Source organism: Ascaphus truei, chromosome 7 (assembly GCF_040206685.1).
Source record: "Ascaphus truei isolate aAscTru1 chromosome 7, aAscTru1.hap1, whole genome shotgun sequence".
In the NCBI taxonomy this organism is placed as follows: domain Eukaryota; kingdom Metazoa; phylum Chordata; class Amphibia; order Anura; family Ascaphidae; genus Ascaphus; species Ascaphus truei.
This window is the reverse complement of record NC_134489.1, coordinates 24,765,070-24,837,158: the sequence shown is the minus strand read 5'-3', so window position 1 is coordinate 24,837,158 and position 72,089 is coordinate 24,765,070. Positions and strand designations below refer to the sequence as shown.

The following is a 72,089-nucleotide window of genomic DNA, read 5'->3' as shown; positions in this document are numbered from 1 at the left end:
GTGTGTGTGATACAGGTTGGGAGGGTAGTGCGTGTGATACAGGTTGGGAGGGCAGTGTGTGTGATACAGGTTGGGAGGGCAGTGCGTGTGATACAGGTTGGGAGGGCAGTGCGTGTGATACAGGTTGGGAGGGCAGTGTGTGTGATACAGGTTGGGAGGGCAGTGTGTGTGATACAGGTTGGGAGGGCAGTGCGTGTGATACAGGTTGGGAGGGCAGTGCGTGTGATACAGGTTGGGAGGGCAGTGTGTGTGATACAGGTTGGGAGGGCAGTGTGTGTGATACAGGTTGGGAGGGCAGTGCGTGTGATACAGGTTGGGAGGGCAGTGTGTGTGATACAGGTTGGGAGGGCAGTGCGTGTGATACAGGTTGGGAGGGCAGTGCGTGTGATACAGGTTGGGAGGGCAGTGCGTGTGATACAGGTTGGGAGGGCAGTGCGTGTGATACAGGTTGGGAGGGCAGTGTGTGTGATACAGGTTTGGAGGGCAGTGCGTGTGATACAGGTTGGGAGGGCAGTGTGTGTGATACAGGTTGGGATGGCAGTGCGTGTGATACAGGTTGGGAGGGCAGTGTGTGTGATACAGGTTGGGAGGGCAGTGCGTGTGATACAGGTTGGGAGGGCAGTGTGTGTGATACAGGTTGGGAGGGCAGTGCGTGTGATACAGGTTGGGAGGGCAGTGTGTGTGATACAGGTTGGGAGGGCAGTGTGTGTGATACAGGTTGGGAGGGCAGTGCGTGTGATACAGGTTGGGAGGGCAGTGTGTGTGATACAGGTTGGGAGGGCAGTGCGTGTGATACAGGTTGAGAGGGCAGTGCGTGTGATACAGGTTGGGAGGGCAGTGTGTGTGATACAGGTTGGGAGGGCAGTGTGTGTGATACAGGTTGGGAGGGCAGTGCGTGTGATACAGGTTGGGAGGGCAGTGTGTGTGATACAGGTTGGGAGGGTAGTGCGTGTGATACAGGTTGGGAGGGCAGTGTGTGTGATACAGGTTGGGAGGGCAGTGCGTGTGATACAGGTTGGGAGGGCAGTGCGTGTGATACAGGTTGGGAGGGCAGTGTGTGTGATACAGGTTGGGAGGGCAGTGTGTGTGATACAGGTTGGGATGGCAGTGCGTGTGATACAGGTTGGGAGGGCAGTGTGTGTGATACAGGTTGGGAGGGCAGTGCGTGTGATACAGGTTGGGAGGGCAGTGTGTGTGATACAGGTTGGGAGGGCAGTGCGTGTGATACAGGTTGGGAGGGCAGTGTGTGTGATACAGGTTGGGAGGGCAGTGTGTGTGATACAGGTTGGGAGGGCAGTGCGTGTGATACAGGTTGGGAGGGCAGTGCGTGTGATACAGGTTGGGAGGGCAGTGTGTGTGATACAGGTTGGGAGGGCAGTGCGTGTGATACAGGTTGGGAGGGCAGTGCGTGTGATACAGGTTGGGAGGGCAGTGCGTGTGATACAGGTTGGGAGGGCAGTGTGTGTGATACAGGTTGGGAGGGCAGTGCGTGTGATACAGGTTGGGAGGGCAGTGTGTGTGATACAGGTTGGGAGGGCAGTGCGTGTGATACAGGTTGGGAGGGTAGTGCGTGTGATACAGGTTGGGAGGGCAGTGCGTGTGATACAGGTTGGGAGGGCAGTGCGTGTGATACAGGTTGGGAGGGCAGTGCGTGTGATACAGGTTGGGAGGGCAGTGCGTGTGATACAGGTTTGGAGGGCAGTGCGTGTGATACAGGTTGGGAGGGCAGTGCGTGTGATACAGGTTGGGAGGGCAGTGTGTGTGACACAGGTTGGGAGGGCAGTGTGTGTGATACAGGTTGGGAGGGCAGTGCGTGTGATACAGGTTGGGAGGGCAGTGCGTGTGATACAGGTTGGGAGGGCAGTGCGTGTGATACAGGTTGGGAGGGCAGTGTGTGTGATACAGGTTGGGAGGGCAGTGCGTGTGATACAGGTTGGGAGGGCAGTGCGTGTGATACAGGTTGGGAGGGCAGTGTGTGTGATACAGGTTGGGAGGGCAGTGTGTGTGATACAGGTTGGGAGGGCAGTGCGTGTGATACAGGTTGGGAGGGCAGTGTGTGTGATACAGGTTGGGAGGGCAGTGTGTGTGATACAGGTTGGGAGGGCAGTGTGTGTGATACAGGTTGGGAGGGCAGTGTGTGTGATACAGGTTGGGAGGGTAGTGCGTGTGATACAGGTTGGGATGGCAGTGCGTGTGATACAGGTTGGGAGGGCAGTGCGTGTGATACAGGTTGGGAGGGCAGTGCGTGTGATACAGGTTGGGAGGGCAGTGCGTGTGATACAGGTTGGGAGGGCAGTGCGTGTGATACAGGTTGGGAGGGCAGTGTGTGTGATACAGGTTGGGAGGGCAGTGTGTGTGATACAGGTTGGGAGGGCAGTGTGTGTGATACAGGTTGGGAGGGCAGTGTGTGTGATACAGGTTGGGAGGGCAGTGTGTGTGATACAGGTTGGGAGGGCAGTGCGTGTGATACAGGTTGGGAGGGCAGTGCGTGTGATACAGGTTGGGAGGGCAGTGCGTGTGATACAGGTTGGGAGGGCAGTGCGTGTGATACAGGTTGGGAGGGCAGTGCGTGTGATACAGGTTGGGAGGGCAGTGCGTGTGATACAGGTTGGGAGGGCAGTGCGTGTGATACAGGTTGGGAGGGCAGTGCGTGTGATACAGGTTGGGAGGGCAGTGCGTGTGATACAGGTTGGGAGGGCAATGTGTGTGATACAGGTTGGGATGGCAGTGTGTGTGATACAGGTTGGGAGGGCAGTGCGTGTGATACAGGTTGGGAGGGCAGTGTGTGTGATACAGGTTGGGAGGGTAGTGCGTGTGATACAGGTTGGGAGGGCAGTGCGTGTGATACAGGTTGGGAGGGCAGTGCGTGTGATACAGGTTGGGAGGGCAGTGCGTGTGATACAGGTTGGGAGGGCAGTGTGTGTGATACAGGTTGGGAGGGCAGTGCGTGTGATACAGGTTGGGAGGGCAGTGCGTGTGATACAGGTTGGGAGGGCAGTGCGTGTGATACAGGTTGGGAGGGCAGTGCGTGTGATACAGGTTGGGAGGGCAGTGCGTGTGATACAGGTTGGGAGGGCAGTGTGTGTGATACAGGTTGGGAGGGCAGTGCGTGTGATACAGGTTGGGAGGGCAGTGCGTGTGATACAGGTTGGGAGGGCAGTGCGTGTGATACAGGTTGGGAGGGCAGTGTGTGTGATACAGGTTGGGAGGGCAGTGCGTGTGATACAGGTTGGGAGGGCAGTGCGTGTGATACAGGTTGGGAGGGCAGTGCGTGTGATACAGGTTGGGAGGGCAGTGTGTGTGATACAGGTTGGGAGGGCAGTGCGTGTGATACAGGTTGGGAGGGCAGTGTGTGTGATACAGGTTGGGAGGGCAGTGCGTGTGATACAGGTTGGGAGGGCAGTGCGTGTGATACAGGTTGGGAGGGCAGTGCGTGTGATACAGGTTGGGAGGGCAGTGCGTGTGATACAGGTTGGGAGGGCAGTGCGTGTGATACAGGTTGGGAGGGCAGTGCGTGTGATACAGGTTGGGAGGGCAGTGCGTGTGATACAGGTTGGGAGGGCAGTGCGTGTGATACAGGTTGGGAGGGCAATGTGTGTGATACAGGTTGGGATGGCAGTGTGTGTGATACAGGTTGGGAGGGCAGTGCGTGTGATACAGGTTGGGAGGGCAGTGTGTGTGATACAGGTTGGGAGGGTAGTGCGTGTGATACAGGTTGGGAGGGCAGTGCGTGTGATACAGGTTGGGAGGGCAGTGCGTGTGATACAGGTTGGGAGGGCAGTGCGTGTGATACAGGTTGGGAGGGCAGTGTGTGTGATACAGGTTGGGAGGGCAGTGCGTGTGATACAGGTTGGGAGGGCAGTGCGTGTGATACAGGTTGGGAGGGCAGTGCGTGTGATACAGGTTGGGAGGGCAGTGCGTGTGATACAGGTTGGGAGGGCAGTGCGTGTGATACAGGTTGGGAGGGCAGTGCGTGTGATACAGGTTGGGAGGGCAGTGCGTGTGATACAGGTTGGGAGGGCAGTGTGTGTGATACAGGTTGGGAGGGCAGTGCGTGTGATACAGGTTGGGAGGGCAGTGCGTGTGATACAGGTTGGGAGGGCAGTGTGTGTGATACAGGTTGGGAGGGCAGTGCGTGTGATACAGGTTGGGAGGGCAGTGCGTGTGATACAGGTTGGGATGGCAGTGCGTGTGATACAGGTTGGGAGGGCAGTGCGTGTGATACAGGTTGGGAGGGCAGTGTGTGTGATACAGGTTGGGAGGGCAGTGTGTGTGATACAGGTTGGGAGGGCAGTGCGTGTGATACAGGTTGGGAGGGCAGTGCGTGTGATACAGGTTGGGAGGGCAGTGCGTGTGATACAGGTTGGGAGGGCAGTGTGTGTGATACAGGTTGGGAGGGCAGTGTGTGTGATACAGGTTGGGAGGGCAGTGTGTGTGATACAGGTTGGGAGGGCAGTGCGTGTGATACAGGTTGGGAGGGCAGTGCGTGTGATACAGGTTGGGAGGGCAGTGTGTGTGATACAGGTTGGGAGGGCAGTGTGTGTGATACAGGTTGGGATGGCAGTGCGTGTGATACAGGTTGGGAGGGCAGTGTGTGTGATACAGGTTGGGAGGGCAGTGCGTGTGATACAGGTTGGGAGGGCAGTGCGTGTGATACAGGTTGGGAGGGCAGTGCGTGTGATACAGGTTGGGAGGGCAGTGCGTGTGATATAGGTTGGGAGGGCAGTGCGTGTGATACAGGTTGGGAGGGCAGTGTGTGTGATACAGGTTGGGAGGGCAGTGCGTGTGATACAGGTTGGGAGGGCAGTGTGTGTGATACAGGTTGGGAGGGCAGTGTGTGTGATACAGGTTGGGAGGGCAGTGCGTGTGATACAGGTTGGGAGGGCAGTGTGTGTGATACAGGTTGGGAGGGCAGTGTGTGTGATACAGGTTGGGATGGCAGTGCGTGTGATACAGGTTGGGAGGGCAGTGCGTGTGATACAGGTTGGGAGGGCAGTGTGTGTGATACAGGTTGGGAGGGCAGTGCGTGTGATACAGGTTGGGAGGGCAGTGCGTGTGATACAGGTTGGGAGGGCAGTGTGTGTGATACAGGTTGGGAGGGCAGTGCGTGTGATACAGGTTGGGAGGGCAGTGCGTGTGATACAGGTTGGGAGGGCAGTGTGTGTGACACAGGTTGGGAGGGCAGTGTGTGTGATACAGGTTGGGAGGGCAGTGCGTGTGATACAGGTTGGGAGGGCAGTGTGTGTGATACAGGTTGGGAGGGCAGTGCGTGTGATACAGGTTGGGAGGGCAGTGCGTGTGATACAGGTTGGGAGGGCAGTGCGTGTGATACAGGTTGGGAGGGCAGTGTGTGTGATACAGGTTGGGAGGGCAGTGCGTGTGATACAGGTTGGGAGGGCAGTGTGTGTGATACAGGTTGGAGGGCAGTGTGTGTGATACAGGTTGGGATGGCAGTGCGTGTGATACAGGTTGGGAGAACAGTGTGTGTGATACAGGTTGGGAGGGCAGTGCGTGTGATACAGGTTGGGAGGGCAGTGTGTGTGATACAGGTTGGGATGGCAGTGCGTGTGATACAGGTTGGGAGGGCAGTGCGTGTGATACAGGTTGGGAGGGCAGTGCGTGTGATACAGGTTGGGAGGGCAGTGCGTGTGATACAGGTTGGGAGGGCAGTGCGTGTGATACAGGTTGGGAGGGCAGTGCGTGTGATACAGGTTGGGAGGGCAGTGTGTGTGATACAGGTTTGGAGGGCAGTGCGTGTGATACAGGTTGGGAGGGCAGTGTGTGTGATACAGGTTGGGAGGGCAGTGTGTGTGATACAGGTTGGGAGGGCAGTGCGTGTGATACAGGTTGGGAGGGCAGTGTGTGTGATACAGGTTGGGAGGGCAGTGTGTGTGATACAGGTTGGGATGGCAGTGCGTGTGATACAGGTTGGGAGGGCAGTGCGTGTGATACAGGTTTGGAGGGCAGTGCGTGTGATACAGGTTGGGAGGGCAGTGTGTGTGATACAGGTTGGGAGGGCAGTGCGTGTGATACAGGTTGGGAGGGCAGTGCGTGTGATACAGGTTGGGAGGGCAGTGCGTGTGATACAGGTTGGGAGGGCAGTGTGTGTGATACAGGTTGGGAGGGCAGTGTGTGTGATACAGGTTGGGAGGGCAGTGCGTGTGATACAGGTTGGGAGGGCAGTGCGTGTGATACAGGTTGGGAGGGCAGTGCGTGTGATACAGGTTGGGAGGGCAGTGTGTGTGATACAGGTTGGGAGGGCAGTGTGTGTGATACAGGTTGGGATGGCAGTGCGTGTGATACAGGTTGGGAGGGCAGTGCGTGTGATACAGGTTGGGAGGGCAGTGTGTGTGATACAGGTTGGGAGGGCAGTGTGTGTGATACAGGTTGGGAGGGCAGTGTGTGTGATACAGGTTGGGAGGGCAGTGCGTGTGATACAGGTTGGGAGGGCAGTGCGTGTGATACAGGTTGGGAGGGCAGTGCGTGTGATACAGGTTGGGAGGGCAGTGCGTGTGATACAGGTTGGGAGGGCAGTGCGTGTGATACAGGTTGGGATGGCAGTGCGTGTGATACAGGTTGGGAGGGCAGTGCGTGTGATACAGGTTGGGAGGGCAGTGTGTGTGATACAGGTTGGGAGGGCAGTGTGTGTGATACAGGTTGGGAGGGCAGTGTGTGTGATACAGGTTGGGAGGGCAGTGCGTGTGATACAGGTTGGGAGGGCAGTGCGTGTGATACAGGTTGGGAGGGCAGTGTGTGTGATACAGGTTGGGAGGGCAGTGTGTGTGATACAGGTTGGGAGGGCAGTGTGTGTGATACAGGTTGGGAGGGCAGTGTGTGTGATACAGGTTGGGAGGGCAGTGCGTGTGATACAGGTTGGGAGGGCAGTGCGTGTGATACAGGTTGGGAGGGCAGTGCGTGTGATACAGGTTGGGAGGGCAGTGTGTGTGATACAGGTTGGGAGGGCAGTGCGTGTGATACAGGTTGGGAGGGCAGTGTGTGTGATACAGGTTGGGAGGGTAGTGCGTGTGATACAGGTTGGGATGGCAGTGCGTGTGATACAGGTTGGGAGGGCAGTGTGTGTGATACAGGTTGGGAGGGCAGTGCGTGTGATACAGGTTGGGAGGGCAGTGTGTGTGACACAGGTTGGGAGGGCAGTGCGTGTGATACAGGTTGGGAGGGCAGTGCGTGTGATACAGGTTGGGAGGGCAGTGCGTGTGATACAGGTTGGGAGGGCAGTGCGTGTGATACAGGTTGGGAGGGCAGTGTGTGTGATACAGGTTGGGAGGGCAGTGCGTGTGATACAGGTTGGGAGGGCAGTGTGTGTGATACAGGTTGGGAGGGCAGTACGTGTGATACAGGTTGGGAGGGCAGTGCGTGTGATACAGGTTGGGAGGGCAGTGCGTGTGATACAGGTTGGGAGGGCAGTGCGTGTGATACAGGTTGGGAGGGCAGTGCGTGTGATACAGGTTGGGAGGGCAGTGCGTGTGATACAGGTTGGGAGGGCAGTGTGTGTGATACAGGTTGGGAGGGCAGTGCGTGTGATACAGGTTGGGAGGGCAGTGCGTGTGATACAGGTTGGGAGGGCAGTGCGTGTGATACAGGTTGGGAGGGCAGTGTGTGTGATACAGGTTGGGATGGCAGTGCGTGTGATACAGGTTGGGAGGGCAGTGCGTGTGATACAGGTTGGGAGGGCAGTGTGTGTGATACAGGTTGGGAGGGCAGTGTGTGTGATACAGGTTGGGAGGGCAGTGTGTGTGATACAGGTTGGGAGGGCAGTGCGTGTGATACAGGTTGGGAGGGCAGTGCGTGTGATACAGGTTGGGAGGGCAGTGCGTGTGATACAGGTTGGGAGGGCAGTGCGTGTGATACAGGTTGGGAGGGCAGTGCGTGTGATACAGGTTGGGAGGGCAGTGCGTGTGATACAGGTTGGGAGGGCAGTGCGTGTGATACAGGTTGGGAGGGCAGTGCGTGTGATACAGGTTGGGAGGGCAGTGTGTGTGATACAGGTTGGGAGGGCAGTGCGTGTGATACAGGTTGGGAGGGCAGTGCGTGTGATACAGGTTGGGAGGGCAGTGTGTGTGATACAGGTTGGGAGGGCAGTGCGTGTGATACAGGTTGGGAGGGCAGTGTGTGTGATACAGGTTGGGAGGGCAGTGTGTGTGATACAGGTTGGGATGGCAGTGTGTGTGATACAGGTTGGGAGGGCAGTGTGTGTGATACAGGTTGGGAGGGCAGTGCGTGTGATACAGGTTGGGAGGGCAGTGTGTGTGATACAGGTTGGGAGGGCAGTGCGTGTGATACAGGTTGGGAGGGCAGTGCGTGTGATACAGGTTGGGAGGGCAGTGCGTGTGATACAGGTTGGGAGGGCAGTGTGTGTGATACAGGTTGGGAGGGCAGTGCGTGTGATACAGGTTGGGAGGGCAGTGTGTGTGATACAGGTTGGGAGGGTAGTGCGTGTGATACAGGTTGGGATGGCAGTGCGTGTGATACAGGTTGGGAGGGCAGTGTGTGTGATACAGGTTGGGAGGGCAGTGCGTGTGATACAGGTTGGGAGGGCAGTGTGTGTGATACAGGTTGGGAGGGCAGTGCGTGTGATACAGGTTGGGAGGGCAGTGCGTGTGATACAGGTTGGGAGGGCAGTGCGTGTGATACAGGTTGGGAGGGCAGTGCGTGTGATACAGGTTGGGAGGGCAGTGTGTGTGATACAGGTTGGGAGGGCAGTGCGTGTGATACAGGTTGGGAGGGCAGTGCGTGTGATACAGGTTGGGAGGGCAGTGCGTGTGATACAGGTTGGGAGGGCAGTGTGTGTGATACAGGTTGGGAGGGCAGTGCGTGTGATACAGGTTGGGAGGGCAGTGTGTGTGATACAGGTTGGGAGGGCAGTGCGTGTGATACAGGTTGGGAGGGCAGTGCGTGTGATACAGGTTGGGAGGGCAGTGCGTGTGATACAGGTTGGGAGGGCAGTGCGTGTGATACAGGTTGGGAGGGCAGTGCGTGTGATACAGGTTGGGAGGGCAGTGCGTGTGATACAGGTTGGGAGGGCAGTGTGTGTGATACAGGTTGGGAGGGCAGTGCGTGTGATACAGGTTGGGAGGGCAGTGCGTGTGATACAGGTTGGGAGGGCAGTGCGTGTGATACAGGTTGGGAGGGCAGTGTGTGTGATACAGGTTGGGATGGCAGTGCGTGTGATACAGGTTGGGAGGGCAGTGCGTGTGATACAGGTTGGGAGGGCAGTGTGTGTGATACAGGTTGGGAGGGCAGTGTGTGTGATACAGGTTGGGAGGGCAGTGTGTGTGATACAGGTTGGGAGGGCAGTGCGTGTGATACAGGTTAGGAGGGCAGTGCGTGTGATACAGGTTGGGAGGGCAGTGCGTGTGATACAGGTTGGGAGGGCAGTGCGTGTGATACAGGTTGGGAGGGCAGTGCGTGTGATACAGGTTGGGAGGGCAGTGCGTGTGATACAGGTTGGGAGGGCAGTGCGTGTGATACAGGTTGGGAGGGCAGTGCGTGTGATACAGGTTGGGAGGGCAGTGTGTGTGATACAGGTTGGGAGGGCAGTGCGTGTGATACAGGTTGGGAGGGCAGTGCGTGTGATACAGGTTGGGAGGGCAGTGTGTGTGATACAGGTTGGGAGGGCAGTGTGTGTGATACAGGTTGGGAGGGCAGTGCGTGTGATACAGGTTGGGAGGGCAGTGTGTGTGATACAGGTTGGGAGGGCAGTGCGTGTGATACAGGTTGGGAGGGCAGTGCGTGTGATACAGGTTGGGAGGGCAGTGCGTGTGATACAGGTTGGGAGGGCAGTGTGTGTGACACAGGTTGGGAGGGCAGTGCGTGTGATACAGGTTGGGAGGGCAGTGCGTGTGATACAGGTTGGGAGGGCAGTGCGTGTGATACAGGTTGGGAGGGCAGTGCGTGTGATACAGGTTGGGAGGGCAGTGCGTGTGATACAGGTTGGGAGGGCAGTGCGTGTGATACAGGTTGGGAGGGCAGTGCGTGTGATACAGGTTGGGAGGGCAGTGCGTGTGATACAGGTTGGGAGGGCAGTGTGTGTGATACAGGTTGGGAGGGCAGTGCGTGTGATACAGGTTGGGAGGGCAGTGTGTGTGATACAGGTTGGGAGGGCAGTGTGTGTGATACAGGTTGGGAGGGCAGTGTGTGTGATACAGGTTGGGAGGGCAGTGTGTGTGATACAGGTTGGGAGGGCAGTGCGTGTGATACAGGTTGGGAGGGCAGTGTGTGTGACACAGGTTGGGAGGGCAGTGCGTGTGATACAGGTTGGGAGGGCAGTGCGTGTGATACAGGTTGGGAGGGCAGTGTGTGTGACACAGGTTGGGAGGGCAGTGCGTGTGATACAGGTTGGGAGGGCAGTGCGTGTGATACAGGTTGGGAGGGCAGTGCGTGTGATACAGGTTGGGAGGGCAGTGTGTGTGATACAGGTTGGGAGGGCAGTGTGTGTGACACAGGTTGGGAGGGCAGTGCGTGTGATACAGGTTGGGAGGGCAGTGCGTGTGATACAGGTTGGGAGGGCAGTGCGTGTGATACAGGTTGGGAGGGCAGTGTGTGTGATACAGGTTGGGAGGGCAGTGTGTGTGATACAGGTTGGGAGGGCAGTGTGTGTGATACAGGTTGGGAGGGCAGTGTGTGTGATACAGGTTGGGAGGGCAGTGCGTGTGATACAGGTTGGGAGGGCAGTGTGTGTGATACAGGTTGGGAGGGCAGTGTGTGTGACACAGGTCCTGTGGGGGGCAAAATAGTGTGAGTGGCTTGTCCTGTAGGGGCAGTATGTCCTGGGGATGTGGATCACATGCATAAGACACGGCAATACCCTTGAGATAGTCTAAGTGTACCCCAGGTGCTGTGGGATTCTGCACTCACCTTGGTTTGGGTTCCACATGATGGAGAGTTCTTAAAAAATAAAGCAAAATAAAGAAATTACTGACAGGAGAGAAACATGTACATGTATATTTATTTTTATATATATATAAAAATATATATCCTTGCTTCATTCATTGTAACATCGCCGGAAGAAGAGATCAGTGTATCTCGAAAGCATTTCGTTAGCCACAGAACGGTATCATCTATTTATTTTTTTGATTATATATATATATATACGTATATATATATACACATATATATATACATATATACATACATATATACATACATACATACGTGTGCATGTACAAAAATACAGTACAATTATGGTGACTAAGGCTGCGCTTATAGTGCCCGTGGACTGTGACGTCTCTCTAAAACAAATCAATTGATTCCGTCGCAAGAGCTTATAGTAAGCGCTTATAGTAAGCGCAACGGCGCGACTGAAAATTTGGAAGCCGGCTAAATTTGATTTTTTTTTTTAGAAACAGTTGCCACATGTGACTGTCTCTAAACCAATCAAATTGTGCGGCCCGCCCCCTTTAGTGACGTCACTGGCGACAGTCGCTAAAAAACAAATTATAACTTTTTACTGTCGCCAGCACTATAAGCGCTGCCTAAGTTTGCCACTAGCTACAAATAGCTTTTTATGATCACTGGAGGATTCTTAAAATATTATAATTTTAAAACGTAAAGATATCAAAATGTTGTTTTTTGGCGCCGATACATTGATGATATTTTTATTTGGGATGGAGGAGAAGAATGCTTATCTTTTTTTTAGAAGACATGGGGATAACGATAGGAGGTTCCAGTTTAGCCCTACTCATGACAAAGAGGGATTACAATTATCCCAAATGAATGAAAAACATTCCATATTGACAATTCCAGAGAAGCAGGAGACATTTTCCAGGGTTTTAAAGAACAATCTATTAACAACTAGATTTTTAGAGAGACAATAAATATGATAGGGATCTGGTTTTACAGTCACTATGTAAAGTTGCCAGTCTCAATTTAGATGCCTTATTGTAAAATAAAAGAACCCATGATACCACCCCATCACAAATGTGAGTATCCTTCATCACGAGACATAATGGGGCCTTCTCCCGCATCAGGGGGGTTTTAAACAAATCTGGGACATTTTAAAGGAAAGCAATATACATAAAGATGTTCTTCCAGGCAAACCATTGCTCATATATATATTTTTTTTATATATATATATATATTTTTTATTATTTTACTTAAATAAATTAACATCTTACTTACATGTACAATTTTGATAAATTAACAATATTTATACATCTATCTTAGTAAAAAAGAATTATCTTCATAACAATTTGTCTTTACTATTTTCTGTATGTTGCATATCAATTTAATTTTTATATATAAATCTCTTTGGATTCTTTTAATTTCAAATTATTCTTATTTTTTATTTTTTAACATTGAAAAGATAAAGAAAAAGGATAGATAAAGATGGGGCCAGAGAGGAAAGGAATGGGAATAGGAGGGAATGCTTAAAAGCTAAAAGGTAAAAGAGACAAGGGATAGCAATCAACCATGATCAGGATTCTACCTAAAAAAAACAGAGGCCACAGTTCCCATACCTTATAGAATTTATCTAATTTTTGATTCAGTTGAGCTGAAAGCTTTTCCATTAATTTAACATTGTTCATATTTAAAAAAAAAAAAGATAATAATTTTAAGGACTTTTTAGTTCCAACTGCTCTCAGACAGATGAGGTTAGTACACACAATATTTATTTATTTATTTATTTATAAAATATTTTACCAGGAAGTAATACATTGAGAGTTACCTCTCGTTTTCAAGTATGTCCTGGGCACAGAGTTAAGACAAATAATACATGGTTACAAATACAGTTACATAATGAGCAAGGTATACATTATATACAAGACATTGCATGCAGAGTTAAAGATAATATATATTATGGGCGTATGAAACAGTTACAGACCAGATTAAAATGTGACAGCCTTAGATTTGAAAGAATTTAGACTGGTGGTGGATGTAAGAGTCTCTGGTAGGTTATTCCAGTTTTGGGGTGCACGGTAAGAGAAGGAGGAGCGGCCGGATACTTTGTTGAGCCTTGGGACCATGAACAGTCTTTTGGAGTCTGATCTCTGGTGATAGGTGCTGCAAGTGGTAGGGGTGAGGAGCTTGTTCAGGCAGCTGAGTAGCTTGCCCATAAAGAATTTGAAGGCAAGACAGGAAAGGTGAACTTTGCGCCTAGACTCTAGTGATGACCAATCTAGTTCTTTGAGCATTTCGCAGTGATGTGTGTTATAGTTGCATTGGAGAATAAAACGACAAATTGAATTGTAGAGGGTGTCAAGTTTGCTAAGGTGGGTTTGAGGTGCTGAGCCATATACTATGTCTCCATAGTCAATAATTGGTATTCGCATCTGCTGTGTGATATGTTTTCTGACCAGGAGACTTAGGGAGGATTTGTTCCTGTAAAGTACCCCTAGTTTGGCATAGGTCTTGGTTGTCAGGGTATCAATGTGCTTCCCGAATGTTAAGTTGGAGTCAAACCATATGCCCAGGTATTTAAAACTAGTAACAGGAGTTAGGGTGGTGTTAGTGCTGGTTCTAATCTGGAGCTCAGTCGCTGGAAGCTTTAAAATTTTAGTCTTGGTCCCAAACACCATTGTTACAGTCTTGTCAGTGTTTAAAAACAGTTTGTTTTGGGAAATCCAGTTTTCGAGTCTGAAACAGTCACACCGAAGTATGTGTTGAAGGTCAGAGAGGCTATGGCTGTGTGCATATAGGATTGTGTCATCTGCATACATGTGTATTGAGGCTTCCTGACAAGCTGTGGGAAGATCATTGATGAACACTGAGAAGAGTAGGGGCCCCAGAACAGAGCCTTGCGGGACGCCACAGGTGATATCCAGGGGGTTAGAGTTAGAGCCAGAGATGGACACATGTTGGGATCTACCTGATAGGTAGGACTGAAACCAGTTTAAAGCATGATTCCCTATTCCAGAGCTCTGGAGTTTGTTAAGCAGGATAACATGATCAACAGTATCAAAAGCCTTTGCAAAATCTAGGAATCCTGCACCAGTGAGTCATCCCCGTTCCATTCCACACTGGATTTCATTGCAAACTTTTAGCAGGGTAGTTACGGTTGAGTGTTTGGGGCGAAAGCCATATTGGAATTGGCTAGGGAAATTTGTCTTGTTATAGTAGTCGCTTAATTGGGAGTGGACACATTTTTCCATGACTTTGGATACGATTGGGAGAAGGGAGATTGGCCTGTAGTTTGAGACAGTGTTTTTGTCCCCACTTTTGAAGACTGGGACAACTCTGGAAGCTTTCCAGGTCTTAGGGATATGGCCTGCAGACAGGATAGAGTTGACTATGGAAGCAATTGGTTTGGCAATTGCTGGGGCACCAAGTCTTAGGAACCTAGATTGTAGTAAGTCAGGTCCACATTGGCTGCTTATTTTGAATTTGAGAAGCGCTTGTGTAATCTCCTCTTCGGATACTGGGCCAAATTGAAAATTGTGGGCAGAGTTGGGAGGGGGTGGGGCTATAGGGGTACTCCCAGGATGAGATTGAGGTTTGTGGTTTGGGTTGCGTTTCGCTAATAAGTTAGTAGCACACCCCACAAAGTAATCATTGAATGCATTTGCAATGTCGGTGGGGTTTGTCAGAGTAATATCGCCCTTAGTGATATTACTTGGGTGTTGATAGTTAGAAGGCTGGAATATGTTGTTGATAACCTTCCAGACGGTAGCTGGGTTTGATGTGTTCTGGAGAAGATTGTCAGAGTAATATTGTGCTTTTGCATGCCTTGTTTGCCTTTTGCACATGTTCCGCAGGCATCTGTAGTGATTGAGATCCTTGGTAATGCCAGTTATTTTGTGGGTTTTCCACATGGCATCCCTGAACTGGTAGAATGCAATAATGTCAGTTGTAACCCATGGAAGGTGGGCACCCTGTACCCTTATTCTGCGTAGTGGACCATGGGTATCGCAGAGTTTTAAGAACTCGGATTGGAAATAGTAGAGCGCAGAATCAGGGTCAGGAATTAAATCGATTCTGTGCCAAGGGCAGTTGGTAAGGTCAGCCAGAAACTGTTGTGGGTTAACGTTTCTAAATGTTCTAGTGAGGAGAACTTTAGGGCTTGATTGGGGTGGTTTAATTTTCCTTACACAGTACACTATTGCATGGTCACTGAAAATGTCAGGAAGGATGCCAAAGGATTGGATTCTGCTGGGATTTGAGGAGAGAATCCAGTCAAGCAAGGAATGGTTGTGCGATTTCAGATTTGTTCGTGTGGGTTGGGAAATGAGTTGCGATAGGTTAAGCGACTTGATTTGTGTGTGGATTTTGTGGTTTTTAGGGTCAAGCCAATTGAAGTTGAAATCCCCAAGAACTAGCAGCTCACTCTTCTCATTCAGAGAGGAAATGGAGCCAAGAAACTGGGTGATATCAGTCAGAGATTGTAGAGGGGCTTTAGGGGGGCGGTAGATGCCAGCTAGCAAGATGGGCTTAGAAAAGGGGAGGCATTTTTTGCCAACTAGGATTTCAAAAGAGGTTGGTCTTGGGGGGCAATTTAACAGTGTAAATTGTAAGGTGTCTGTAATATAAAATAACACCCCTCCTCCTCTCTTTGACCTATCTCTCCTAGAAATGGAGTATCCCTGAATGGCAATATGTGCATCAGGGGTTTTAGGGGTTAGCCATGTTTCTGTAAGAATGATGGCTTTTGGTTTATGCATAATGCACCATGCTCTTAGTTCATCCAGTTTGGGCAGCAGACTCCGGATATTTATATGGGCGACAGATAGCCCTTTTTGGAATTTGAAGGGGGTATTCTCAGGGGTATGGGACAGAGTTGAAGTGGGAGGACCTGGGTTAGGTTCAATATCACCTGCTAAAGAGAGTAATAGTACGAGTAGAAATTTGAGTAGTTGTTTGCAAGTTGTAACTTTATGATGTTTGCCATTTGAGTGAGCAGTGGTTGGTGTGCTGGTTTTCAGGGTTTTCCACCAACCTTCAGTAGATAGTGCAAGGCTTTTGAGTAATCCAGGGTTTATGGTGATGTTGGGCGTGGGCCAGGAGAGATGCGTTTGTAGTGGATAGAGAGAATAACATTTCAATGAGGCCATGAGAAAGAACAAATATCTTATGACTTTCAGAAACTACAGTGCCCCAAGTTCAGTAACCAGTCCGGCATTACTTGTACATTTCTGGACCATAAGAATAGAAAAATCTATCACCTCCAATGTAAGCAGGGAGATATTCCAGATAAAATGTTTTATCAATGGTAGGACTCAATATGTGTTATAGCTCTTAGAATGCACCTATAAGAAACAGTATGTAGCACAAACCAAAAGATCAGTAAGAGATAGATTTCTTTAACACAACGCAAGTTTGAGAAAGGTCTTGTAACGCATACAGTATCTGGACACAGAGTCATATAATAGGGATTTAGCAGGATTGACACCAGAAGGTTCAGAGATGGCACCACCAGGAGGAGATTGACTTTTACAACTACAAAAAAAAGAAAACCTATTGGACACATAGGAGCCATTTCTAGTAGATGCAAAGTGTGACAAACCGCCCCTTAAATGCCCTTTCGAAGTGGATTGGCAGGCTTTGCTAATCCGTGTCTGAAAGGCTTTGTTGGAAACGGTCTCTCTCCGGCTCTGCCAATCCAATTGATATGTCAAAAAGGCCTCCAACGCATTTTTTTTTTAAACTTAAACTGTTTTAGTAGCTCCGTTGTGCAAACAGCTTCAAAAATCTCGCCATTTTTTCCCGTCATTTTAAGGGTGGCGAGGTTAGCGTTGCGAGTCACACCCAGAGCCTGAAATACGGGGTTGGCTGACACATACCGTATGTCAGACTGGGGATGGAGTTAACAGCACCTCAGGTCATTCCGCTTCTAAAGCAAGTACAATCCGGGCTGATCGGCTGTTAACCCGGGCGCTTTGTCACTTTTTATAGAAGCAGTTTAGGAGAAGCGGTTTGCAATAGTGAGAAGGATTTTTTTCTCACATTTGGTTTCCGCTACTTCTGAACGTGCCAAACCTTGTGGTTTGGCAATGACAACTAGAGAGCTACTATAATAAGACCTATAGACTACAGACACTCGCACAAAATGAGTTAAACATAGATAATGACTTTATTTAGTTTGATATTATTAAATTATTTATTTAATAACTTATTTTAGTAAATAACATCTGTTAACACACTGTATATATATTTTTATAGGTATACACTTCTTTTCATATGTTATTTTAAGTTATCTAGTTTTTCTTTATGTATGTGTGTAGCCCCCTTTGGGACTACTATTTCAGTTAAGGGGTTAACAGCCTTAATGGGTTAACTGTGTGGGATCACTCCGGTTACTCCCCTCCCCATCATGTGATGTAAGGTGATTGTGCAATAGATACTGCCACCCCTGAGTATGTCTTGAGACCAGTGATGTCACCATAGTGAGATAGATGGGTATATATACTGTAGCTCCGCCCAATGTGCTAGAAACAGGTTCTTTAGAGTTCAGACTGGGGCCTCACTGTGAGTCCTATAAATGTTTATGTGTATTAAGAGTGTCATGTCCCTGTTTATTGTTTTCAGTTAGGCAACATGCCTTATATAGTTAGCGCCTATAGTAATGGTCCAAGATTGTTCTCATACAGGAAGAGGAGTGTGCATAAGCTTATCAGGAGCTCTCAGAGTTGCAGCTTCGAAGCACAATGGGATTGTCCCCACTGGAAGCCTTTGGTAAACTCCAATGCAAGATGCATGGACAAAGTATGCAGTACACAGCAAGGTGATACTGGTCCCAAGTAACAGAGTGTATTCCCAACCGGAGCCCACTTAAGGTGGCACACTATTGATGCTATGCCGGAGATTGCCAAAATACTAAGGGAAACCAAGAACCTAAGGTACCTCCCCAGTGTAGGAGTGAGAGTTACCAGGGGAATATTTGCCACCAGTTAATATTTCTAACGGGAAGTATGTCCTTGTATGGCGAGCCCAATAAATGAATGTGAATAAAACTCTTTTTTTTGTACTATAAATGTTCCTGGTGCCCATCCTTATTCTATCTGCATATCCACGCCCAGAATGCACAGACCCAGCACCCTGAACAGGTACGAGCGACTAAGCACTGCCATGTACTGTATATAGTTAAAATCCTTTAGAGGTGGGCAAGGAGGGATATATATATATATATATATATATATATATATATATATTCATGTAGAGGTATCAGTACCGTGTTAGCCGAGCTTCAATAATCAAAAAATAAATAGATGATACCGTTCTGTGGCTAACGAAATGCTTTTATTTGTGCGAGCTTTCGAGATACACTGATCTCTTCTTCCGGCGATGTTACAATGAATGAAGCAAGGATAACTTAAAAACAGTGTCTCTTGGAATGTTATCTGTGCTTCTCCTTCCCCCGGTGTGGATGTGTTTTATGGCTAGAGGTGTCAAAGGGTAACTGAAAGCAAGTGAAGAAAGAGTGTGTATGTGTATCAGTGTGAATAAAAATGAATGGAGAGCCCACAGTATAAACAGTGCTCTACACAAGGTGTGTGTGGAGTGAGAGGGATATAAATGGTGTGGGTGGGTGTGGAAATGTGAGAGTTTGTAGCACAACTAAAAGTGTGTGTGGATACTATGTGGTCCCTATTGGTGTATATGGATGGAAAAATAAGGAGTATTAGTATGTGTGAGAGACAGCTGCTGTGTGCACACACAGCTGTCTCTCACACATACTAATACTCCTTATTTTTCCATCCATATACACCAATAGGGACCACATAGTATCCACACACACTTTTAGTTGTGCTACAAACTCTCACATTTCCACACCCACCCACACCATTTATATCCCTCTCACTCCACACACACCTTGTGTAGAGCACTGTTTATACTGTGGGCTCTCCATTCATTTTTATTCACACTGATACACATACACACTCTTTCTTCACTTGCTTTCCGTTACCCTTTGACACCTCTAGCCATAAAACACATCCACACCGGGGGAAGGAGAAGCACAGATAACATTCCAAGAGACACTGTTTTTAAGTTATCCTTGCTTCATTCATTGTAACATCGCCGGAAGAAGAGATCAGTGTATCTCGAAAGCTCGCACAAATAAAAGCATTTCGTTAGCCACAGAACGGTATCATCTATTTATTTTTTGATTATATATATATATATATATATATATATATATATATATACAGTGTTCGACAAACCTATACATTTGCTCGCCCCGGGCGAGTGGATTTAACACCCGGGCGAGTAAATATTGGCCCAAGCAGCACACGTTTGGTACTAGGTGGCGAGTAGATTTTTTTTGTGTGGCGAGTAGATTTTTTGGTGATTTGTCAACCACTATATATATATATATATATATATATATATATATATATATATATATATATTAGATAAAATCTCCTCCCTGTCAGAGCCTTTATAGGTAGTTTTAAAAGTATTTGCACTTTATCGATTCCACATAAACATTTGCTGTGGGCGATATTTTCTTTTATTTGGGTAATATACATTTTTGCAACATGGGATTTCCATCTTTTCACAATAGGGTGGCTATAGGTGTAGGAGTTTTTCACCTATGCTTTTTTACATTCATTATTTGGTAACGAAAGGAGTAACCCTTACAAGCCCTGAGGAACTATCAAGTTCTTCCCAACTCATGTTGCGATTGTTCCAGTGGGTGTTCTGTAGACTTCAGCTGTTAGATCGCCAGGACGCCAGCGCCTCCACCATTTAAGTTTGTAATTGAAATAATAACCATACTACACTAGCAGAGTGATACTCTCACTTCTATATTGCTCTCACACTCCTCTTGGATATATTCAGAGAGCGGAGAACTATAGCCCCCTCCCTCCAGTAAACAGGTTTTTAGTCCGGTTTGTGCCACTGATAGGAGAATGCTGCAGATCTGGTTACCTGGGTTGGGGGGGTGGGGGGGGGAGAGAGAGAGAGCATGTGTAGGGGGCACGAGATTTGCCTGCACCGTATCAATCGTGTTAGTCTGGGTGTATACACACACAAAAGTGTGTGTAATTTTTATATATATATATATATTTATATATATATATATACACACATACGTATATGTATACATACACATATATATATATATATATACATACATACACCCACCCACACACGCACACATATACAGTACATACACACACACACACACTTCTCTCCAGTATCAGTAGGACAATGCCTCCTCCCCCCTCCCCCCCATCACACACTCACCTTGGGTATATTCAGAGAGCAGAGCACTATACCCCTCCCCCCCCTTCCAGGTAAACCGGTTTCTAGTCCGGATTTGCCACTGACAGGCGAGTGCTGTAGATCTGGTTAACTGGCTTGGGGGGCTGGGGGGGAGAGAGACCACATACACACATACACACATACACACATACACACATACACACATACACACATACACACATACACACATACACACATACACACATACATATACTCTAATCAATGTATAAATACTGATCCTGTAATACCCACCAGCATTCCTGCTCACACTCACACTGCACCTATTTGTATTCTAATATCAGACAGATTCTGTACTGTAATAACCAGCATTACACACACGCCTTTTACAGTCTGATATCAGGCAGACCCTGTAATTAGTGCTCATACATGCATGTATAAAGATATATAGTACGCGCCTATTTACATACATACTGTACACGGGCACAGAATCCTGCCCACTAAGCTGACATGTAAATGACATTGCCGTGCGGTGTGTGGGAGCTGCTCTCTGTGCCAGTCAGCGGCACTAATCTTATGTATGTATTGTATGTCTTTATTTGTATAGCGCCATTAATGTACATAGCGCTTCACAGCAGTAATACATGTGACAATCATATAAATAATAAGATATAAATAACACAAAGGGAAGAAGAGCTTCTGACATAAAAGTAACATTTAGGAAAAGGAGTCCCTACTCCGAAGAGCTTACAATCTAATTTTGTTGGTAGGAAGAACGTACAGAGACGGTAGAATCTTATCTTAATAACGAGTTGACGCCCCCACGCTCCCCTGCCAAGGTTATTATTGACTCCCAAGGGTAGAGCTGTAGTTCTGTCAGTGTCAGGCAGCAAGAGGTACAGCATGTGATGCCAAGTCATACACAGGGACAGAGCTCTGGGCATTGCAACCCTGCAGGTCACACAGTTATGTGAAGTAACCAGAAATCCTTCCAGACATTGATACTGGCATCAGTACAGGCGTGGCAGAAATCACTTAGGTGGTTACAAAATATACCATAACAGTAACAATAAAGAAATGAATACACACATTTATACAAACACTGATAGATCTACCTATATATTTATGTACAAAACCGTCTATAAATATCTCACTCAATCCACATACACACACACCTACCCCTAGATAATTTGCTGTGTGTATATACAGTACACACACACACACACACTATGCACGCTGTCTTTTATGTACACTAATCTATATATCCTCCTCCATCTACACATATTAAGCTCCACCAAGGACATATTTAAGATAAATCAGCACAGTCATTTTGATCGCTCTGCTCCTTTTGTACCCCCTTGTGATGGGGGGGGGAGAGAGTCAGTAAGAGGACGTTAAGGGACAGACATAGGATAGGAAAGTTTATTAAATGTCTGTTTCTGTCATTTTTTTTTTTACTTTTCTGTAACGTTCCCACAAAAAAAACTTGAGAAAGGGATCAAATGTGGGAAGTTCTCAGGATTGGATTGAGATGCTAAGGGTGCAAGAGCAGGGACCCCGGACACTGATAAACATATGCCCAGCTATATACGAAATAAAAAATACACACATACAGTATATGCTGTATACTCACAGAGATACACGCCTGACACAGAAGTCCAGGAGCTGATGTTCCTTCTGACTGCCTCAGAAAAAGCTCACCTCCATTTATAGTGTAGAGCGAGACTGTGTGAGGGTGTGTCACCAGAACACAGGGAGGGGACAACGGGTAGGTAGGACCGCTTCGTGACAAGGGACAGACTCATTGCCTCGGGGAACAGGAACTCAGTCAGAGGGTGGGGGGTGGAGAGAAAGGACAGAGACAGCTCAGATTTAGTCACGGGCATCTCACATGTCATGGTTTTCTTGTGTGTCGGTAGCCCTCTCCCTGTAGAGGAATGAGGCTCTGGGTGACAGGTAACTTGCTGCAAAAAGCAACTCCCCTCCCTTCAGGGGACTTCCACACAAGGGTGTGACATTAGAAGCTGAGTAAGCCTAAGATACCCTGTTACATTACAAGCAGTGCACAGGGAAACAAGTATTCCATATAACACTGCCATTTCCCTTGCCAAGGAAACCTACTTTTCTTATCTCATAGTAACTCTGTACTCTAACCCTCAACACCTATGTTGTTAAATCCCTTCTCTGCCCATCCGCACCTTCGCCCCCTTCCATCTTCATGACCCAAGACCTTGCCACCTACTTCACAGATGAGATTGAATCCATCAGACATGACATCTCTTCATGTCATGCTCCACACACCACCTGCCTCCCTTGGCACACCTAACTCCATCCTTAGTTCATTTTCCCCTGTGACCGATGAGGTCTCTGCACTCCTCATCATCTTACCCTACCCCTTGATTCTATTCCACACATCTCCTCCACTCCCTCTCTGGCACACTAAGCCCCAGTCCAACTCACTTTTTAACCTCAACTCTGGCACATTCTCACCTTCCTTCAAGCATGCTCTCCTCACACCCATTCTAAAGAAGTACTGTCTCGATCCAGCCTCTCTGTCCAACTACTGCCCTTTCGCTCTTCTCCCCTTTGCCTCCAAGCTACTTGAACAGCTTGTCTACAACCGCTTGACTCACTTTCGCTCTTCCAACTCCATGCTTGACTCTTTGCAATCTGGTTTCCACGCTCCAAAGTGGCCAATGTCCTACTCAAAGCTAAATCTAAGGGTTTCTCCTTACTAATTCTCCTGGATCTCTTCCACCTTCAACACTGTTAATCACCCCCTTCTCCTGCACACCATTGGCCTCTGACGCAGCCCTCTCCTGGTTCAAATGCTATCAAACCGTTCTTTGTGTTTCCTTCTCTTGCATCTCCTCTTCACTCCCTCTTTCTGTTGGGGTTCCACAAGGCTCTGTCCTTGGCCCTCTTCTCTTGAACTATTGAATTAATACAATCTTTTAGCTTTGAACATTATCTTTATGCTAATGACACTCAAATCTACCTCTCCTTCCCTGACCACTCCTCTTCTCTCCAATCCCGTGTCACCAAGTGTCACTCTTCAATCTCCTCCTGGATATCCCACCATTACCTGAAGCTTAACATGTCCGAATCAGAATAAATAACCCCCCTTTCCACTTTCACCCCTACACTGGCTTCCCATATACCTATAAAGAATTACATTTAAAACCCTAGCTCTGACTTAAAAAATTCTCAACAATATTGCCCCCCCTCCCCCTCCTTACATCTTAGCCCTCATCACGAAATATATCTCTAATTGCCCCTCCGTTCTGTCCATGATATCCACCACTCGTCCTGCCTTATTACCTCTTCTCAGTGCCACCTACAAGACTTCTCCCGTGCTGCCCCCTCTGGAATTCCCTACCACGCACCACCAGACTCTCCCCCAGCTTTCAGACGTTAAAACAACTCACCTTTTTAAGGAAGCCTAACTGGCATACTTCTAACATCCAACCTCCTCCCCAAACCTATTGGCACCAGCTGCGCAACTTACCTAACACCCACTAGCATCCACACCCCAAACCTTAATAGATGCAGCTGTGTGGCTGGACAATACCTTTTGTTTCAACATTGCCTCTTATGCCCTCTAGATTTTAAACTCTCCTGAGCAGCGCCCTCATTCCCTTCTGTATCTGTTTGCGCTTGTTTGCCCTTATTTGTATGTTATCCTGTTGATGTAATTGATGTCACTCTGTACCCCGCTGCGGAATATGTTGATGCTTCACAAATGAACGATAATAATGAGCACAATCAGAGTGCAGGAAGACTATTTTAATCACATTTTCAGGATTATTGTTGTTTAACATTCAGCCCCCCCCCCCCTGCTTGCATGCACAGCTGAGCACACGCAGCTCCAATGCTCCCTGTATGCCCAGTTCCCCCTCGCACACTCAGCTCCGCTCCTCGCACATTCGCAACACGGACTGCGCACTACTCTTCGCTTCGTCCAACAGTCTGGAAATTTTCTCCCGAGTCTGTAAAGAAAGAGAAAATTAGGTGAATGAAAACCCCCCCCATCCCCGACCAGTCACAACCACCCCATATCTAGCCCCCCTCACCCAGTACCCTAACCAGATTGCCCACCAATGTCCTAACCACTCTCCATCCAACCCTTGCAACTGACCCAAGAAACACTCCTCCATACCCCAACACCCAAAATACCCTCCACTCAGACCTCACCCAACCATGTATTCTCCTCTCCCTCCCCTCCTCTATGCAGCTGGCACTATGCCCCCCCAGATCAGTCACTTGGTGCCCCTCTTACCCGGCTTCTGAACTCCTCATCCTTTATCTCTCGCAGGTTGGTTAGGACATTGAAATAAGCACCAAATACACCAGTCTCTAAAGCTTTTGCTGCCACCTGAGGGGGGGCGCAGATGGGGTGGGGGGGATGAGGGAGGGCGGGAAAAGGAGGAACCCAGTGTTATTTTGAGTAGCGGGGGTTAGCAATTTTAAGGGGAAACAACAAGTGTTAATATGCTATAGGTAATATAGGAGTCTGGTGCTACAAAACAAACATTGATCCAGTACAATACTTTATATATGAAAAAATGGGGTACCTCCATAAATCCAGTATACCATATCAGCAGCAGGTATAGGGAGACTAGTGTCTAGTGTATCCTGTCGGTATACACAAGCAGCAATTACTGACACAAAAAATAATCTCTCACCCACTAGTATAATAGCAATAGTATCAACATGAGCAGAACTCACTATTCTGGAGATCTGGAACAGTCCTGGGAGGCCCAATGATGTGCATCCGTGAGAGTAGAAAGCAAGGCGAGTAGAGAAAAACAGAGCACTGTCCATGGAGAGAAAAAGGATCCAGAGGGGGCTCACTCATAAAAAAAAAATTAGACTTTATTGAACCATACAAATGACCTCTAACGAGGCAGCAAATCCCAACGCGTTTCGCGCTTCATCATGGTGTAATGTGGTAAAAATCTGCATATTTCAATGATCTGGCGCACGCATGATGTCAGACGCTAAGATACGCCCCCATTACGTTCCTCCGCAAGTACCAATGAGCGTGGATTCCCATTGGTTTAAGGGAATCTAAGCAAGCAAAGCTTTATTGTTAAAAACAGAATGGGCAAGTGAAAGGTCTCTGATGTCATGCGCACTTGCGTATATGGTAACACGCCTCCTCAACAGGGCTGTGTAACCATAAACATTTAATTAGATGGACAAAACTTTATTAATACAAAAAAAGGACAAATTAACGCAAAAACGTCCAGACCAGTCGAAAGTGAAAAAAAAAAAAGAGACAAAAATCACATATAAATAAAAACTAAGCAGTTAATGATATTCCACACGACAAATGCAAATGACATGTCAGGAATAAAAATAATGAAGAAAAAAAAAAGAATAGACAAGGGGGAAAAAACGGAAAAGAACTGAAAGTTGGAAGGGAAAAAGGAAAAGAAAAAGAATAATAAGAACGAAAGAGAAAAATAATAAACAATTAATAAAAAGATATGTAGAGAATAAAATCAGAATATGTAAACCTCAAAGGGGCACACAGACATGTCAAAAACACTTCTATAGAAAAGAGAGAGGTGTATACAGAACAACCGTATGAACAATTACTGAGCTGATACAGAAAGCTGGAAACATTAGTCATATTTCAATACAAATCTGATTTATAACAGCCCGCAAAAGTAAATGAGGAGCAAAAGTACCATCAATAGAGATTGTGTATATGTATGATGATAAATATAGATCTTTACATAAGCTATATAATCACTATTAACAAAAAAAATCACAAACTACAAAATGACTCAAAACAGAGAGTGTTGAAGAAAATATTAGGATACTACAAGAATATAGCAGCACATTTCTATTCCAGGTGTAGACATATTGGGAGTAAACATAATGATAGAGGGCTCTCCCCAGCACAATAATAATAATAATAATATTAAACATAGTGCACCCCCAATATGTTTCATAAACCAGGAATAGCATGAAATGGAAAAAGTAATTAATTAAAAAAGGTGGGGGGGAGGGAGAAGTTTTATCAAAAGAAAATGAATGTAGTATAATGCATACTTTATATCCACATATCTATGTAATTGCACTAATGTATAGTTTGATCCAAACATTCACAATGAAATATGGGTGCAAGATTTAATTCAAGGTTCAGGCAATAAGGGCTGGATCAGCAGTGAAAGCCCAGAGGACTACAGAACCAGGTCCTAGTCTGTATTCAAACCGAGCGGGACCTGAGTCCGCAATGTGAAAATCCAGTAGGCCTCTAATTAGAGGGGGGATAAACTCTATGCCGCTGAGTGTGAGACTTTTGACATCTCCCTTACTGCATTTAGAAACATGTTTTTGCACAGGATGATCCAAATCCTTTTTGTGAATAAGCCTCACATGTTCCATCATTTTCAACTTTAGACCCCTGATGGTGCGGCCCACATACTGTTTGCCGCACCCACAGGTGGGTAGATAACCTACAAAGGGAATCATACAGTTGGTGAACTGATGGATCCTATACACCATTTCAGTGACCGTAGATTGGAAAGTTTTTGTAGGTTTCATTAGTTTACACATTTGACAGTGAGTACAATTATATGAGCCCCTCGATGATAGGGTTGGTATAAGCTTCTGGACTGTAAAAAGGCTGGGTGATAGAGTTTGCTATTGTCTTAGCTTTTCTAAACACCATTGTGGGGTTGGCCTGTAGATCCGGTCCTAAGACTGGGTCCAATCGTAAGACCTCCAAGTGTTTGTTCACAATACTCTTTATTTGATTAGCCTGCTTACTGAACAGTGTAATAAATAAAGGATTTTGTTTAGACAAAGTTCTCTTTGGTTTTCTGATTAGGAGTGTATCCCAATCCATACTGCTAACTTCCTCTAGAATATCATCCAAGTCTTTATGCCCATACCCTCTTGCCAAAAATCTATTATAAATATCCTTAGATTGTATCATGAAGTCCTCATCACTCGAGCAGTTCCGTTTAGCGCTCATAAACTGATCCTTAGGGATTGCTCGAATGAGAGTCTTAGGGTGACAGCTGTCTGCTCTCAAGTAGGTGTTCCTCGAATTATCTTTACGATAAATGTCTGTTTGAATCTTCAAAGATTAATCTACATATGAAAGGAGATCCAAATATCGTAATTGGTGATAATGATAAGTATGTGTAAAATTAAGATGATAAATATTGTCAAAGGTAGTTTGATCGCCACTTTTGAAAAACTTGTTTAACGAGATCTTTCTCCCTTAGCTAGAGGCTATCAGTTCAATAGGTTTTTAAATACTCATGTTAGTAATTTAACTGAAGGAGAAGAAAGAGCATTAAAAACGCTCTCAAGGATAATTAACAACTTATTATCAAAAATGCAGATAAGGGAAGGGAGGAAGGGGGGATACTCTCTCCTATGCTGTGCTGCCATCGGCACCCACACTGTTATATATGGCGGACCTGAGGGATCTTTTGGAGGAAGGTAAAATTGTTGGAGTGTTTAATGAAAATGAGAGATTTTATTTATAATCCTCATCCTACCACGGCCGTGTTCCACCATCTCCCAAAGATCCTTAAAACGCTGATCTCCCCTCCTGGGAGACCCATCATCTCCAGCATTGGATCTTTGGGAGATGGTCTGTCACGGTACGTGGACCATTACCGTCAGCTTTTGGCAGGGTCCCTTCCCTCCGCCATTATGGATAGTGGGGACCTTATGTCCAACTTCAAAATCTTCTGTTTTATTCCTGACATGTCATTTGCATTTGTCGTATGGTATATCATTAAGTGCTTAGTTTTTATTTATATGTGATTTTACTCTTATGTTTTTTTTTTCACACTTTCGGCTGATCTGAGCGTTTCAGTTAGAGTTAATTTGTCCTTTTTTTGTATTAATAAAGTTTTTTCCCTTGAATTAACTGTTTATGGTTACACAGAACTGTGGAGGAGGCGTGTTACCATATACGCAAGTGCGCATGACGTCAGAGACCTTTTACTTGCCCATTCTGTTTTTAACAATAAAGCTTTGCTTGCTTAGATTCCCTTAAACCAATGGGAATCCACGCTCATCGGTACTTGCGGAGGAACGTAATGGGGGCGTGTCTTAGCGTCTGACATCATGCGTGCGCCAGATCATTTAAATATGCCGATTTTTACCACAACATTACACCATGATGAAGCGCTATACGCGCGAAACGCGTTGGGTTTTGCTGCCTCGCTAGAGGTCATTTGTGTGGTCCAATAAAGTCTAATATATATATTTTTATGAGTGAGCCCCCTCTGGATCCTTTTTCTTTCTGGATAGTGCTCCGGTTTTCTCTACTTATCTTAATATGCTATAGGTTCTGGTAGACAGAGGGTGGGTTGCATCCTGCTAGGGGGCAGCTCTATTAGGGGATAGATGAGACAGGCAGGGAAACTGAATGTGACAGATACCTGCAGGTCAGATTTACATGCGATGTTCCCATGTTGAGACAGCTCCAGCAGGGGGCTCCACAGCGTGCTCACCTTCTCAGCCAGAGCCAGAGGCACCGCTACAGCCTCCTTTAGACCCTCCTGCAGGGCGGTGCTGCGTCTAGGTAAGAGACCACAGAACATAAGAGCGAGACACTGACTGAGAGACAGAGGAAGGGACTGAAAGAGTGAGAGAAACAAGAGGAAGAAGAGGGCTTGGTAGAGACAGTGAAAGTGCCTCATGGGAAGGAAACAAGGATGTACATCAATGACCACATCCTGTTCATATTAAATCCCATTATTTCACCCGGTGATTTATCTCCCCAAACTGGAGATTTTCTTGAAATTATTTATTGCACAATGTGAGAGGTATTCAATGGGGGGCAGGTTCAGCGGTCCAGACCTCCAGGGTAGGGAGTGGTACAGGTGTGTGCAGAGTAACAGCCACACCCATGCACAATGCTCACAAGCTGCATTCAGTCTTTACACTGACGGATAAGGGATTTATATGGAGAAGAGCGGATTAGTGTGAAGATTCAAGTCACGGAAACTCACTTCTGTTGCTCCTCTTCTGTGCGTTTGGGAAGCTTCAGCGCAGCCTGACAGGATAGAGAGCGAGCGAATGAGAGGGAATACACAGACATACAATTGTAAATGCATGCAAATATAAAACACACACATACACACACAAGTAAGATATGTTTCACCCACATATTCTGTATTACGGTATTTTGTGCATTGAATGTAGTAGATTACATCAGAGGTAGAGATGTACGAATCCGCCCCAATCCGTTTCCCGGATTTTCGCTGATGTAACCCCCAAAATCCGTTTTGCGGTGTAAAATCCGCAAACGGATTTGTGGCGGTTCCAATCCACGCGGATCAAAAACCGCCACTGGATACAACGCCATGGACGGATTCGTAGACTCCAATCCGCGGATTCAGCAATCTGTTGGCGGATTCTTAAGAATTGATGAATCCGCAGATTGGATTCTACAAATCCGTCCCCGGGTTGCAGAATCCGGAGTGCATTGGCAATAATAAAAAGTCTGCGAAACGCGAATCGCCCCTTTTTCAGATTGATCCGCTGAAATCCGCGGACCAAAGGAACCGTCCGATCCGATGCAGATCTATATCCGCCCGAACATTTGGCCATCTCTAATTAGAGGACTGGTACGTGCATGTCCCATGGATTTGTAACAGGTTGTTGTGTGGGAGCATATCAAATATAGGAACCCAAACTAGAACAGACAGCACATACAGTAGAATGCAAAACAACATTGATGGCTTCTCAGCATGGGTTACCTTGACTCAGGGTGCTGGATTCGGGCGGCTGGGCGATGAGGTAGCAAGGATGGAATTAATGGGCGCCAGGAACTTTTATAGTACAACATCAGTCTTTTATTCCTGTCCCCAGGCACGGCTACATTCCGCACTCATGCGACAACTTTGTACCATTTTATTAGTAGTTGTACACGAATAGGGTGCTTCCCCAAGGGTCCACTCTTAAAACTCAAACGGAGCTGCAATTGACTTAGTTGCTTTACTGGTGTCAGACCCAGGCCCCTTTTGTTGCTTCAAAATAATCATTTGTATTGCCCTGGTTACACTAGGCCCATTACATGGATCCTGGCTGGTCCTTTGCAATTGACAATGGTACCTTTGGCTTGTTTGGGAACTGCCACTTTCATACTGATGGAGACGAGTATTACTGCGGATCCGCGGTTAGAGCCAATCTGCCGACATCCTGGAGACTCTGTGGCATGCCGCATTCCCATTATTGAGTCCTGCTAGACTATTAGCTTTCTTCTGGGATCCTAACTTAAAGGGCACAGTCCCTCTCTACAACATAAATAAAGGGGGGCCTGGTCTGTTCTACTGTTTTATGGGTGTATCACCATCTCCTCTCCCCGAGGCTCCTCTTCTCTTATCCTTAAGGAACCTCCTCTAGAACCCTTTCCCTCTCCTAAATACGCTACCATGACGTCAGCATCCCTATGGTAACACTGGGTGGGTCCTAACCTACACTAACCAGCTAGTAACCCTTTAGGAGGAGGGGCTACATTAGATACCATCATCACAAGGCTGGAAACCAAGAAAGGCCACCTGACACCTAAACCCAGAAAAGCGTGGCACAGAGAGAGGGAGGGGGGTTGGGAAAAGAGCCTGGCACAAATGGTGAGGATACCTGGCAAAAAAAGTGGGAGGGAAACCCCAGCACAGCAAAGGGTGGAAAAAGAGCCTGGAACATTAGATGGGGGGGCCCAGCAAGTAGGGCAGGAAGAGCAAGAGCCTGACACAGTAAGGGGGGTGGGAGTGCAGAGAAAGAGCCCAGTACAGAGTGCTCACCATGTAGCTGCCAAATGCGCTGGAATCTGCGTCCACCATAGAGAGCAGCTGATCAGCAGCGCAATGGAACGGAGGGATGAGCTTCCGCATCACTCCATCCAGAGCCTCAAACTGACGCTTTCCATATGTCATCTGCCCAACCATGCAGCCCAGAGCTGCACCCTGCAAGGGAGAGAGTAAGTCACAGAGCTGCCCCCTGCAAGGGAGAGAGTTAACACACGAAGCTGCCCATGTGTGAGGTACTCACCATGGCAGACATGGCTGCAGCCACCGAGCCCCCTCCGGGGGTGGCAGAGCGAGCACGCACACTGTGCACAAACCCACGTACAGTCTGCGTAACGAGAGCACTGCTAGACAGGTCATCCTGCACCAGGTACCTGGGTGGGGAGAACCAGCAGGAGAAGGTTCGCAAAATACAGTGAGGGAGTGGGGGAGGGAGAGAGGGAATGGAGGGGGCAGCCGCCAGAGGAAATAGAATGGAGGGTGGGGGGCGCCAGAGGGAATTGAGGAAGGGAGGGGGAGGAGAGAGAAATAGAGGGGCGGGGGGGAGAGGGAATGGATGGAGGGAGTGGGGGAGAAAGGGGAGGGGCGGGGGAGAGGGAAAGAATTAAGGGGAGAGGGAGATAATAAAGGTAGGGGGGAGGGAGTGGGGGAGAGAATAAAGGGTGGAGAGGAGAGACTTCCTCAATTAAATGAATTATTCTTTACATAGAGTGGAACTATTACATAAAGTCATGGTACTTCAACTACTGGGGATAGACATAAGAGGGGTAAGGCAGGGAGGGCAGAGGTACAAGGTGGGGAGAAGCAGTGACCGCGTGGGGGGAGCCATGAAAAGTTGGGGGGGAGGGAGTGATCCCCAGAAAGGGCATGCAGAGATTCCGGACACTCACTCAATTATTCTTTGCCGAGGATCAAACTGAGCCAGGGAATCCAAACCCAGCCGGTTAATAACCTGCAACACAACCACACATTAACATACACCACAGTAACACTATCCAGACTTCAGCAACACAACGTGGGAGGACCATCAACTGAAATATAGCCGAAATAAGACGTATGAATAATGTGACGGAGCTGCATGTCCGGATAAAAGGATATAAGGCAAATAGGCAAGTACTACGAGCCCCCTATCCTAACCTTTTTATTTTCTTTATAATCAAAGCATTGTAGGAAGTAAATAGAAAGCACATGTATGGCTAGTTACCCAGTTACCTACAGTGTGGTGATCTGACTGATTTGCCATTACAGTGGGAGATCTGGTGGGTATATACTTGTATACATTACGCCCTATGGACATTAATGAGGAGCAGCTCTTGTCTTCATTTTTGGCTCTATCTATTCTATACATTACTTTCCGAGTAATAACATTGCTTATTTCTGTTGTGAAGGAATGGTAAAGGTTAATGTTTTGTTGATTGTCTTTTGAATATTTCCAGTTTGGAACAGCAAATTCCCATCCCGGAAGAAGCCTATTTGGTCAAACATGCGCCGAATCGAGATGTAGGGAACTCTCCTGTTTGATTCTGTTGGGGGTGCGCGAGATCTCCCACTGGGCGTATTCTGTAGGGGAAGTGGTGATCTCTCACTGGCCGTATTCTGTAGGAGAAGTGGTGATCTCTCACTGGCCGTATTCTGTAGGGGAAGTGGTGATCTCTCACTGGGCGTATTCTGTAGGGGAAGTGGTGATCTCTCACTGGGCGTATTCTGTAGGGGAAGTGGTGATCTCTCACTGGCCGTATTCTGTAGGGGAAGTGGTGATCTCTCACTGGCCGTATTCTGTAGGGGAAGTGGTGATCTCTCACTAGCCATATTCTGTAGGGGAAGTGGTGATCTTTCACTGGGGTATTCTGTAGGGGAAGTGGTGATCTCTCACTGGGCGTATTCTGTAGGGGAAGTGGTGATCTCTCACTGGCCGTATTCTGTAGGGGAAGTGGTGATCTCTCACTGGCCGTATTCTGTAGGGGAAGTGGTGATCTCTCACTAGCCATATTCTGTAGGGGAAGTGGTGATCTTTCACTGGGCGTATTCTGTAGGGGAAGTGGTGATCTCTCACTGGGCGTATTCTGTAGGGGAAGTGGTGATCTCTCACTGGCCGTATTCTGTAGGGGAAGTGGTGATCTCTCACTGGCCGTATTCTGTAGGGGAAGTGGTGATCTCTCACTAGCCATATTCTGTAGGGGAAGTGGTGATCTTTCACTGGGCGTATTGTGTAGGGGAAGTGGTGATCTCTCACTGGGCGTATTCTGTAGGGGAAATGGTGATCTCTCACTGGCTGTATTCTGTAGGGGAAGTGGTGATCTCTCACTGGCCGTATTCTGTAGGGGAAGTGGTGATCTCTCACTGGCCGTATTCCGTAGGGGAAGTGGTGATCTCTCACTGGCCGTATTCTGTAGGGGAAGTGGTGATCTCTCACTGGGCGTATTCTGTAGGGGAAGTGGTGATCTCTCACTGGCCGTATTCTGTAGGGGAAGTGGTGATCTCTCACTGGCTGTATTCTGTAGGGGAAGTGGTGATCTCTCACTGGCCGTATTCTGTAGGGGAAGTGGTGATCTCTCACTGGCCGTATTCTGTAGGGGAAGTGGTGATCTCTCACTGGCCGTATTCTGTAGGGAAAGTAGTGATCTCTCACTGGGCGTATTCTGTAGGGGAAGAGGTGACCTCTCACTGGGTGTATTCTGTAGGGGAAGAGGTGACCTCTCACTGGGCGTATTCTGTAGGGGAATTGGTGACCTGTCACTGGGCGTATTCTGTAGGGAAAGTGGTTCTCGCTCACTAGCCATTTTCTGCAGGGGAAGTGGTGATCTCTCACTTGTCACGTGTGGGATTGGTGATCTCTCACGTGTCACATGTGTGGGATTGGTGATCTCTCACGTGTCACACGTGTGGGATTGGTGATCTCTCACGTGTCACATGTGTGGGATTGGCGATCTCTCACCAGTCGAATTTTGTGCTCCTCCTCCAGTACAAACAAGTTCTCCTGCTGAATATAATACTCGGCCGAGTCCAGCAGAGCTTTGAGGGGGATCAGACCCACCAACTGAGAGCCGAGTACAGGAAGCGTCAACTCCTGGAACGAGAGGGGGGAGTGCATATTTAAAGGGGAGGCTGTATATTTGATGTGGGTGTACATCAGCAGTATCTGGTCATTCTAGCGCATCTCCATATACACCATGAGCATTGGGAGGGCTGTATATTGGAAGAGGGTAGGGGAGGCAGTATCAAGGATATCCTGGACATCCCTGTACACCGTGTGCATTGGGGGAGCTGTAGGATTTAGGGGTTATATTAGGAGGGGCTGTACATTATGAAGTACCTTGGCATCCCTGTGCACCTTCTCATATACCCTGTGTATTAGGAGCAGCTGTATACTTGGGGGCTGATTATTGGGAAGTACCTTTGCGTCTTTGCGCACCTCCTCATACACCATGTGCAGAGGACACCTTTCATAATCCAGCAGGTTTGTTGATACTTGAGCCAAATTCTCCTCCTGCAGAAACCACCCGAGAGCCTGAACCTTCTGGAGACGCCCGGACTGGGGCAGGGGGAGAGAGACACACACAAAGTGAAGGGGGGAGGGGAGAGGAGAGCAAACGGGACGAGAGGGTGAGAAAGAGAACGAGTGGAACGGGGAGAGGGGAGCGGGCATGGGGGAGGGAACGAATGGAGAGGAGACAATGTCGAGAGGGTGGGGGGTAGAGAAAGGAGAGAGGGGGAATGGAGGGGGTGTAAGGAGAGAGGGGGTGTGGAGATAAGGGAGAGGGTCATTTATTCATGGATATACCAGCCCTAACTCTGCCGTCTTTTCCCCCTACTCTTCTCTCCCCCGCTCTAGCCCTCCATACCTGCCTTGTATTCCCTTTGTGGAAGTACTGTATAATACTTTCATATTCTTAACGTATGCATAGCTATAACCAGGCTTTTGTCTTTTTATAAGTTATAGGAAAAGCCATGCTTTGTATTACAGTATACTATGGGTAGCAGGGGAATAGCGTATACTGTATGGGAAGGAAGTTTTTCTTCTTTGAGCTTCCCTTCACGTTTCTAATGTGCCGAATGTGTCCTTTTCTGTGTTAGGTGGGCGCCCATCTGTTAATTCTCTCTTTGTAGAGTTAGGCCAGAGATATACAGCTGTTAGCCTTGAAGGGGGGTAGGGGGGGAAGAGGAGATAAGGTGGCCAGGCATCATAAGTATTTATTTGTGTTTAGTCTGCTAGCAAATGTATAACCACTAACGGCATCATATAAGATAAGAAATGAGACGCCCAATTAAAGTAATATACTGTATACACTGACATGAAATTATGCATGCCTGCTCCCATTTTGGGGTATAAATTAGATTGCTTATGACTTATTTCAGACAGCAATGTTTTGATTTGTATTAAATGCACTCTTGCTAGCAGCTGTTGGCAATAAAAGTCTCTATTTAAATTGCTTACCTAAAGACACGTGTGGAACTGAGTTTTTCCACGACACCTTCCACCCTCCCTTCTCACCTACCCCCTGCATGCACTGCCCTCTCTTCCATTAGCCCTATCTTCCCACATCTGCCCCCTGATCTCCACCCACCTCCCTCTCGCCTGCCTCAGCCCATGGCCCCCTGGTTTCTCCCCCTCACCTGCCCTGGTCCGCGACCCCCCTCCCGAATGTTCAGCGCGATACGGTGCGCCAGCTCCTTGGTAGTCAGCAGGTTCACATTGTACGCAATCAGGAACTTCCGAGCACCGCTCACTGTGGCGCCCCAACTGGGGACAAAGACGGGGGCCCCAAAATCTGGAGCCCACTCAGGGGCCTGCAGCTGGATGGACAGACACAGGGGACAGTAACCATTTGGTACCTGCACAGAGGAGATGGTGACTGCGTGGCACCTCCAGGGGTCAGTGACCATGGACACTATCACACAGAGGGGACCAGGATTGTATGACACGTGCACTATGACAATAAATAGGCGGGTGGTACCATATTACCCTGTAGAGTGGACAGGGAAATAAGGCAATGGGAACAAAACAATAATAAAAAATTAAAAAAAAAAAAGGTAGAAGTGATCCCTGCTAACTAATATTTAAAAAGAGTGCAAGATGAGGACTACTGCGGGCCCTTCTTCAGGGGTGTTAACTTAATAGTTTAGTGACGCATATTTAGCTTTTCACCTCAGGGTCTTTCCCGTTTCACCTACATACTGTACATTCCACTATTGGGGAATTTCATGCTCATAAGATAGATCTCAGATGACGCTCAGGTAAAGTCCATGGTTGTGTAGTCTTCATGTTTGTAGTAGCAAAGGAGGGAGAGGGAGTAGGTAGTACGATCCCTTTTATTGGACCAACAAGTAGTTGATATGTTACAAGCTTTCAACTCTCTCAGGGGCCTTCATCGGGTAACAAGCTTCCTTTACCCCGAGAGGTTTGTAAGCTTGTTACATCAACTACTTGTCGATCCAATAAAAGGGAACATACCCCCTACTCCCCCTCGTTTGTTAATAAATGGCAGAACAGACCAACACGGCTCCCCACCCTTCTTTGCTCTTCACAAAAACCTCTGTGGCACATCAACTCCACAAACAAATGAAGACCACAAAATCCCTGACTTCTGTTCCCGTAGGTCAATGTTTTCCATCCCATCACGTGCATTAAATGCTCCAACACAGGAATGTATGTAGGCGGCACAGGAAAGCACAGAGATAAAAAGGTGACTATGCACACACTATCACAAGTGGGACAACACTGATTCAGCACCGGCCACAGCATTAACGAGAAGAGAGTCACCGATTGGAGGAAAACATTACAACACAGAAGACAAAAACAAAACGTGGGACTATAAACTCATGCAAATATTTGGTATGCTACAAATCTGCATGGTGTTTGGTATACGCTTGGATTCAGGTTATAGTATCCTCTATGGAAGTATTCTACCACTCGTGTTTTTTTTTTAGATTTGACTAATTTGCTATCTTATGTATTACCTCTCTCTATTCCATGACTTTAACTAATGCAGCAAAAGAGGGTAGTACACGCACTCAACCGGTGTAGAGGTGGGGGTACTTAGCTGCCGGTGCTCTTGCTTCAGGGAAATCTAAGGGTTCCAAGGTAAGTAGGCAGGAAGAAGGATGCAGGCACACGGTCTTAAACTTTCAACCCTCACCTTGAAAAAGGCCGCCCTGTACTGCCGAAACGTTGGTTTCTCTGGCACAATACATTTGATGAAGATTAAGACCGTGTGCCTGCATCCTTCTTCCAGACTTTAATTAATGCTCACACCCGTCACACCTCCACTAACTCCCCTCATTACCATACTGCATTAGTGTGACTAACCCAGGGGTGGCCAACTCTAGTCCTCAAGAGCCACCAACACGTTGGGGTTTCAGGATATCCCTGCTTCAGCACAGGTGGCTCAGCCACCTGTGCTGAAGCAGGGATATCCTGAAAACCCAACGTGGTGGTGGTGGCCCTTGAGGACTAGAGTTGGCCACCCCTGGACCAACCATTTGCATGACACAGTCTTACATTCAAACAATTTCTTCAAAGTGCAGGTCTCCTCAAAGATGGAGAGATACAAAGTAGAGCTCTACTCACAAGTTCATGATGAAATTCTCCTTTTAATGTGACAGCCAAGAAAGACAACGTTTCAGGTCCTTCCATCAGGTGATGAAAGGTCCATATGGGACCTGAAACGTTGTCTTTCCACTGTTCTTGGCTGTCACATTAAAAGGAGAATTTCATCATGAACTTGTGAGTAGACCTCTGCTTTGTATCTCTCCCTCTTTGAGGAGACCTGCACCTTGAAGAAATTGTTTAACACATGTGTGAGTTTCCTCGCCTGAGGCTGTTACCCCGCACTTATGGAACGGCCTTACAGATGCATTTTCAGTTTATTAATGTATGGTGCCCTGTAGAAGTATATCTTACTGTATAAGTTTCTTTGTAATTGGCATAACGAAGGGATGAGAGTGTTCCTGAAAGCTTGCCCTCTGTAAATCAGTTAGCCATAAAAATGTATCACTTCCATCTCACTTATTTTTTATTACAAAAGTATTTTGACAAGTTTTCCAGGGGGTAAAAATGGGGTGGACATACTGTTTTAATAGCAAGTGTTCCCATATTTTGCAACATCAGTTATTTGGAGCAGTACCACATCTAGCCAGAATACATTTATTTATTTTTATTTATTTATAAAATGTTTTACCAGGAAGTAATACATTGAGAGTTACCTCTCGTTTTCAAGTATGCCCTGGGCATAGAGTTAAGATGACACTAATACATGATTACAAATACATAGTTACATAAGTGAACAGGGTATAGATTATATACAAGACATTGCATGCAGAGTTAGAGATAATAGATATTGTAGGCGTATGTAACAGTTACAGACCAGATTAAACTGTGAGACTTATTTAATTTTGAAAGACCTTAGATTGGTGGTGGTTGTGAGTCTTCAGTAGATTGTTCCAGTTTTGGGGTGCACGGTAAGAGGAGGAGCAGCCGGATACTTTGTTGAGCCTTGGGACCATGAACAATCTTTTGGAGTCAGATCTCAGATGATAAGTGCTGCATGTGGTAGAGGTGAGGAGCTTGTGCAGATAGATGGGTAGCTTGCCCAGAAAGTATTTTAAAACAAGAAAGGAGAGATGAACTTTGCGCCTAGACTCAAGTGATGACCAATCTAGTTCTTTCAGCATTTCGCAGTGATGTGTGTTGTAGCATTGTAGAACAAAACGGCATATTGAATTGTAGAGGGTATCAAGTTTGCTAAGGTGGGTTTGGGGTGTCGAGCCGTACACTATGTCCCAATAGTCGATAATTGGCATTAACATCTGCTGTGCAATACGCTTTCTGACCAGGAGACTTAGGGAGGATTTGTTCCTGTAAAGTACCCCTAGTTTGTCATAGATTTTGGATGTCAGGGTATCAATGTGCATCCCAAATGTTAAATGGGAGTCAAACCATATGTCCAAGTATTTAAAACTAGTAACAGGAGTTAGGGTGGTGTTAGCGTTGGTTCAGATCTGGAGCTCAGTCATTGGAAGTTTAAAAATGTTGCCTTGGTCCCAAATAGCATTGTTACAGTCTTGTCAGTGTTTAAAAACAGTTTGTTTTGGGAAATCCAATTTTAAAGTCTCAAAAAGTCAGATTGAAGTATGTGTTGAAGGTCAGAGAGGCTAGGGCTGCGTGCATACAAGATTGTGTCATCTGCATACATGTGTATTGAGGCTTCCTTACAAGCTGTAGGAAGATCATTGATGAACACTGAGAAGAGTAGGGGCCCCAGAACAGAGCCTTGCGGACACCACTGGTGATATCCAAGGGGTTGGAGTTAGAGCCTGAGATACACATTTTGGGATCTACCTGATAGGTAGGACTGAAACCAGTTTAAAGCATGCTTCCCTATTCCAGAGCACTGGAGTTTGTTAAGCAAGATAACATGATCAACAGTATCAAAAGCCTTTGCAAAATCTAGGAATACTGCACCAGTGAGTTGTTCCCGTTCCATTCCACACTGGATCTCATTGCAAACTTTTAGTAGGGTAGTTACAGTGGAGTGTTTGGGGCGAAAGCCAGAGTGGAAATGGCTAGGGAAATGTGTCTTGGTATAGTAATCACTTAATTAGGAGTGAACACATTTTTCCATGACGTTGGATAGTATTGGAAGACGAGAGATTGGCCTGTAGTTTGAGACAGTTTTTGTCCCCACTTTTGAAGATTGGGACAACTCTGGCAGTTTTCCAGGTCTTATGGATATGGCCTGCAGACAGGATAGAGTTGACTAGGGAAGCAATTGGGTTGGCAATGGCTGGGGTACCAAGTCTCAGGAACTTGGATTGTAGTAAGTCAGGTCCACATTGGCTGCTTTGTTTTAATTTGAGGAGCACTTGTGTAATCTCTTCGGTATCCGAATGTGCAACATGCAAACAAGACACACAAAAGCACAATATTACTCTGACAATCTTCACTAGAATACATCAAACCCAGCTAACTTCTGGAAAGTTATCAACAATATATTCCAGCCTTCTAACCATCAACAACCAAGTAATATCACCCTGACAAATCCCACTGACATTGCAAATGCATTCAATGATTACTTTGTGGGGTGTGCTACTAACTTATTAGCGAAACGCAACACAAACTACAAACATGAACCTCGTTCTGAGAGTACCCCTTTAGCCCCACCCTCTCCCAACACTGCTCACAATTTTCAATTTGTCACCTTGATAAAGGGCCACAAGCCCGAAACGCGTAGGTGTTCTGTTGTTGTGCTATTTTTGGTCCATTAAACTTTTATTATTGGGAACGCACCTCTGTGTTTATTCAGCTCTAGTGGAACCAGTGCTTCGTTTTTTTCTCTTCCTCCTATACATATACATAGGCCTGTATACACTGCCAGCATTATGTACACATATACACAACCCTATATACACTGCCAGCATTTTATACGCAGCCCTGTATACACGGCCAGTGCTAAATACACAACCCTGTATACACTGCTAGTGCTATACACACACAAAACCCTTTGAGAAAGGGCCCTGAGCGGCAGGAAACACGTCAGGGGATATTTTGTGCTGTTTTTCTTTTATGCCCCAATAAAGTTTTTCATTTTACCTATGACCAGCCTCATTTTCCACTATCAGCAGTGCCCAATTTTTCTCCATATCCACACACAAAACCCTGTATACACTGCCAGCGCTATACACACACACACACACACACACACACACAAAACCCTGTATACACTGCCAGTGTTATACACACACACACACACACACACACACACACACACACACAAAACCCTGTATACACTGCCAGTGTTATACACACACACACACACACACACACACACACATACACAACCCTGTATACACTGCCAGCGCTATACACACACACACAACCCTGTATACACTGCCAGTGCTATACACACACACACAAAACCCTGTATACACTGCCAGTGCTATACACACACACACACACAACCCTGTATACACTGCCAGTGCTATACACACACACAAAACCCTGTATACACTGCCAGTGCTATACACACACACACACACACACACACACACACACACATACACAACCCTGTATACACTGGCAGTGCTATACACACACACACAAAACCCTGTATACACTGCCAGTGCTATACACACACACACACACACATACACAACCCTGTATACACTGCCAGTGCTATACACACACACACAAAACCCTGTATACACTGCCAGTGCTATACACACACACACACACACACAAAACCCTGTATACACTGGCAGTGCTATACACACACACACAAAACCCTGTATACACTGCCAGTGCTATACACACACACACACACACATACACAACCCTGTATACACTGCCAGTGCTATACACACACACACAAAACCCTGTATACACTGCCAGTGCTATACACACACACACACACACACAAAACCCTGTATACACTGCCAGTGTTATACACACATACACACAAAACCCTGTATACACTGCCAGTGCTATACACACACACACACACACACACACAAAACCCTGTATACACTGCCAGTGCTATACACACACACACAAAACCCTGTATACACTGCCAGCGCTATATACACACACACACACACACACACACACAAGACCCTGTAGACACTGCCAGCACTATACACACACACACAAAACCCTGTACACACTGCCAGCGCTATACACACACACACACAAAACCCTGTATACACTGCCAGCGCTATACACACACACACACACACAGCCCTGTATACACTGCCAGTGCTATACACACACACACAAAACCCTGTATACACTGCCAGTGCTATACACACACACACACATACACAACCCTGTATACACTGCCAGTGCTATACACACACACACAAAACCCTGTATACACTGCCAGTGCTATACACACACACACAAAACCCTGTATACACTGCCAGTGCTACAGTATACACACACACACACACACATACACAACCCTGTATACACTGCCAGTGCTATACACACACACACACACACACAAAACCCTGTATACACTGCCAGTGCTATACACACACACACACACACACAAAACCCTGTATACACTGCCAGTGCTATACACACATACACACAAAACCCTGTATACACTGCCAGTGCTATACACACACACACACACAAAACCCTGTATACACTGCCAGTGCTGTACACACACACAGAAAACCCTGTATACACTGCCAGCGCTATACACACACACAAACAAACACACACAAAACCCTATATACACTGCCAGCGCTATACACACACACACACACAAAACCCTGTATACACTGCCAGCGCTATACACACACACACAAAACCCTATATACACTGCCAGTGCTATACACACACACACACACAAAACCCTGTATACACAGCCAGCGCTATATTCAGGTACCTTGGTGGGCAGCGCCTCGTACTCTCCAGCCCGCACAGCCGGAAGGGACCTGCGCCTCTCACTCCGAGCCGCCTTTCCGTACAGATAAACTAATAAAAAATAGAGAGCCACATGACCCACTTCAGCTCAGCACAGAAGGCGTTAATGATAGAGACGCCCCAAGATATGGAGGAGAGGAGACAGACTCCCTAACTCCACCTGTAGTACCATACAACAGCTACCCAACTCCCCCTACAACCGCTCCCCGTAACTTCAACAGCTCCCACGTACTCCCCTGTCCTTGTCCCTTTTCTTTTATTCCTCAACCCCCTCGGTCCCCACATGCCCCCCCCCCCCCAGCCCTTACCCACAGTGCCCATGTTTCTCCCCCACCCCCCTCCCCATGTCTCTCCACTTCCAGGCCCTCCCTCACTTGGTCCCCATTACCCCCACAGTACTTTAAGGTGTGTCTCCCCGCCAAATGTCCCTTCCCTGGTTCCTCATTCCCACAACCCTCTCAGTCCACATCCTTCCCCCCACCCCCCATTTACAAACAAAAAGTATATGGCGCAGACTGAATGGTAATATAGCAAGTGAATAAAACCCATGCAAAATGAAATGGAAAGGCAAGATTTACAATGGTCTCGCACATCAAATTCCTCCATGGGGAAACACACTGGGTATATTGGTATATCCTCCTCCTCCACATCAAGCAAAGAAAAAGCAAAACGACATCATGTCATAGGTTTTACTAAAGTGACCCACAACAAAGAGGAGAAAGGACACAAACTCGCACCTTCCCCGCTGGTAACACACAGCGAGGGATTTTTGACACACACCCACTCCGGTCACGTCGTCCGCTCCCAACAGTGCTCACGGCTTCCCCGGTCCTCCACTTCTGCATTGGCGTTGCGGAGCCCTGGGACAGCTACTGGTTCGGCTGCAGGCACGGTGGCCTCGGAGTGTCAGTTCCCAACGCGTTTCGCCCGTTTTACAGCTTTCTCAGGGGTTCCCTCATGGACGTACTTTATTCACTTAGTATATTGCCATCCAGTTTGCGCGGTATACTTTTTGGTTGCATTTGGTTTCTAGCGGTTGGGAGACCGTGAGTATTGGTAGCATCAAGGTTTGGAGCACTTGATTTATTTGCATATCACTGTTATTGTTCACTATTTTTATACACACACACACACACACACACACACACACACTGATATGCATATGATATATATTTTTATTTTTTTGTGTTTGGGTTTGAGCTTTTGTTTCTCACTTTTTTTCTCCTCCCCCCCCCTATTTGCCTGACCTGTACTCCTCCCGTTTGTCTCACCACCACGTTTCCCCTCTTCCAGAGCCCCACATGTTTCCCACCCACCACCCCCCTCCTCTGGTACCCTCACGTCCACCCCTGACCCCATGTGTCCCCTCTCACCTGGTACACGCAGCTCCTCAGCCAGTCTCTTTGCAAAGTGGTTTGCACAGGTCACACACTCTGCCATCGTCACGTTCCGGACAGGGATAAAGGGACAGACGTCCAGCGCTCCCATGCGAGGGTGCTCCCCTATAACCCGCCAAAAGGTCAGAGGTCAGGCAATAACCTCTGACAGGCAATGAGAACTGTATGGGGGGGGGGAGGGCAGCGCGACAAAATGATGGGGACGGGGGAGGTCAGCGAGACAGAATGATGGGGACTAGGGAGGTCAGCGAGACAGAATGATGGGGACGAGGGAGGTCAGCAAGACAGAATGATGGGGGTGGGGGAGGTCAGCGAGACAGAATGATGGGGGGGGTCAGCGCGACAGAATGATGGGGACGAGGGAGGTCAGCGAGACAGAATGATGGGGATGGGGGAGGTCAGCGAGACAGAATGATGGGGGAGGTCAGCGAGACAGAATGATGGGGGCGGGGGAGGTCAGCGAGACAGAATGATGGGGCGGGGGAGGTCAGCGAGACAGAATGATGGGGTGGGGGAGGTCAGCGAGACAGAATGATGGGGACGAGGGAGGTCAGCGAGACAGAATGATGGGGACGAGGGAGGTCAGCGAGACAGAATGATGGGGATGGGGGAGGTCAGCGAGACAGAATGATGGGGGCGGGGGAGGTCAGCAAGACAGAATGATGGGGCGGACTAGGTCAGCGAGACAGAATGATGGGGCGGGGGAGGTCAGCGAGAAAGAATGATGGGGGCGGGGGAGGTCAGCGAGACAGAATGATGGGGGCGGGGGAGGTCAGCGAGACAGAATGATGGGGGCGGGGGAGGTCAGCGAGACAGAATGATGGGGGCGGGGGAGGTCAGTGAGACAGAATGATGGGGGCGGGGGAGGTCAGCGAGACAGAATGATGGGGCGGGGGAGGTCAGCGAGACAGAATGATGGGGCGGGGGAGGTCAGCGAGACAGAATGATGGGGGCGAGGAAGGTCAGCGAGACAGAATGATGGGGGCGAGGGAGGTCAGCGAGACAGAATGATGGGGCGGGGGAGGTCAGCGAGACAGAATGATGGGGGCGGGGGAGGTCAGCGAGACAGAATGATGGGGCGGGGGAGGTCAGCGAGACAGAATGATGGGGGCGGGGGAGGTCAGCGAGACAGAATGATGGGGGCGGGGCAGGTCAGCGAGACAGAATGATGGGGCGGGGGAGGTCAGCGAGACAGAATGATGGGGACGGGGGAGGTCAGCAAGACAGAATGATGGGGACGAGGGAGGTCAGCGAGACAGAATGATGGGGACGAGGGAGGTCAGCGAGACAGAATGATGGGGACGAGGGAGGTCAGCGAGACAGAATGATGGGGATGGGGGAGGTCAGCGAGACAGAATGATGGGGGTGGGGGAGGTCAGCAAGACAGAATGATGGGGCGGACTAGGTCAGCGAGACAGAATGATGGGGCGGGGGAGGTCAGCGAGACAGAATGATGGGGCGGGGGAGGTCAGCGAGACAGAATGATGGGGCGGGGGAGGTCAGCGAGACAGAATGATGGGGCGGGGGAGGTCAGCGAGACAGAATGATGGGGACGAGGGAGGTCAGCGAGACAGAATGATGGGGATGAGGGAGGTCAGCGAGACAGAATGATGGGGGCGGGGGAGGTCAGCGAGACAGAATGATGGGGGCGGGGGAGGTCAGCGAGACAGAATGATGGGGGCGGGGGAGGTCAGCGAGACAGAATGATGGGGGCGGGGGAGGTCAGCGAGACAGAATGATGGGGATGGGGGAGGTCAGCGAGACAGAATGATGGGGATGGGGGAGGTCAGCGAGACAGAATGATGGGGGTGAGGGAGGTCAGCGAGACAGAATGATGGGGACTAGGGAGGTCAGCGAGACAGAATGATGGGGGCGGGGGAGGTCAGCGAGACAGAATGATGGGGGCGGGGGAGGTCAGCGAGACAGAATGATGGGGCGGGGGAGGTCAGCAAGACAGAATGATGGGGGCGGGGGAGGTCAGCGAGACAGAATGATGGGGCGGACTAGGTCAGCGAGACAGAATGATGGGGCGGGGGAGGTCAGCGAGACAGAATGATGGGGGCGGGGGAGGTCAGCGAGACAGAATGATGGGGGTGAGGGAGGTCAGCGAGACAGAATGATGGGGGCGGGGGAGGTCAGCGAGACAGAATGATGTGGACGAGGGAGGTCAGCGAGACAGAATGATGGGGGTGGGGGAGGTCAGCGAGACAGAATGATGGGGGGGGTCAGCGCGACAGAATGATGGGGACGAGGGAGGTCAGCGAGACAGAATGATGGGGATGGGGGAGGTCAGCGAGACAGAATGATGGGGGAGGTCAGCGAGACAGAATGATGGGGGCGGGGGAGGTTAGCGAGACAGAATGATGGGGCGGGGGAGGTCAGCGAGACAGAATGATGGGGTGGGGGAGGTCAGCGAGACAGAATGATGGGGCGGACTAGGTCAGCGAGACAGAATGATGGGGCGGGGGAGGTCAGCGAGACAGAATGATGGGGGCGGGGGAGGTCAGCGAGACAGAATGATGGGGGCGGGGGAGGTCAGCGAGACAGAATGATGGGGGCGGGGGAGGTCAGCGAGACAGAATGATGGGGGCGGGGGAGGTCAGCGAGACAGAATGATGGGGGCGGGGGAGGTCAGCGAGACAGAATGATGGGGCGGTGGAGGTCAGCGAGACAGAATGATGGGGTGGGGGAGGTCAGCGAGACAGAATGATGGGGGCGGGGGAGGTCAGCGAGACAGAATGATGGGGGCGGGGGAGGTTAGCGAGACAGAATGATGGGGGTGGGGGAGGTCAGCGAGACAGAATGATGGGGGTGGGGGAGGTCAGCGAGACAGAATGATGGGGGCGGGGGAGGTCAGCGAGACAGAATGATGGGGGCGGGGGAGGTCAGCGAGACAGAATGATGGGGGTGGGGGAGGTCAGCGAGACAGAATGATGGGGGTGGGGGAGGTCAGCGAGACAGAATGATGGGGCGGGGGAGGTTAGCGAGACAGAATGATGGGGGTGGGGGAGGTCAGCGAGACAGAATGATGGGGGCGGGGGAGGTCAGCGAGACAGAATGATGGGGGCGGGGGAGGTTAGCGAGACAGAATGATGGGGGTGGGGGAGGTCAGCGAGACAGAATGATGGGGCGGGGGAGGTCAGCGAGACAGAATGATGGGGGTGGGGGAGGTCAGCGAGACAGAATGATGGGGCGGGGGAGGTTAGCGAGACAGAATGATGGGGGTGGGGGAGGTCAGCGAGACAGAATGATGGGGCGGGGGAGGTCAGCGAGACAGAATGATGGGGGTGGGGGAGGTCAGCGAGACAGAATGATGGGGCGGGGGAGGTTAGCGAGACAGAATGATGGGGGTGGGGGAGGTCAGCGAGACAGAATGATGGGGCGGGGGAGGTCAGCGAGACAGAATGATGGGGGCGGGGGAGGTCAGTGAGACAGAATGATGGGGACGGGGAAGGTCAGCGAGACAGAATGATGGGGGGGCGGTCAGCGAGACAGAATGATGGGGGGTCTTCTCTCCCCAACTCACCCATCCCAACACACACTCCCAGATAGTCACCCACCCCTCCACTCTGACTGCCAGATACACACACCCCTACACTCACCTGTGTGCTTGCGCATGTCAATCATCCGGAAGGCCACACGTGCCGCACTCAGAGCCCCCTCCACGACTGCCTCGGGGGTCCCCACAAAGGTGAACACTGTGCGGTTAGTAGAGGCACCAGGGTCCACATCCAGCAGGCGGCAGCCCCCTGTCTGAGAGATAGCTGCGGCCAGAGCGTCGATGACCTGCAGGGGCAATACGGTGAGAGGTGGGAGTGGGGGGGCAGGGTGTATGTCTCAGTACTGGAATAGCCGAGAGGGCAGCCACATTGCACAGCAATTGTGGGCAGAGTTGGGCTGCAATGAAAGCACATTTACAAATGAACCAGTGATCAGTTAGAACCCTGCAAAATAGTCTCACCTCTTTGCTTCTCCCTTCTGAGAAGTTTGGGACACATTCCACCAGCTTGGACATTTTTAGCACATACAGCTACCCTCAGCTAACACTCCGTGTCCTCCACTTAAACCTTGCCGATACTCTGCTTACACTCAGTGCCCCTCCAAATACACTTGCTAAGCTTCTGCTCACAGTCACTGACCCACCACACTCAGATGTGGCTGTTCTTGTGGATTCTTTAAAACCGTCCCCCAATCCAGGCGTTTCTGATTAACTAATTAACTCACTGGTTAAGAGTCCACAGGATGCACTGAGAGGAGAAGGGGGGATCTGCAGACATGAGTGGGGGCAAGCTGTGTCCTTTTAATATTTAACAAGTTGTTTTGCAAACTTCAATGAGTAAATAGAAGCTGAAAGGTCTGATAACAAAAACCCCACCCCCACCCAAGGTAATTTGTGGCAGGGGGATTTAACACTTTAGCACTTTGGAGACGGATGGGATTCAACAACACCCCAAGCACATTAGGGAAAGGGAGACAGGAGACCCTAATCACCCCCTCCCCCCCACTCTGTGGGTGAGAGGGGACCTACATCCCCCAACATTTTGGGGGGGAAAGAGGAGGTGGGGATTTAACATCCCTGGAACATAGGTAGGTTTGTGAGCACATATCTGAGCATTAAGAAAGTCTGCATGTATCGACAGTATGGCGAATTCCACGGAGTATCAATTCTGTTTACCTTAAGTTATTAAGCCAAGTGTAGAAGGGTTTTGTATGACTAGGTGCGGTAACTTTATGACTGCACTCCCATGTACTCCTTACTATTACCACATGACCCCCCCTATATCTGCCCACACACAAGCAGAGACCCACCCTCCTGTGTGGTATTACTGCTCCTCTCACTCTATACCTCTTCTCTTGCTGAACTAATACAATCTTTGTCTTTCAGTTTCATCTCTATGCAGATGACACCCAAATGTCTCCCTCATCTCCTGACCCCTCACCCTCTGTCTTGTCCCATGTCACCAACTGTCTCTCCATAACCTCCTCCTGAATGTCCCACCATTGCCCAAAGCTTAACATAGGGGTGCGTAAACCAGGGGGCACAAGATTTTCTGGGGGGTGCGCAGAGGTTACAGAGGTCCCGCACTCTTCACCAAGGCATTTACATTAAATGCTGGGGAGCGCATGCGCGAGGCCTCTGTAACTTCCCTTACCTGGTTTCCAGCATCTTCCAGCGACACGTCGCCATGGTAAACCGGCGTCAAATGATGCCGCAGGGTCACATGACATCAGAAGACGCTGGACACCAGTGTCATTTGGGTGTTTCGAACGGTGGAAGGGGCATTGCAGTGGTGACGGAGGGCAGGTGGTCAATCTGGTGGGTGGCGGGCCATTGCGGCAAAAGCCAGCATTTGCACAGGTTGGCAAAACATGTGGTGCCAGTCCTGCCTAGTCGGCATTCCCCTCGTTCGCCTGTCTCAACTCCATTCCATCCAAAATGCTTCTGCCTGACTCCTCTACCGGACTCGCCACTGAACATGTGCTGCTCCGCAACGCAAATCCCTATATTGGCTTCCCATATCCTCTATAATTACATTCTAAATTCTAGCTCTGACTTGAGTATAGTCTTAGTGACTGAATTAACACAAAGTGCTTGCAATATGTAACAAAGTGCCATAGCATACGGTAGGCTGAGTTGTTGAGAGAGGTTAATCTGTTTCAAGGGCACTGAAAGGAAATGACCATTACAAAAGCAGAATATTACTGCTATTGCAGATTTTAAGTAGTGTAACCCCCCTCCTAGGAGGTTACTAGGGGGTTGGAATGTATTGGGCCCCACCCTGTGTTGCCATGGGATCATGATGTCACAGGGAGACGAAGAGGGGAAGGTTCCTGGAGGAGACGAGGAAGGGAGCCTCGGGGAGAGTAGATAGGGACAATCATAAAGTACAAGTACAGATCAGGCCCCCTGTTTATTATGTTGTAGATAGGGACAGTATCCTTTTAGGTTAGGATCTTAGAAGAAGGCTAATGGAGTCCTGAATATCCAAGAGATATGGAAACTGCATGCCACAAAGGACCTCAGGAAAAAGGGCTCCTGGGTGTCGGCGGATCAGCTCTAACAGCAGATCTACATTAATATCCATCATCAGTCTGGATTGAAGTGGCAGTTACCAAACATTGGGTCACTTGAGAAGGAGGCGTCAGGACTCTCCAATTGTCCTAGTGTATCCGGGGTAATACCGATGAAGTTCCTGAAGTAACAAAGGGGGGCCAAAGTAGAGCAACTACGTTAATGTACCTTCATCTGAGTGTTAAGAGTGGGCACCAATTGTAGCCTTCTATTCATATATGTCTTCTATAAAATAAAATACAATGTTGTCAATAAATGTATGTTTTGGTCCCTGTGCTTTGGGACACGAATATAACAACGTTATACTACAAAAGTTCCTGGCGCCCATTATTTTACATCCTTGCTACCTCATCGCCCAGTCGCCTGAAACCAGCACCCTGAGTCAAGGTAATCCATGCCGAGTAGCCAACTATTGCACAACACTGTACACTCCCTAGCAGCCGGGCAAGGAGGGTCACAGTTATAACTAGGGATTCCGGTTTTCAGTGTTTATTGTGTACTTGTACCACTACACGAAGAACATATAAAGAAAGTCAATATAAAAAGAGAAAAACGATAAACAGATTAGGGGCGGTCAATCTATATGTGGGGTGATACATTTATGCCCATCAGATTTTGAAGGTGTAAAGTCATATGTGCAGGTCTACTCTAAGACAGAGTAAATCTCTACTCACAAGTTCATAATGCAATTCTCCATTTAATGTGACACACAAGAACAGTGGAAAGACAACGTTTGAAGTCCCACCTAGACCTTTCATCAGATGAAAGGACCACATGGACCTGAAACATTGTCTTTCCACTGTTCTTGGTGGTCACATTAAAGGAAGATTCGCATTATGACCGTGTGAGTAGAGCGATACTTTATACCTCTGTCTTAGAGGAGACCTGTACTTTCAAGAAATTGTTTGTCTGTGTTGTGTTGACTGCACAAGCAGGATTCTCCTCGCCCGCAGCTGTTTCCCCGCACTTTGGACTTTTAAAGTCATATGTCACACAGGCCAGAACCACTGTAGTGAGACTCATAGACTCATGTCCTCCCGGGACCAGTTTATCCCAACACGATGCATGGATCCAATCTCCTTTATTTAATAGAAGACTGTCACAGATTGCCTTCCTGCTTCCAGCATGCTAGGTAGCGCAATATGGGTCTGCACGGTTTTCGGGAAGTCCACCACCAAGGTGTGATACTACAGCCCATGTTTGTGGATACACACAGTGCTTATGCATTTCATTTTCTTTTATTTGTCACATTCAGTTCCTGTGGTTCTTTTGTTTTTCAAGGGCGGAAACTATAATGAATTTAATGCTCGCTGTAGGTTCACTGCTCACACTGTCAGCACAAGGTTCCTGTGGGAACCAAAACATTAACTCCTCCCCTCCCACCTCTTTTTTTAAAGTCCTGTGAATGTCTGGTGACTTTCTGTTTTACCCTTGTACAAGAGCACCCGGGCATGTAACCAGTGGAGTGCTGCTGACCTATGTTTTGCATCTAAAATGTAGGTCATTGTTGCACCGTGTTTGCAGAGCACCCACCTTTTGCATCTATGATTAAGCATTAAATTAAGTTTCTAAAAGTCCGCTTGTAATCTGCTTCATTTTAAGTTGTTGGCCAATTGTAACCCTCCCTGCCCGGCAAATAGGGTGATTATATTGGTGTGCAATATTTGGCTACTCAGCATAGGGTACCCTGACTCAGGGTGCTGTATTCAGGCGGCTGGGCGATGAGGTATCAAGGGTGAAAATAATGGGTGCCAACAACTTTTGTAGTACAACATCAGTCTTTATTTATCTCCCCAGGCACAGGGACACATCACATATATACAACGTTGTACTATTTTCTTGTAGTTATTTATGAACACTGTGCTTCCTTAAGTGCTCACTCAACACTCAGAGGGCGGTGTATCTGCTTGGTTACTGTTCTGTCCACAATATGGCTTCCCTGTCCTGTCACTGCTGTCACTCTTCAGTGTTCATGTTGTTACAATGTAACTCCCTTGTTGGCTCAGCTTATTGTGCTGGCAACCCCCCTTTACTCCTCTGTGAGTTGGACTGCTCCTCCTCCCCTTGCTATTTGGTGCAGTCCCTGTCTTGTTTCTGCTTGCACAGGCAAGCACACTTCCTTTCCAAGCCAACAGCCACTGTGAGTAGCAATCTCTCTCACTGGTTTCCCAGAACAAAGCATTGTTTTTTCACCTTCCCTTCATATATGCTACCTCCAAGTTCCCTTATACTTTCTATTTACCCCCTCCAATAAAGTTACAGAACATAATAAGTACATTATAAGGAGACAAATTTAACTGCCTGTTCTAACTCATTAGCTACAGTGAGCCTGGTCCAGAACAGTTACTTGACTGGAATTGGGCCTGGCCCCACCCCCCTTTGGAGTATCGTCCATTATATCCCCTCTAAATAGGACCCATAGTGGGATCCTGGCCGGTTCTATGCAGGTGAAGATTGTACCCATTTCTAATTTGGGAACTGCCCCCTCCACACAGGTTGACAAGAATACGTATATCGATCCACTGACACCTGTGAGCCCTCTGCGGCGTGTCGGTCTTCCCTTTCTGGGACTTGCTTGACTCTGCTAACCATCTTCTGGGATCCTAACTTAATGGGTACTGTCCCTATCTATAACATAATAAATATAAGGGCCTGGTCTCTTCTATTACTTTATGGACATATCGCTATCTACTCTACCCAAGGCTCCTCTCTTGTCCTCCAGGAACCTAACCTTCCAGAACCTTCCTCCTATCCTAAATACTCCCTTATGATGTCAGTATCCCTGTGGTCAATTAAACCCAAGTGATTTAGAAAGGCACTAAAACACAGTATAGTGAGAAAATAAAAATAATCAGTGACTTGTAAGGTGAGTAAGAAACTTCTCAACCTTCACAGGGAATTTGTACAGGTTCCCTCATAGGCAGTGGCAGATATCCAAATTGTGAAGGGAGCGATTTTCAGGAACACCCCAAAAAGGAAAAAACACAACAATAGTGTAATAAAATCACACAATAGTGGAACATGTAGGATCTTGGCTCGAGTGAATCTCCTACTTACAACAGGTAAGTGAAGAGTCAGCGTTTTGGCAGGAAAACAGGATTGGAGGATGTTCAGGAGCACTCTCACTCAGGGTTGCATTCATGTAAAACAGCAAGGAGAGACCATGGTATGGACCAATAGGCACAGAATTTATAAGGTAAAAACATATAAAATGTACTCACAATATGTACATCATTTGTGGACACATAAAGGTATCTTTTGAGGCGGTGTGGTGCGCATCAGGAAGGGTGATATCCTGGCCTTTCGGTTTGAGACTCCCTCGATCCGATCACGGTAGCCGGCGTCTGACGTCACATCCGTCGAAGACGAACAACTTCCGGTACGGCAGAGGGCAGGAACAGATGGCAAGACGGCACGAAAGACTCTTCACCTTTGTCTCTAAGACAGGAGCGGCTGCATGCGGTGTACAAGCTCTACGCGTTTCGCTGATCTAAACGTCAGCTTCCTCAGGAGCAACAATGCTCTTTTGAGTTGATGACCTCAATAATTAATCAACATAAGAAACATATCAAAGTGATTGCTGAAGAGGTTACTATTATAGAAGAGAAACTAGCTCATTTAGAAGACACTCTAGAATTTAAAAATAAAGATCGTGATTTAAAAAGAAAAAAATGATAAATTGGAGAACGACTTATACAATAACAAAATGAGCAAATTTCTAAGAGATGAAAATGATTATTTAAAAGGGGAACAAAGAGATTGGAAAAAGAAGAACAATAAACCTGTATCAGAGAGAATAGAACAGAAACAGAAAGGATTGGTGGATGTTCATCATACTAATTCAGAAAGATCACATCCTATATCTTACCGCACTAGTCCGTCTCATACCAATAAAACAACAGGTTACAAACAAAACCATATGTCTAGACCACCATGGAGAGATAATAAGGATTCAAAATATACATACCCTCACTCTAGAAAGGATTACATACCTCATTATACTCAACAAAATAGAGAGAGAGAAATCCAAGATGAGAGTGGGTACGGTAAAGAGAGGGAACATCAAAAAGAGAGAGAACAGCAGAGAGAGAGAGAACAGCAGAGAGAGAGAGAACAGCAGAGAGAGGGAGAGCGACAGAGAAAGAGAGAGAACATCAAAAAGAGAGAGAACAGCAGAGAGAGAGAGAACAGCAGAGAGAGAGAGAACAGCAGAGAGAGGGAGAGCGACAGAGAAAGAGAGAGAACATCAAAAAGAGAGAGAACAGCAGAGAGAGAGAGAACAGCAGAGAGAGAGAGCGGCAGAGAGAGAGAACAACAGAGAGAGAGAGAGAACAACAGAGAGAAAGAGAACAACAGAGAGAGAGAGAACAGCAGAGAGAGAGAGAGCGGCAGAGAGAGAGAGAACAACAGAGAGAAAGAGAATATAGAAGAGAAAAAGATCAAAAAGAAAGAGAACATAAACATAGAGAGAGAGAACAACAAAAAGAGAGAGATTATCAAAGAAAGAGAGAACAAAAGAGAGAAAGAGATGTAAGAAAAGAAAGGGAAGATTGAAGAAGAGAAAGATGTGAACCTATAAGAAATCCCAAACCCAGTAGATCTCGCTCACCTATTGGAGCTACAGGATCCAGTGATTTTTTAGAGATAGGAGACACACTGGATTCATGGGAAATGAAAAACCAGTACGCATCACTCTCAGAGAAAGAAGGGGGGAACAACTACACCAAAAGAGAAAAAAGTTTAGAGGAAAGCGGGGGGGAAGAAAGAAAAAAGAGAGAATTAAAAAAACTAGACAATTAGATACTAAATGTATATTTAATCTTAGCTCAGTTAATCTAACTACCCCACAACTTAATCTTGTTAATAAAGGTCTATCCTTTGCACCTACCATTGGGCCCAACAGTTTTGAATTATTTTTGGATGCGAATAAATATTTGCGAAAACTTACGATTAAAAGATTTTTTCTTAGTAAAAATGTCGAGTCTAGAATGAACAACTTTAATCCAGTCATTAAAAAAGAACCAGATATATATAGGCACTCTACCTTAAAAAAAGAAATCCACCTTTAACCCTACTTACTGTAAAGGCAATCACCTTGAAGTTTTCCATCAGCTCATAACTAATGATTTCGAGAAACTATCAACTACTAAGAAGTCCAAATTTATTAACAACCTTACCAGGGAAGAAAGGAGCGCTTTGGAAGAGATAACAGAGAATACGAATTTAGTGATTAAACAAGCAGACAAGGGAGGGGGTTTGTAATCATGAATAGAGAGGACTATCTCAAGGAGGCTAAACGCCTTCTGGGAGATACCGATACCTATGAAATTTTGAATAAAAATCCCACAAAACAATTCATTAAAGATCTTTTGGTACTATTAGATAAAGGAAAAGAAATGGGAATTCTGACAGAACAGGAGTATACATTTCTGTTTAACGAAACCCCACAGTTACCAATCTTTTATATACTCCCTCAGATCCATAAATGTTTAGAGAACCTCCCGGGAAGACCAATTATTTCTGGAATAAATTCCCTTACATCGAACTTATCAGCTTACATCAACAGCTTTTTACAGGGCTATGTCAAATCTCTAAAGTCGTATATAAAAGATACCACAGATGTTCCCCAACTTCTAGATAAAATTGTCTGGAAAGAGGAATACATCTTGGCGACTATTGATGTCTCTTCCCTTTACACCTCTATTAGGCACGATTTAGGATGTGAAGCTGTAAAATATTTTCTAAGTAAAGTCTCTGAGCTCCATAACACACAAATAGAATTTATCTTGGACAACATTTCTTTTATACTCAATAAAAATGTATTTTGGTTTGAAGATGTGTTTTATATTCAGAAATGTGACACCGCCATGGGTACGAGGTTTGCCCCCAGCTATGCCAATCTCTTTATGGGATTGTGGGAGGAGAACCACATCTGGCATAGTGATGGCCTGGGGGCGAACCTTGTCCTATGGCGCCGCTACATTGACGATATCATTATAATTTGGCAGGATGACGAACAAAATCTTCTATCATTTTTAGAAAATATGAACACTAACAATTACAATTTGAAATTTAGATCCACAATGAGTAGGACTTCTTTGAATTTCTTGGATCTCAATATCTATGTTCAGGATGGAAAACTTAAAACCAGGTAATTTTTCAAGGACGTAGATAGCAATAAGTATATCTTGCGTTCTAGCTGCCATCATCCTTTATGGATGGACAATGTTCAGTATAACCAATACAGAAGAATGCGCAGAAACTGTACAGATGATGACATTTTTGGACAACAATGTGAGATATTAAAAACACGTTTTGCCCAAAAAGAACTACAAAGAGGAAGTTCTGGATAAAGCTTATGAGAGGGCCAAGACTTTAGATAGAAAGGCATAGATAACCTCTTGAAAAAGAGAAAAAGCGCCGCACAGCATCAAAAAAGAAAGTGAAGGCTGATATGGGGAAAATAAAAAGAGCTTTATTTGCACAAGGTGCAAGCGAAACCTCTTGACGCGTTTCGGCCTGGGAGGCCTTTGTCAAAAGAGTGATTCGCTTGCATCATCAGACATCCATTTATACATCAGCAAACTAAGGACAGCTGTACAGTACATGTTGTTCAATGTAGTGAGTATCAGGTGTCCAACATTATAATCATTAACAACCTCAGTGTCAAACCTAATGCCTGCATAATGAACATGGATGTCAGAAAAACATGTTAAAACAAAAGATATATATATATATATATATATATATAAAAAAGACCAATCATTATGGCCAAGAATATAAACATAAGTCTGAATATCTCAGTTCCATATATTAATGACAGGTCAATAAGATATGAATTCTATGCACCTTGAGTTTAAATAAAGCACAGTAACATAAATCTAAATGTAAATTTAATCACGAACCCAGAGATACTGGACAGGAGAATCAAAGGTTATAATCGACATTTTGAGCATTGATATATATTTGTAACATTGTCATAGTATCATAATAGTAAAGTTAATGGAAAGTACATTTTGAACCAGAAATAAATTGGAATATATAAATAACTGAACAATAATTGTTTATATAATGGGGAGAAGAGGGGGGGGTGGAAGGGGGGGGAGAGGGAAGGGGGGGGAGAGGGGGGGGGAGGGGAGGGGGGGGGGAGGGAAAAGGGGAGGGGGGGGGGAGGGGTGTAGGAATGGAAATTATATAATATAATGATTTATCAATGAATATATGCTTATCAAAAAAATCAATCATAATGAAGATATTAATCATAAAGAAAATGTTTTAGTTCCCACTCTACATTAAGGCCACAAGGTTGCAAACTGTTGAGGGAGAAAACCCATGACATCTCTTTTTTATTTAAACGGTTAAGTCTATCTCCACCTCTTGGGTGGATGGGAATGTGTTCAACACCACAGTAGGAAAAATTCTTTAGTCCCCCAAGTGGACATAATGAAAAATGTTTAGAGACTGGATGTGAGAGATCACGTTTATGAATGAGTCTGACATGTTCAGAAATTCTGACATATAGAGATCTTCTTCCCACATATTTTTGTTTACAGCCACAGGTAATGACGTAAACTACATGTGTGGTTTGGCAATTAATGAATGTATTTATCCGATATTAACTATTGGGGTATAGTGTACGGATTCTTTTAGTTGGAGAAGCATACTTACAATAATTGCAAAAACCACATTTACTGTAAAAAACCCTTTTGGTATATTCCCAAGTTTAGAATCCCTTGATTGAAACATACTTTTAGATACAGATGTAGCAAGTGTGTTGGCTTTTTTAAAGGCAAATCTAGGACCCGAATTCGTATATTGTTCAAGGTCTGTGTCCATTTTCAATACATTCCAATGCTTCTGAATGATCTGTTTTATCTGAAATGCTTGTTTGCTGTATTTTGTGATGAATATAGGACTATCCATAGTAACTGTTCGTTTATCTTTATTACTCTTTTTATGGATTAACAATTCTTCTCGTTTCATCAAATCAGCATTTAGAAATGCCCTTTCAACAACCTCATGTTTATAACCTCTAGAGAGAAATTTTAAACCCAAAGTCTTGGAATGTTCCAAAAATGTTTCCTGGTTGGAGCATAGGCGCTTATATCTCATAAATTGTCCTTTAGGTATACCTTGGATCAATGCATTGGGGTGACTACTACTGGCATGCAAGTATGAATTCCTAGCATGGGGTTTGGTAAAAATATCTGTCTGTATACCTGTTGTAGGATCACCATGGATGGTCACATCAAGATAATTTATTTTTTCAGTATGTGTTTCAATGATAGTCATAATGATTGGTCTTTTTTATATATATATATCTTTTGTTTTAACATGTTTTTCTGACATCCATGTTCATTATGCAGGCATTAGGTTTGACACTGAGGTTGTTAATGATTATAATGTTGGACACCTGATACTCACTACATTGAACAACATGTACAGCTGTCCTTAGTTTGCTGATGTATAAATGGATGTCTGATGATGCAAGCGAATCACTCTTTTGACAAAGGCCTCCCAGGCCGAAACGCGTCAAGAGGTTTCGCTTGCACCTTGTGCAAATAAAGCTCTTTTTATTTTCCCCATATCAGCCTTCACTTTCTTTTTTGATGCTGTGCGGCGCTTTTTCTCTTTTTCAAGAGGTTATCTATGCTGGTTCATTGTGCGCCTGCACGCCGAGTCACTGCTGGGCGTTCCTGGCTGCCGGGTCTGCCGTGACGTCATTCAGAAGTACCATCCATGCCGCCGGTCAGGTGACCACCCTCCGCATCGGCGGGCAGCGGGTTGGCGGTGAAGCAACGAGATCCTGCGACGGAGAGACCCCAGCCTCATCCAGGAGGAGCGGGAGCATTCAACACATCATACTGCCAAGACCGGACTGGCTTGCCATCAACATTTTCAAGAATTACACGTGAGTTTCCCGTGTTCCAGCCTAATAGTGCTCATGGTGAGCCGGTTGGGGGGAAGGATACACTTTTCACACTGCTAGATGGTTGAACATAGCCGGGGTCTATAAGATTCATTTCATCATTGCTCACCAGCAGGACTATGTTTTATTCTGAGCGCCTGGAGGGTTAGTCCATTAATTTACCCATTTGTATAAATTTAGATAGAAAGGATTTAATAAAAACCAAAATAAAAAAAGACACCTCAAATAACAACTTTGACACTGCGTTTATGACATCATTTAATAGAGAAGCAAACAATATTGGTAAAATAATCCACAAGCACTGGCACGTTTTACTCAATGATCCTATACTAAAAAATGAAATCCCAGCAAATACAATAATAATTTTCAAAAAAGCAAAGAATTTAAAAAATATTATTGCCCCTAGTGCTCTTACAAAAGTAGACAATAAAGATAAGGGGTGGTTACAAAAAAAAAAAAAACTTGAGGGCTTTTATGGTTGCTCAACCTGCAAAGCCTGTGAATATAAACAATGTGATAAGAAGAATTTCAGATCAAATAACCGAAATGAAAACTTCCAAATTAAACAATACATGAATTGTTACACTGAATACGTAATCTACCTATTAGAATGCCCATGTGGGCTACAATATGTGTATGTGGGTAAAACAAAGGGAGCAATAAAGAAACGCATCATTGAACACCTAAGTAATATTAGACGTGGCGTAATGACGCATAGCGTTTCAAAACATTTTGCTCTCTTTCACAATTCTAACCCTAAAGGTCTAGTTTTTACTACTATTGAAAATGTTACCCAACACTGGAGAGGTCGTAGCAGAGACATTGATCTAAGTAGACGTGAGATGTATTGGATCCACAGACTACATACTCTAATACCTAATGGACTCAATGCAGATTTCGAAATTACACCTTTCCTAGATTAGTTATAATGACCCCTTAGATCTCTATGATATATGTCTATCTCTGTTTCTAATATCTCACCTAATTGATTATATTATAGTTCTCAATGACTTATTGAATAGTCACTAATGCCATTTTTCTCTCTCTCTCATCCCTATGTAATCTCTGTCTCGAGCTTACTAATCATCATGTTTAAGTATTATTTTTACTATTTTAGCTAATTTTTATTAAAATATGTAGTAGTTCTTCCAGTTTATAATTTATTTTGTATGCTTTGGATCACAGTGTTGTGTACTCCTTTAAGAGAGAACCTGTGATTAATTTACTAATTAATTACCAATTATGCCTACTATTTAAGTAGCAGACCCATAAGGGGTGTTATGTTGCTCCTGAGGAAGCTGACGCTTAGATCAGCGAAACGCGTAGAGCTTGTACACCGCATGCAGCCGCTCCTGTCGTAGAGACAAAGGTGAAGAGTCTTTCGTGCCGTCTTGCCATCTGTTCCTGCCCTCTGCCGTACCGGAAGTTGTTCGTCTTCGACGGATGTGACGTCAGACGCCGGCTACCGTGATCGGATCGAGGGAGTCTCAAACCGAAAGGCCAGGATATCACCCTTCCTGATGCGCACCACACCGCCTCAAAAGATACCTTTATGTGTCCACAAATGATGTACATATTGTGAGTACATTTTATATGTTTTTACCTTATAAATTCTGTGCCTATTGGTCCATACCATGGTCTCTCCTTGCTGTTTTACATGAATGCAACCCTGAGTGAGAGTGCTCCTGAACATCCTCCAATCCTGTTTTCCTGCCAAAACGCTGACTCTTCACTTACCTGTTGTAAGTAGGAGATTCACTCGAGCCAAGATCCTACATGTTCCACTATTGTGTGATTTTATTACACTATTGTTGTGTTTTTTCCTTTTTGGGGTGTTCCTGAAAATCGCTCCCTTCACAATTTGGATATCTGCCAGTATCCCTATGGTAACACAGGGTGGGGCCCAGCATATACTATCCTGCTAGTAACTCCATAGAAGATACACACACACGCACGCATGCACGCACGCAGACATACACACACACGTTTTTTTAAGCAGTTATAATTGTGTAAAAATATTTACAACAATGTGTAGACCGAATAGATCTTTAACCCATTGTGTTTGTTTCCTACAAAAGTAGAACGTATAAATGTAAAATATAGCAAATATTATATATATACACACAAACAAATAGTAGCGCTAGTAGTGTATGAATATAAATGGTGATGTAAAGTGGTGATATAATAAATATAAAACTAATGTAAGTGTACGTGATAAAGTGAACAATAAAAATAATAACAACACAATATAAAAAGAAATCTGTGGTGGATTATATCAAACCAATCCCAATAATAATGATGATGATGATGATGATGATGATGATGATGATGAAATGTCCAGTTTCAGGAAACAGTCCATATGGAGTAGGCAAAGCTTCTTTAGTTATCTAGCCTGATCACAGAAAACCTACAAGACAAAAGAGAAAAGAAGCGCATGCTCCATCGCATAACACTGTAGAAAAAAGGGGTTTATTATAACATGGAGTAGTCACCGGGACTTGCACTCACATAGTGGGTAAAAACACATTCGTTTGAGACAATCTGTATATGGGCGCTGGAGGGCGGATCAAGCGCTAATCTCACTAAGACTCAGACGTTGCTAGAGCTGTGAGGGATACTCATCTGTTGTCAGGAAAGCTTCAGATGATTTTCATTTTCTCCGGTGCCAGACGTCACCCAACTACGGCGTGACGCATTGGCGCAGTGACGTGTTGTTTGGAGGCGGGATGCAGTACCAGGAAGCTAGCGCATGAGAGTGCTCTGCTTTGCACTACCTCATTTACCGATCATGGTAAGGCTGGGACGCCGGTCAGAGTTGGACTGGTTATCTTGCGGTGATATCGCGGACCATTTGGAGCCTTGTTGGGTGACATCTGGCACCGGAGAAAATGAAAATCACCTGAAGCCTCTATGATAACAGATGAATATCCCTCACAGCTCTGGCAACGTGGCTTCTGTCGTCTAAGTGAGATTAGCGCTTGATCCGCCCTCCAGCTTCTAGCGCCATATACAGATTGTCTCAAACGAATGTGTTTTTACCCACTATGTGAGTGCAAGTCCCGGGTGACTACTCCATGTTATAATAAACCCCTTTTATATACAGTATTATGCTGTGGAGCTGGCGCTTCTTTTCTCTTGTTACATATATATATATATATATTATACAGTGTAATATATGATGTGGCATCCACCCCTTCTCTACATCTGTAATACACTCAGGATTATTCAGTTAGTGACACAATGTCCAGCAACCTGAAACTATACAAGAAACCCATCCCACGCAAGGGGATAGTCAGGTCTGGGGCAGAAGGCTGGGTGAGGACCTGCGCAGTCCAGCTAGAGAACAGGTGGGAGAAATGTGGCCTACATGAGTGTTGATAGGTGTGCCCCCCTTTTCCCCTCATTCATGTAATTGCCAGAGACAGACATGGGGGGGGTGGATTTCAAGTGTTGGTGAATTGCCCTGGAGCTTTGAATTCTGGGATACTATTTCTCAGGGCTCGGCTATCTCCTAAGTTTTGGGTGGGCCTTGACATTGGGAAAAGGACATCAGGGCACCCAATGTACTTTGGGGACACTCACGGGTGGTATCAGGTTGGGGCCTATTATAGTGAAGACAACGGTGATACACTCCCTGAAGAAGTAACCTAGTGTTACGAAACGCGTTGGAAAGAAGGGTGTCATTGCTTGTTTCCCCAAAAGTATTCTAAAGCGTCTCTGGACACTGTCAGTAAGCTGATTTGTTTGACGCATGCGCGCTGCCTACTCCATTCTGCTGGTTATTTCCAACTTGACACGCACGCTGTGCGTTCCAGGAGAAGATCTCCGGAAGCTGATGGGCGATTTGTGACGTCATCGCCGGGCGCTCTGCAAGGAACAGCACGCCGCTTGGAGCCGTGTGCTCTGGGACTCCTATTACAGGACATTCATACAAACCATCCTAAGACGGTGAACACTGGAGCTCGCAGCAGACGAGACGCTTGCTGACATACTCCCTGTTGCAGTTCCCGCAGCTGTGAAGGAAGAAGCAGACGAGACGCTTGCTGATACATCCCCTGCTGATATTTACCAAGGGTGCTACCTCCGGTCTTCACATGGTGTGGTAAACCTAATAACCAACCGCTTGTAATCATTATCTTGATGTACGCAGATATATTTATTTTTAACCATAAAGTCACGTTTTATACTCTATTACACTATGTGCGTTGTGCGCCTTGTTTTTCTGTTTTCTGTCTTGGGGCCTATTATACTTTGTGGTACAGGTTACTGTTATTAGTGTGTACAGTAAAGGTTGATATATACCTACCTGTGTGTGTATTACTGATATTGTTCCTGGGAGGGGTTTATCCTGCAACGCTAGGATCCCTTTCAGGTGGAGGCGCTGCACTGAGGTGGACACACAATCACCTCAGGCACCCAGTGGCGGAGGCTCGGGCCTTCTGTGAGCTTATAGGTAACGGCAGTACCGGTAGCCCCTTTAGTTGTGGGGGAACAAGGGTTACAGAAATTTCACTTCAAAAAGGTAAATAGTCTCAGGAAGCACGGTTCAGATCTGAAGTAATTTAACTTGGTTTAAAGGTAGGGTGTACAACAGACGACAGAGAAGCCCAATGCTGCATCCAACATGACAGAAATACACAGTAAAATACTTATATATTCTCTTGAAAAAGGGTAATTTAGTTTAACCCTTTGGCCAAAGCGTTGTAAGCTTGCGAGCCACGACAAGGCAGACACCCGTTCGCAAGTCCTAACACTACTAGATAAAATACTAATATACCTCTATTAGGATTAAAATTCTCATTTACCTCTATTAGGGGGGAGAAAGACCACATTGGATCTATATCCAGTAGAATGAAAGGACCTACTAACTTGGGAAGTGGGGAGGGGCGGGCTTAAAACCTGGGAAGGAGGAACCACCAACCTCCAACAGCTGAAACATCTGAGAATACGTAACAGAACACAGAACCCCAGCAAGCTCTTTTTTGGAACCCCTGAGCCCCCACAAAATATATGTATGTATTTAAGTGTCAAAATGGAGTGCTATTGAGCGTGGCATATGTATACAACAGACGACAGAGAAGCCAAATGCTACATCCAACATGACAGAAATACACAGTAAAATACTTATATATTCTCTTGAAAAAGGGTCATTTAGTTTAACCCTTTGGCCAAAGCGTTGTAAGCTTGCGAGCCACGACAAGGCAGACACCCGTTCGCAAGTCCTAACACTACCAGATAAAATACTAATATTCCTCTATTAGGATTAAAATTCTCTAAATGTAGGGTGACCAGATGTCCCGGTTTAGCCGGGACGGTCCCGGTTTTTTAATCTCTGTCCCGGCTGCCTGACATTCTGTAAAATGTCCCATTTTTTTGTGGCTGTGCCGCTTTTGACTATCAGAGCAGGGGGGCAGCAGAGAGCAGACAATGCAGGGAGGAGAGCAGGGGCCAGGTCTGAGCTGCGGAGCCCCAGCAGTGAGACCCGGAAGTGTCAGTGAGAACTTCAGCAGTGAGAACACAGCATTGGGAGAGACACAGAGAGAGAGACACAGGCACAGCATGGGGAGACAGACAATATGGGGAGAGACACACAGTACGGGGAGAGACACAATATGGGGAGACAGTGTGGGGAGAGACACAGTATGGGGAGAGAGACACCGAGGCACAGCATGAAAGGGAGACACAGAGGCACAGCATGGGGAGAGAAACACAGAGGTACAGCATGGGGAGAGAGACACAGAGGCACAGCATGGTGAGAGACACACAGAGGCACAGTATGGGGAGAGAGACACAGTATGGTGAGAGAGACAGTGTGGGGAGAGGCACAGCATGGGGAGAGAGACACAAAGGCACAGCATGGGGAGAGTGTGACAACTCAGGAGATTCCTTCCTCTTCCTCTCCCGCTCTCCCATAGCCCGTTATCCTTTCTGCCCCTTCCCACTCCTCTCCTTCACCGTCTACCTCTCTCCCCTTGCCGCAGCGCGTTCCCCGCAGGTCTCGCGTACCCACGCGTTCCCGCAGCCCCTGCTGTAATCCTCCCCGCTCTTACCGTATTACATTCACCCTCAGAAGTCTCCGAAGTGGAATGCAACATCAATTCCGCACAGGGTGGCCCTGTCTGGCCCACAGGTTAGGATTAGCCAGTGTAAGCCGGACCCCATAAATATGCAGTCCCCCCCCCCTAGAAGATCTGGAGGGAATGCAGGAGGAGGTACCCAGCGTCCCTGGGGTGGAAGATCAAAGTGCTCAACAACATGAGGCTTTGCTCCTAGAAATGGACGTTGGGGAGCCTTCCAACACCCCTCCCAGTTGCAGAACATCCCCCGGGGGACTTGTGTTTCGGTGAATCTGCCGCGCCGGACACAGTTGTCTTCGGGGACTCGGAGGTCGGCCAGGATCCCCCTCCGGCTGTGCCGCCTTCGGGTGGCACACCTGAGGCTGAGCCCCGGTTTGTGTCACCGGAAGAAGGGGATGGGCTAGGGCTGACCCCCGTGGTTGGGGGTTTGGAGGATGGAGCGGGGAAGGCGGGTGTGGGTGAGGGTGTTTTAGCGAGCACTTCATTTTGCATCTGGGAGATGCCAGATGTGAGCTTCCTGGTGAGGAGTTTTGGTCGGGCACTTTGTTGGAGGTGACTGCTGGGCTGGACCCTCCCTATGAGGTACTTGCTGAAAAGTGCCCTCCCGCGATTAATGCGAACACCCGTGGCATCCCGTTTGTTCGCATGGTGGTAGAGGAGACCAGGAGGGCACTGTGTGCCTCGTTGGCCCCCGAGGACACTAGGGAGACCGCTACCTCTGCCATACCGCCACCAGCTACCCCTGAACATCCCACCCCGGGGTTGCATGTGGAGGATATAGTGGACCCCCTCATGGAAACACCGAGGAGGGGACCCACTTTAAGGCTGAGAAAGGCCCCCGCAGAGAAGGGCGGGGGTCTTCAGTTTTTCAGTCAAGAGGAGCTCGGGGAGTTGGGGCTCAGTGAGGAGTCCTCTGGCACCGTGGAGGCGGTGGACTCTTTGACCCCCATTATCCCTGCCCAGGAGCTAGATGGTTTCCTGGAGGATACCCTCTGCAAACACGGAACCACGAAGGTGCAGTTGGCCCTTGGAAGGTGGAAGGATGCCTCGGTCATTCTCCACTCTCTCTTAGTATACATCAGGGCTAACCACAAGGCCAAAATCTCTGGGCCTATCCATCTTCGTGTCCTGAAATTTCATAAATTGATGCGAGACCACATAAACGCTTCTCGGGGTGTAGCTCCCTGAGCGCCTGTGGAAAGCAAAACTCCTGATTACCAATGGCTTTGAGCATCGGTACACTTAACGTGAATGGCTGTAAGGATGGGTTTCACAGGTTCCAGGTACTCTCCTTTTTACAGAAGGGAAAGTATTCTGTGAGTTTCCTGCAGGAAACCCATACCACTCCAGAGGCTGAAGCTAGCTGGCATCTGGAGTGGCGAGGCAAGGTCTTCTTCAGCCACCTCACTTCGTCATCTAGTGGAGTGGTGACACTGTTCTCTGAGTCCTTTCAACCAGAGCTACTGCTTGCCAAAACTGTTGTTCCAGGTCGCCTGTTGCATCTCAGGGTCCGGCACGAGGACTACACGTTTAATTTCTTGAACGTGTATGCTCCTGCCATCGGATCCTTGAGAAGGCAGTTCTTCGTCAGAATGTCTGAATACCTGGAGACAGTGGACACGGACGAACACGTGGTGCTCGGAGGTGATTTCAACTGCACCCTCGAGGCTCTGAAAGACCGGAATGGCCCGGAGCCACACCCGTGTTCTGCGTCGGCCTTGCGGGAGGTCATCACCCGCTACTCCTTGGTAGACGTCTGGCGAGAACAACATCCCGAGGAATCCACTGAGTTCACCCATGTTAGGGTGTTTAGGGGTGAACGGATGTCCTGGTCCCGGATCGACAGGCTGTATATATCCAGCCACAGCCTGTCACGAGCCCAGTCCAGTAACATTAGGCTGGCGCCGTTTTCGGACCACAATTGTGCGTCCATGACGGTGGCGCTACTACCAGCAGCGCCCTCGGCCACCTATTGGCACTTCAACAATACGTTGTTGGAAGACAAGGGGTTTGCAACGTCGGTCCGAGACTTTTGGATGGCCTGGAGAGGTTGCAGATCAGACTTTGCCACGTTAGAGCAGTGGTGGGACGTGGGCAAGGTTCATCTGCGCCTCGTTTGTCAGGAGTACACCAAAGGTGCCAGCAGGCGGTGCGATGCTGAGATCGAGGCCCTTAGGGAAGAGGTGCTCGATCTCGAGAAGCGGCTGTCTGTGGCAGGAGACCAATACCTGCAGTGTGCGTACGTGGAGAGGAAGTGCACTCTCCGGGAATTGGAAGATCGGAGAGCTCGGGGGGCGTATGTGCGATCCCGCATCCACTTCCTTCGGGAGATGGGTCGCGGGTCGCGGGTCGCGCCTCTTCTATGCGCTGGAGAAAAAGAGGGGAAACCGTAAACATATCACCTGCTTGCTAGCAGAAGACGGTACCCCTCTGACTGACCCGGAGAGCATCCGGGACAGAACCCAGAGATTCTACGTAGACCTTTTCTCTCCGGAGTCCATCCAGCCAGACGCATGCAGGGTCTTATGGGAGGGGCTTCCCACGGTCGGCAAGGGTGGAAGGGAGCGGCTTGTGTTACCTTTGACTCTGGCCGAGCTCTCTGAAGCCCTCAGTCTCATGTCCCATGGAAAAACGCAGGGGCTAGACGGGCTGACTGTGGAGTTCTTCCGGTTTTTCTGGGAGATGCTGGGACCTGATTTCACCGAGGTCCTGGCCGAAGCCCTGGAGACCGGTGAGATGCCCCTTTCGTGTCAGCGGGCAATACTATCTTTGCTGCCGAAGAAGGGGGATCTCCGCCAGATCTCTAACTGGCAACCGGTCTCACTGCTAAGCACGGACTATAAGATCGTAGCCAAAGCGCTCTCGCTGAGGCTCAAGTCAGTGCTGGCAGAGGTGATTCACCCCGACCAGTCCTATACTGTCCCGGGCCGGAGTATTCATGACAACATTTTTCTGGTCCGGGACCAGCTACATCACACGCAGAGGACTGGTCTGTAACTCGCCCTCCTGTCCCTAGATCAGGAGAAGGCGTTTGACAGGGTGGATCACCGTTACCTCATGCAGACCCTGCGGGAGTTTGGCTTCGGCCCACAATTTGTGGGCTTTCTCCAGATGCTGTACGCCTCTGCAGAGTGTCTGGTGAAGATCAATTGGTCCCTGACGGCACCTTTTGTGTTTGGTCGGGGAGTACGTCAAGGGTGCCCCCTGTCTGGGCAACTGTACGCGCTGGCCATTGAGCCCTTCCTCTGCCTACTGAGGAGGAGGCTCACCGGGCTGGTGCTGCGGGAGCCCGACATGCGGGTAGTCCTGTCGGCTTATGCCGATGACGTGCTCCTCGTGGCCCAGGACCTAGATGATCTAGAGCGGGCACAAGCGTGCCAAGAGGTCTACACCGCGGCCTCTTCTGCTCGGATCAACTGGTCCAAGTGCTCCGGCATTTTGGTGGGTCTCTTACAGGTGAACTCTTTGCCCCCCACGTTTCGTAATGTCTCGTGGGGGAGCGATACTCTCAAATATCTGGGAGTCTACCTGTCTGCTGCGGGGAACCCGGCCCCAGAAAACTTCAGTGATCTTGAGGAACGAGTCATTGCTCGTCTGGGGTCTTGGGTGTATCTGTCGAGAATGCTTTCCCTCAGGGGAAGAACCCTGGTGATCAACCAGCTGGTGGCCAGTCAGCTATGGCACCGGCTGATAGCCATGGGTCCGACCCCCGAATTTATCAACAAGATCCAGAGGAGATTGATGGATTTTCTCTGGATGGGGAAGCATTGGGTCTCTGCGGGAGTTGTGTGCCTTCCTTTGGAGGAGGGTGGACAGGGAGTGGTGTGTGTCCGCTTTCCGCCTCCAATACATGCAGAGATACCTATTCGCCAGCTGGCAACCAGTTTCTTTCGCCAGCTGCGCAATATGAGGTATGACCGGCAACTGTTTATCATCAGGCCCGAGGGTTTAGGTAGAGACCTCTCGGAGCTGCCGGCATACTACCGGGACTTACTTAAGGCCTGGAAACTGGTCTCCGCGACCAGGAAGGAACAGGCGGCGGGGGTTGATTTCCTCGCCGAGCCCCTGCTGTATAATCCGGCAGTGGGTGCTCGGATGTTGGATTCACCCTCTATTTGCCGCCGGCTAATCCTGGCGCAGGTGACCAGAGTCGGGGATCTCCTGGACTTTGAGCGGCGAGACTGGGTTAGGGCAGAAGTGCTCGCGCCCCGTATGGGTCTGCGTACTGCCCGCGTCCCTCATCGTTTGATCCGGGAGATTAAAGATGCCATCCACCCCGACTCACGCACCTTCATTGAGGGGGTATTGCAGACCGGAGAGCCTTGTCAACCTATCAACTTCAGCTCTCCGGATCTTTGCGTGGAACCAAAGCCACGGCAACCCCCTCGGGCTCCTCTCTCCCCCAACCTCTGCAGGTTGGGGGATATGTCCCCGGCATGTTTCCGCGGCATGCCGAGGAAAGTCCTGTATTCTCTAGTGCTCCATATAGTGCACTACCTCACCCTTGTCACCCGCCCTGATACTATCTGGAGGCGGGTATTTCCTGCGAACGAGGGCGAGAGACCCCGGTGGAAGGAACTCTATTCAGGTTTGGTTCCCTGTCCCGCCAGGGATTTGAGTTGGAGGGTCCTCCACGGTGCACTGAGCACAGGAGAGTACTTGGCACACTTCACGGACTCCCCCGCCGCCTGTCCCTTTTGTGGCGAGCGGGAGTCCGTATATCACATTTACTTGAGTTGCGCCAGACTGCAACCCCTCTTTTCCTTCTTGAAGAGCCTTCTCCTGCAGTTCTGGCTACACTTCTCCCCTCATCTTTTTATTTTTGGGTGCCCAGTGTCCCGGAACGATAAGCCTAGGGATCTCCTGGTCAACCTGCTCCTGGCATTGGCTAAGGTAGCCATTTGTAAAACCAGGAAGCAGGTTTTGGAGGGGGGGGTCCCAACAAACATCGTTGCCATGTTCCGGGCGCTGGTCCACTCCCGTATTCGGGCAGAGTACTCGTACGCCGAGTCTACTGGGACGGTTTCAGAGTTTGCCTCCCAGTGGGCGTTAGGCGGGGTGCTCTGCTCGGTATCCCCCATCAAGGGTTCTTTAGAGTTAACCCTTCTACTTTAAGTGCACTTCAACAGTGCACTTGTTGGTCTTCTTTTGAATATTTGTTTGACTGGTTTTTCTTTGTTCTACTTGGCAACAAGTAGAATTGCTGTTCAACTGAATTGGCCGGCTTTGCCGGCCAATCAGTTTTAGACCAGATCAAAATAGACCCACTTCTCTCTCTGCTCCTCCCCTCTCTGCCATTGGTGCACCTCCCTTTATAATCCCTGTCTGTCCACCTCTTCCTCGCTCTGCATAGTTCCTGTTTCCCTGTGTGTACCTGTCCTGTGCTGTGCTCCCTCTGTGCTCCTGTGAATACCTGCTCCTGTGTTACTTTGGATTTCCCTGGTTTTGACCCCTGCTCTCCCTGGACTACTCTGCTCTCTGGTAACCCCTTGAACCCTGCTACGCATACGACTTCGCTGACCTCTGGCTTCCTCTCTGACGACTCTACTCCCTGGATCCCCTGAACATTGGCTAACGGACACGACTACTCTCACGGACACCCCCAAGCGCTGCAAATATTACTAACACTCTTCCAACAGGCCCAGCAATGCTATACCACACTCCGGGCTTGCTCCCACTGCTGTGGGTGTGTGGTATCATACCGTTCCCACCTCAGTACTGGGGTCTAGCTTGGTCTGCGGGCATACAGGCATGACAGAGAGAGACACAGAGGCACAGCATGTGAGAGACACACAGAGGCACAGTATGGGGAGAGAGACACAGTATGTGGAGAGACACAGAGTGTGGGGAGAGACACAGAGTGTGGGGAGAGACACACAGTGTGGGGAGAGGCACAGCATGGGGAGAGAGAAACAGAGGCACAGCATGGGGAGAGAGACACAGTATGTGGAGAGACACAGAGTGTGGGGAGAGACACAGAGTGTGGGGAGAGACACACAGTGTGGGGAGAGGCACAGCATGGGGAGAGAGACACAGAGGCACAGCATGGGGAGAGAGACACAGAGGCACAGCATGGGGAGAGAGACACAGAGGCACAGCATGGGGAGAGAGACACAGAGGCACAGCATGGGGAGAGAGACACAGAGGCACAGCATGGGGAGAGAGACACAGAGGCACAGCATGGGGAGAGAGACACAGAGGCACAGCATGGGGAGGGAGGGAGAGAGGCACAGCATGGGGGGAGAGACACAGTATGGGGAGACAGTATGGGGAGACACACAGTGTGGGGAGAGGCACAGCATGGGGAGAGAGACACAGAGGCACAGCATGGGGAGAGAGGCACAGCATGGGGAGAGAGACACAGAGGCACAGCATGGGGAGAGAGGCACAGCATGGGGATAGAGACACAGAGGCACAGCATGGGGAGAGAGACACAGAGGCACAGCATGGGGAGAGAGACACAGAGGCACAGCATGGGGAGAGAGACACAGAGGCACAGCATGGGGAGAGAGACACAGAGGCACAGCATGGGGAGAGAGACACAGAGGCACAGCATGGGGAGAGAGACACAGAGGCACAGCATGGGGAGGGAGAGAGAGACAGAGGCACAGCATGGGGAGAGAGAGAGAGACAGAGGCACAGCATGGGGAGAGAGACACAGCATGGGGAGAGAGACACAGCATGGGGAGAGAGACACAGAGACACAGCATGGGCAGAGAGACACAGAGGCACAGCATGGGGCGAGAGACACAGCATGGGGAGAGAGACACAGAGGCATAGTATGGGGAGAGGCACAGCATGGGGGGAGAGGCAGAGTGGGGGGGAGAGAGACAAAGAGAATGGGGGGGGAGAGAGAGACACAAAGAATGGGGGGGCACAAAGAATGGGGGTAGAGAAAGAGACAGAGAATGGGGGTTCACAGAATGGGGGTGACACAGAGAATGGGGGGTTCACAGAATGGGGGTGACACAGAGAATGGGGGAGAGAGAATGGGTGGAGAGAGAGACAGAATGGGGGGAGAGAGACAGAAAATGGAGGAGAGACACAGAGAATGGGGGGAGGGGGAGAGAGAGACAAAGAATGGGGGAGAGAGAGAGAGACAGAATGGGGGGGAGAGAGAGACAGAAAATGGGGGGGAGAGAGAGAAAGAATGGGGGGGAGAGAGAGACAGAGAATGGGGGGGAGAGAGAGAATGGGGGAGAGAGACAGAAAATGGAGGGGAGAGAGAGAGAGACAGAGAATGGGGGTGGGGGGAGAGAGAGATAATGGGGGGAGAG

General features: G+C 47.8%; 1 protein-coding gene across 1 annotated transcript; it reads right to left on the bottom strand.

The window, feature by feature from the left end:
• Positions 1 to 23,931: 23,931 nt before the first annotated feature.
• FTCD (formimidoyltransferase cyclodeaminase) lies at positions 23,932 to 47,966 on the bottom strand. The gene is made up of 14 exons (XM_075607396.1): positions 47,695 to 47,966; positions 47,336 to 47,519; positions 43,710 to 43,838; positions 42,299 to 42,387; positions 35,523 to 35,702; positions 34,303 to 34,440; positions 33,844 to 33,975; positions 31,799 to 31,860; positions 31,153 to 31,282; positions 30,906 to 31,067; positions 29,112 to 29,155; positions 28,539 to 28,677; positions 24,398 to 24,493; positions 23,932 to 24,107 (listed from the first exon to the last, which is right to left on the bottom strand). The coding sequence occupies exons 1-14, from the start codon at positions 47,746 to 47,748 to the stop codon at positions 24,024 to 24,026; spliced, it is 1,623 nt and encodes a 540-aa protein (XP_075463511.1). The 5' UTR covers positions 47,749 to 47,966; the 3' UTR covers positions 23,932 to 24,023.
• Positions 47,967 to 72,089: the final 24,123 nt, after the last annotated feature.

Excerpts from the sequence above, each read along its gene's own strand:
- FTCD (XM_075607396.1), bottom strand. The coding sequence starts at position 47,748 with ATGTCCAAGCTGGTGGAATGTGTCCCAAACTTCTCAGAAGGGAGAAGC. Across the intron at positions 34,441-35,522 it reads GGGGTCGCGGACCAGGGCAG|TCCGGGCGTCTCCAGAAGGT; the intron begins GTGAGGGGGAGA and ends CCCCTGCCCCAG. Across the intron at positions 31,283-31,798 it reads CCTCGGCAAAGAATAATTGA|GTACCTGGTGCAGGATGACC; the intron begins GTGAGTGTCCGG and ends CTCCCCACCCAG.